The 63,296-nt window shown below is 34.0% G+C and overlaps 4 protein-coding genes and 2 long non-coding RNA genes across 9 annotated transcripts; 3 read left to right on the top strand and 3 right to left on the bottom strand.

Moving 5' to 3' along the window:
- The first annotated feature begins 3,864 nt into the window (after positions 1-3,864).
- LOC123905274 (nodulin-26-like) lies at positions 3,865-6,520 on the top strand. Its single transcript, XM_045954888.1, has 5 exons — positions 3,865-3,978; positions 4,783-5,001; positions 5,377-5,583; positions 5,791-5,852; positions 6,095-6,520. Exons 1-5 carry the CDS (start codon positions 3,865-3,867, stop codon positions 6,273-6,275), a joined length of 783 nt encoding a protein of 260 aa, XP_045810844.1. The 3' UTR covers positions 6,276-6,520.
- Positions 6,521-6,860: 340 nt separating this feature from the next.
- On the bottom strand, positions 6,861-13,024 carry LOC123908717 (cryptochrome-1). 2 transcript variants are annotated; one of them, XM_045959435.1, is made up of 5 exons: positions 12,241-13,024; positions 11,286-11,504; positions 9,406-10,112; positions 8,062-8,864; positions 6,861-7,215 (listed from the first exon to the last, which is right to left on the bottom strand). In XM_045959435.1, the coding sequence occupies exons 1-5, from the start codon at positions 12,551-12,553 to the stop codon at positions 7,212-7,214; spliced, it is 2,046 nt and encodes a 681-aa protein (XP_045815391.1). In that variant the 5' UTR covers positions 12,554-13,024; the 3' UTR covers positions 6,861-7,211. The 2 variants fall into 2 exon arrangements, with proteins under 2 accessions (XP_045815391.1, XP_045815392.1); XM_045959436.1 differs by lacking the exon at positions 6,861-7,215 and having other exon boundaries at positions 8,058-8,864; positions 12,241-12,955.
- A 1,013-nt stretch (positions 13,025-14,037) lies between these two features.
- LOC123905272 lies at positions 14,038-16,811 on the top strand. Its single transcript, XM_045954887.1, has 4 exons — positions 14,038-15,170; positions 15,357-16,039; positions 16,135-16,362; positions 16,513-16,811. Exons 1-4 carry the CDS (start codon positions 14,038-14,040, stop codon positions 16,809-16,811), a joined length of 2,343 nt encoding a protein of 780 aa, XP_045810843.1.
- A 116-nt stretch (positions 16,812-16,927) lies between these two features.
- LOC123905271 (protein MAIN-LIKE 1-like) lies at positions 16,928-19,936 on the bottom strand. The gene is made up of 5 exons (XM_045954886.1): positions 19,897-19,936; positions 19,453-19,682; positions 18,450-19,127; positions 17,470-18,180; positions 16,928-16,996 (listed from the first exon to the last, which is right to left on the bottom strand). The coding sequence occupies exons 1-5, from the start codon at positions 19,934-19,936 to the stop codon at positions 16,928-16,930; spliced, it is 1,728 nt and encodes a 575-aa protein (XP_045810842.1).
- Positions 19,937-20,118: 182 nt separating this feature from the next.
- Positions 20,119-24,047, top strand: LOC123908722. Of its 3 annotated transcripts, XR_006809670.1 has the most exons (9): positions 20,119-20,525; positions 20,636-20,676; positions 20,944-21,038; positions 21,357-21,364; positions 22,087-22,135; positions 22,397-22,507; positions 23,101-23,175; positions 23,283-23,511; positions 23,777-24,047. It is a non-coding gene; the product is annotated as an uncharacterized LOC123908722 (long non-coding RNA). The 3 variants fall into 3 exon arrangements; XR_006809671.1 differs by lacking the exon at positions 22,397-22,507 and having other exon boundaries at positions 20,120-20,525; positions 20,596-20,676; XR_006809669.1 differs by lacking the exon at positions 22,397-22,507 and having other exon boundaries at positions 20,123-20,525.
- Positions 24,048-59,051: 35,004 nt separating this feature from the next.
- Positions 59,052-61,365, bottom strand: LOC123909693. Its single transcript, XR_006809988.1, has 3 exons — positions 61,320-61,365; positions 59,773-59,831; positions 59,052-59,081 (listed from the first exon to the last, which is right to left on the bottom strand). It is a non-coding gene; the product is annotated as an uncharacterized LOC123909693 (long non-coding RNA).
- Between the last annotated feature and the right edge of the window lie 1,931 nt (positions 61,366-63,296).

The raw sequence follows: 63,296 nt of genomic DNA, 5'->3' as shown, positions 1-63,296 counted from the left end.
CTCAACTAATCAAAATTCAATTACTCCCTCCGTTTTTTGAGTGTCTTTTGACATCGGATTTAATGTTTTTATTTAATTGTCAATTTGGTATTTTAAGGGTACAATTTGTCACTTATACACATTGTCAATTGGACTATGACTAAACCTTTTTTTTCACCACCAATATTCGACCTACTAGACAATCTAATCGGTTCGTCAGTCAGATCTAGCATCAAGTGATTTCATCCCTCTCGATCGCAGTTACGCGTATAACTAAACATATTTGATTATTGGCTTTTATTTCATTTTAATAAGACACATTGAAATAAATTATGATAAAATTATGATTTTGTCTCTTGTATTAAATAAGTGTGTACACACACACAAATATAAGTATTTTTTTTCCTTGAAAGGTCTATTCTACATATAATTCAACTAAGATTCCTCGATATTATTCATTGCTCAACTAAACTCGAACTTGCGTCACTTAAGTCATATTAACCTTAATTCGACTATTTTAGTTCAACTAAGATTCCTCGATATCATTCCTTGTCCAAGTAAACTCGAACCCTCGCCACTTAAGACGTATTAACCTTAATTCGACTATTTTAGAAGAATTGGAGAGCCATGAATGAAATTTTTTTAGAAAAATTTTAGAAGAACAAGATCACACACACACACACACACATATATATATATATATATATATATATATATATATATATATATATATATATCACAACATGTTATAAATTGGTGTTGTAATAAATTTTCTTCTACCAACAATAATGCACATAATAAATATACCACAATCCATAAATTAAAAAAGGAGAATGTTAACATTAAAAAAAAAAAAATATTCAAACCTTTTTATTATATAGGCAAAATTACACTACAAGTCCTTTATCTTATTTTTTTGTAACAGTTTGGTCCTTTATCTTTTTTTTGTAACAATTTGGTCCTTTATCTTTTTTTTTGTAACACTTTGGTCCATATCTTATTTATTTATAAAAAATAAAGGACCAACGTGTTACAAATAACAAAAGATAAAGGACCAAACTGTTACAAAAAAGGGGACTAAAGTGTTACAAATAAAAAACATAAAGGACTAAAGTGTTGCAAATAAAAGATAAAGGACCAAAGTGTTACAAAAAAAAGATAAAGGACCAAAATGTTACAAAAAAATAAGATAAAGGACCTGTAGTGTAATTTTGCCTATTATATATTTTTACGGTCCACCATTTATAACTAAGGCCATCTTACAGTCCAGCTTCTTATGGTCCAGCTTATTGATCCAGTCCACCAATGTTGTAACAAAAAAAAAAAAGCAACAATCCAATACGGCCATCTTACAAACGCCCGTCCTTGTAGAAATTGCCTAGAAGGTAACAAACTATAGATCCCAGCCGTTCAAGTATATATATTATATCTACGGACGGTATTGGGAAGGATTGGTCCGAGATGGACCAATAGAATGACGGGTCCAAATTATACGGCACCTAAACAATAATAGTAAATCTTGTAAAAAAAAAAAAAACAATAATAGTAAATTTGCCGGCCAAGGATTTGGTATACACGACAATACGACAGTGAATTTATCTCTTTTGGTCTTGTTGGCAAAATATATAACCTTATATGTGAGACATATTGTTTTGTCATTTATTTTCCCTAGCATTATAAGTGGAACTCATATTACTTTAACTAATCATCATATTTGCACACCCATAATTTGCTGCATATAACCTCCAAATGGTTTATATCTAATCACAGACTCAATCACTTTCATGGTCGCTAAACACGACATTAATGTTAAGCCATAAACGCATGTTAAAAAGATGGTATTCATAACTCATGATGATATCCTGTAAAAAAAAAAAACTCATGATATTTCGAATGTGCAAAAATCTCATATTAGATTTTTTATTGCTAAAATAAAATATTAATTCATTCAAATTAATAGATACATCCGGTACAAACATAAATTGAATGTCGCTAAAAAATTAGGGCCAATTTTGTTTCACTTTACTTTGTTTCACCTTACAAAGATCTATATAGTTTTGTTCTCTCATATTAGATGAAAAAATAGATATTGAACATTATATTTTTTGATGGGCGGCATTGAACATTATATAAATAAAAGGATCCATAAATTATACTATATTTTTAAGGTTTTTGGTTAAAATAGAGTCAAACTCATTTAGTTAATTATTGAAAGTCTAATGTGATGACTCTCGGATCTCGCACGACTCAACGATAACGAGTGTTTAAAAACATTATAAAACATATTTCAAATAAATAAATGAATTTTTGGAAAAAGTTAACTATTTCAACTTTTAATGTATTTGGAATAAACAAATTTTTCATTAAAATTTACTGCCATAATTTTAGACTATTACTTCATTCGTACCACAATATAAGTTTTTGTTGTTGTTGTTGAGAGTACCACAATATAAGTTACTTTGGCATTTTTAAGCATATTAAAAAAAAATATAATTAATGTTGTATGAAAAAGATAATTTATGAGTTGGTTTACAAAATTGTCTTTCATTTAAGGTATGAAAAAAATAAATTGAAAAATTAAAAGAAAATAGAGTAATAAATACTCCAGTTAAGAGTATAATAGGAAAAATACCATTAAATTCTTCATGATAATGTAAAGCGGCTTATAGTATTTTTTTTTTCTCAAAGCGACTTATAATTTGGTATGGATTGAGGGGAGTAATAAACAGTGATTTATAGGCATTCAAGATTCCTTTAAAAGAGTATACTTCCTCCGATCACTATTATAAACAAAAAAACCACTTTTTAAGTTCATTGAAAAATTGATGTATCTAGTCTATAATATAGGCCACATATATCCGTTTTCCAATGAACTTAAAAAGTGATTTTTTTTCTTATAATAATGACCGAAGGGAGTAAGTAATTGAACGTAGTATATATGTATATATGTTCATGTCGCATTGAATAGCAACACATGTTGGACATTGATATTAGGGACATTTTCAATTTGAAGTGTGATGGCTAGCTGATGTGTATTCGATTGAAATATAAGCTATAACCTACTTAAAATAACGTTTGAAAAATAAATTATAAGGTAATAAAATAAGCTATAAGTTCTTTTTGAAAAATTGTTACCATACAAAGTTTTTTTTTAACCAAATGACCTTATAAGTTATAAGCTATAACATAGCTTATGTGTCTTCCCAAACATAGCCTTAATATTTAAATTTTTCCAAGTAAGATGCTTACTTGAAACAACGTTTGAAAAATAAGCTATAAGCTAGTAAAATAAGCTATAAGTTTTTTTTGAAAAATTGTTACTCCCCTCCGTACCAAATTATAAGTCACTTTCAGAAAAAAAAAATTGTACCAAATTATAAATAACTGTATATTACCAATAAAACATTTAATGTTATTTTTCTTATTATACACTTAATTATTTATTACTTTCTATTTTTTCAATTTATTTTTTCCACATCATTAATGAAATAAAATTTGTAAACTAACTCATAATTTCTCTTTTCCATACAAACTTAATTACATTCCGTACTTTATGTAATATAGTCAAAACGACTTATATTGTTGTAGGAATGTACCAAAGAGAGCCTTTTAACCAAATGAGCTTATAAACCATAAGCTATGTCATTTGTCTTCTCAAACAGAAGTAATTTTTAATTGTTGTACATAAGTGCACAAAAGTCAAATTTAAGTTATAAAAATATGGTTATGTCACACTTCTTTTTTATAACTCGATTGATATTTTAATTCACTATGAAAATAGTACATTTATTAATTACAAGTTTACAAGAGACCCCTGCTTTCCGTATATAAGAATACGAAACACGAGCTATACTTTCAGCAACGGTTTAGCATTAAACCTATAACATGACTGATTCACACTCAATTAATGTTGAATCATCACCTAAGCTTGAATTATATGCTAAACAAACTAAAAATATAACCTATGAAGCTCAACACTCTCCATCTAGCATCCAAAAGGTAATATATAATTTTATTTTATTTTTCCCCTAAAATTTCTCATTTTATAAAAGATAATATATAATTAACTACTCTATAAATGAAGAGAATAATGGTTGGTTAATATATTCATTTTTTTTCTTCTTTAAACTGTTATAGTTGGAAGTTGAGCGTGTTTACTTGTTTAGACATCGACTTACTCTGTTATTCATGTTGTTTCTTCGATTGACGTTTTTGTAAATTTTTGTAATCTTTTTTGGCACACCTTATACTGAGGAGACTAATCAGTAATAGTTTATGCGTTTTTATTGAATACCGTTAATCTTGATCTATCTCAAAAACATATCAAACGATTTTAGATTTTTATACAATTCAAAATGGATGATCTATACGATATAAACTTTCAATCCAACGGTGGATTTTGTAAAATTTGTATTCGTTAAAGCGTAATTGAGCGGTGTAACATTACTCAAATGTTACACCGGTGTAATTTGATCTCTCCTATATATATATATATATATATATATATATATATATATATATATATATATATATATATATATATATATTCATGATGTACCATATGTTTATTATTGTTCCAATTCTAGGAACCAGTTAAATCTTGTTAATTTTTAAATGTGCATGACGTAATTGTTCGGAAGAAACCCGAGTTCAATTTCTAGTAAAAATAGTTTTGGCCAGACTTTAATTACCTCACGACCGAATTCTGATTAGCGGGCCCTCTTTACCTGGAACCAGGAGTGTTAATTAATAGCTCATGGCCGAACTAATGTGAATTTTCTAACTCCAATTTTTCTAGTGTAGGCTATTGCTGAATTGGTGGGAACATACATTCTTATATTTGCTGGTTGTGGAGCCGCTCTTGTCAACGAGAGGTTACAAATCACTGTAGTTGGCATAGCAATTGTTTCAGGCTTAGCTCTAACCGTCGCTATATATTCGGTTGGTCACGTCTCTGGTGGTCATTTCAATCCTGCTGTCACAATTTCCTTAGCCGTTGTCCGAAAAATTCAATTGAAACTTGTAAGTTACATGTTCGATTTGAATACTCTTTGACACATTTAAAGCCCAATATGCTGCTAAGTCATTAGAAATTTCGAATTATATAAAAAAAATTATAAACTCATTTATTTGTCTAGATCAAAACAACAAATGAATGAGATCAATTTGTCGGATTTAGATCATTTGCAATGAATGTATTACTAGTTAGATCTATTGAAGAATTTGTCAAAAAAAAAAAAAAAATCTATTGAAGAATTTTTTTTTTGAAATTCGTCTTATTCACCAAAATCTTAAACAAATTGTATTTTTTTTATACCAACACTAATTTCTTTTGGTAATTCAATATTTTCTTGTAAAGGCTCTAATTTTTTTTCCCTCTTACCTATTATTTTGTAGGTGCCTGTTTATTTGGTGTGTCAGTTGATGGGTGCTACAATGGCCACGCTCACCCTCAAAGTGTTGTATCATGAAAAGGTGTCAATTGGAGTAACATTGACTCGATACTCAAATTCAACTTCTGATCTTGAGGCATTGGTGTGGGAATCCATAATCACTTTCATACTCATGCTAACTATTTGTGGTGTTGCCACTGATCACAGAGGGGTACTAATTACTACAACCAAAATTATTCTTCATAATAACCTCATTTATGTATATTTAATTCATATCATACTCTTTGTCTATCTTACATGCTATTCATACATTTTTAAAGGCTAAAGGAGAAAAAATGTGTAGCTTTTTTTTTCTTAAGAATTTTGTAATACTAGTAGTGCTTGATAAAGGAACTAATTTGGTGCCATGTTGAAGCAGAGCAAAGAACTTGCTGGAGTTGCAATAGGCCTTTCAGTTCTGATTAATATTATCATTGTCGGGTATAGCCTCTATGTCTATGGTCATTCATTTTATTATATGATTCTCCTTAGTGTATGTAATTTTTGTACTCAGTGACTTAAATCTAAGCAAAAAGATACATATATTTGATCCAAATATAAACCAAATAAATGTACCTTTTTACTTATGTTTAACATCGGAGGGAATATTCACGTTCTATAACGATAGCTTCTATGTCAAATATGCAACCGATGAAAAATAAACCCAACAATTTTTTTCGCAGGCCTATAACCGGAGCATCGATGAATCCAGGAAGGAGTTTGGGCCCTGCCATAGTATCAGGCAATTACAAAAATATTTGGGTTTATATCATAGGTCCAATTATTGGAGCAGTCTTTGCAAGTGTGCTTTATACTTTCCTAAGAGTTACAAAACCAGCTCAACCAGAACAATCTCATGTGTGAAATCATAATCATTTAACTTTCCCATCCATCAACTGATCAAGATCTTTGAGGATCTATAATCTGTAACTGGAAACAAAATTTCTATGCAGTAGTTCTAGTTCCATGTGGTTCTAATTTTCTAAAGCATAATAGATTAATAGCAGTTATGAAGTACACAGTGAGGACTAGGAATACTTTTATGAATTGAAGACTATAATAAAATATGCTTATTTCCATAAATAATAACTCTAGTCATAGTTTTTGTTAGCACTTATATGAGTTTAGTTTCTTTTTTAAATATAATAATAAAGTGAGCCACATGGCATTTTATGGACGGATTGATTAATCCAAGGAAGGATAGTGAATATGAACCCATAGTCAACATTAAGCAGGTAAGCACAGTAAGTTGTCGACAGGTGAACATGTAATGACTTTAATAAGTTCGTCGATATAACTTCATCATCTTTGAACTAGTATCAATTAAATGTCAACGAAGAAATATACGACTTATGTTTGTATATAACATAACATATTATTTATAAATGTGGTGTTTAGACACATTCATAAAACAAAAGTAACTCAGAAAATGTAATTAAGGAGGGATCATGAAAGAAATATACCTGCCTTAAATCATCATAAGAACAAACCCGAGTTTAACAGTGAAGCAAAGATTCAAAAGTTGGTGTTTCTCCCTGATCACTACACAAAATATATACTTTACAATAGGACTGCTACACATTTTGTACAAGAAGCAAAAGAGAATGCAGATATGAAACTGCCCCAAATGAACTGAAATTTCCAAAAACATCGGATATCGTCAGTTAATCATTCGTCAATGTTTGTATAAGAGGCATAAAATGAGCACATGTACTGCCACAAAACAATGTTCTCCATCCCACTTGGTGAGATTGCATTTTCCACATCCCCTGCTTCAAGTCTGCATGTTATATATGTGAATCATCTGCAGTGAGAAAAACAGAATGATTAATGGCAGTAAGTAAGGTAAGAACAAAAGACAAGAAGATCATAACTTTTTATTGGAAACATTTTCAAACGTTCATTTGGGCTTTCTTTGGGACTTAACAGAGATAAGCGAAATAAAAGGGTCGGTTTGAGAGGAAGAAAATAAAAGGGCCAGCATACCCTATTTTGAAGATATGCTCACTTGATGAGATGAATGGCACCGGATGAATACGAATTTACTAACAACTAATATTTGTTTGAAAAGGAAATCTTTTGTAGGGTGCCTCTGATATGCACCTAAGAAAAGAGGTTGGTGGACCCCTTGAATTTTATAGAACTTTTAAACAAAGGAAAGACTAGTCATCAGCTTCTCTCCCCATCTCAAACACGTCGTTAAGACACCTAAGAAAACTTAACAGAGGTAGGACAAGACAACCAAAGTAGAATTTTCCCATTGAGTTGCATCCATTACATAGATTAGACAACGTCATGATTTTCTATGCAAACATGTCTATTGACAAAAGGTCAATTTACTATGTTATGGAATCCACACATATAGGACCTTGTAACTTGTAATAAAATTGTTTAGCATAAGTATAATAAAGTACATAATTGTTATCAAGGCTCATTTGGATTAGCTTATATGAATTTATTTGCAGGCATAAGCATTTGTTGTGAGACTGTTTAAGAGAGCTTATGAAAAAAACAAATGACATGTTTATAAGCTGTTTTTAGATTATTTCCATAAGCTCTTCGGGATAACTTATGAAAACAGCTTATAGCTTATATGAAAACAATTTGAATTTATTTATCTATTGTTTTCAGTTCTTTTGAGAAATCTCACCCAGTTTGAGGTAGCCGTGTCCAACTCATCAATTGGTGAGATTGCGGATGCCTCTGCAAGTAAGGTGAAGTGGCGCCTATACCATTTTCATCATCTACAAATTGATCTGAGAAGTTAGAAGTCGGTGGTGACCACTCCGGAACTACACCTCCATCTCTTTCTCTCCTAGTACTACTTGAAGATTCTGCTGTTGAATCCTCAGCTGCATTTCTCAGCCAAAATGTAGTTGTATTATTATGCCTTTGTCTAGTGTTTCTATTTGCATTGTGCAACACTCCTTGGTTCACCGCCTCTCTTGCATTTTGCTGTGCATTTGCATTTGTTGGCACTTCAGCTCTGCTGTCTCCTGCCGAGTTTCGAACTGAAGAAGTTTCTTCCTCTTCGACTCTCACCCTAGATGAAGTCATACTTGGTACCATTTGATCCTGGTAGCGCCGAGTACCATGAAGTGGATTGTTCCTAACAGGTTCAGGTCTTTCTTCCATTTGTATGTCTTGAGGAAAAGCAATAGGAGCTGATTCAGATGAGTCACCAAGACCTTCTTCAGTTCCGTTTTCTGCTGCAGTTCTTGAAGCAGCTTCTAGTCGCCACATTTGTATAAGTGCTTCTTCCAGTCTCACTGTTGCTGCATCTATTTCCACAATTGGAAGAGGGTAATTTGATCCAAGTTCAATACCTGCAGCTTGGAGTACTGATTCTGGTGCATTCCATGGATGATGTATCCATTCGGTTGGTAATCTTGCAAGTTCAGGTAGCCAGCGTCGCACATATTCTCCATTTGGATCACATTTGTATCCCTCAAACTGAAAATCAAATAGGAAATTGATTGCATCTATCAGTAGACATATATCATTAAGTATTCAAAATACCTGACAATATAAGAAAATAGGGATGAAACTAGAAACACTTCAGCCTGTCTATATTGACTTATTTGAACTTATCTACTGAAAAAAGAATTTGTGAGAATGTTTGAGGGATTTTTCGAAATGTTCATAAGCTATTTTTAGCTTATTTGTATAAGCTCTTCCGGAGAGCTTATGGAAACAGCTTATAGCTTATATGTAAACAGTTTTATTATATATTATATTTTGCTACAGAAATAGTTCATACATACTTATATGATAAGCGCTTATTCTATGAACGCACTTAATTAAGTTGTCTATCCAAAAATGGTCGCGTTTTATGTCACTCAGAAACCAAATAAGTGTTTATAGAAGCAACAGAATAATGCAACTTCTGATGTGGTTTTCCTTTTCCTAGTAAGTAAATAAAAAATTTCAAACAGACGATCAAACATCTAAAAAGGTCAATACAAAGCTAGATTATAGACAGAAGCAATTGCACCTGTGGATTATCAATTCTGTCAAATTCGCGACCATCAGGTAGAGTACCAGATATATACTGCCAACCAAGAGCATCACTCTCAAGATCAGCATCCAAAAGGGTATCCCAAAAATATTTCATCCCCCATCTCCAAGGAAGCTGCAAAACCTTCACAAAGAAACTCGAAACCACAACACGTATTCGATCGTGAAGCCAACCGGTAGCCCACAACTCTCTCATTCCAGCATCCACCAAAGGGTAACCTGTCCTTCCTTGTCTCCATGCCTTAAAATATCCTTCATTCACCACCCAAGGGAAAAACTTCAGATGTCCAAGTAGAGGCCTTTCATGACTATAAGGGTGGTTGAAACTAATGTACCTTGAATACTCTCTAAGACCAATTGACTTGAGAAACAAGTTAACACTTTCTTCGCCGGCTTGGTTTCCTTCGTTTGCCCAAAAGACTTGCTTAATTCTGACAAGATGGAACACTTTCTTGACACTAACTTCTCCGAAATGCAAATGCGGAGAGAGAAATGAGGTTGTGGCACTGTCTGCTTTCCTGCGATTCTTTGAGTATTCAATCAATGGACCGTTTATAAATGTTGTTAATGCCTTGTTTGCGTTACTCCATCCTGGTGACCACGCTCGAGCTAGAAGTGCGTTGCTTGCTTTCTCTGATTCATCTTCAAACACCAATGTATCAGAAGGACACCTTGACACATCACCTGAAACATGGAAAGAAATGTTTAACAGTATGCAAATTATAGTAAAAAATGTTAGATGGTTCATCAAACATGACAATATAACAAAGAAAAAAGGAAAGTACCAACTACAAAGTATTTAAGCAAATATTTTGGTCCTTGAAATTTTTGTAATCAATTTATTTACTTAATATTTAATAATATAAAGTATAACCTTTGTCTTTCACATATTTTTGTATTGAACTATTCCACCAATTATGCAAGTGTCATGAAATTAGTCCCTAAATCAGAAGTCTGTTGCACTCATTGAAATTAATGACACTTTACATAATCAAAGAACTAAAAATATATGTTGTACACTTGTACGGTTTACAATTGTAAAACTGTAAACATACATTTAGACTCAAAATATCTGCGGAGTTTCTTTGGATCCAAATGTAGGTTTGCAATGGTATTTACACAATGAAAAATAGGGGTATACTCTGAAATTAATGAAATACAAAAGTTTTGCAGACTAGCCCAATTTTTACTGTGAAACACTATATGTTATACAACTGACTAACATATTTGTTGACCATCTATATATACATTGGAAAGGGACTAATAGTTAATTAGGCACAATGATTTATAAATTAGTAACTGCATTTAAAATCAATTCTATCTTGTTAAATAATGTGACTATACTTTGGTGGCTCCTACATAGACCACTTCAATAGGTACTTGAAAATCTTTTATGACACCAACAATGACTGATGTTATCATCCAAAAGTAGAAACTCATGAGACAAATACATGATCAGTGCTGGTTTGACAAAAATATAACAAAAATGAGTATGAGTTGTGTATTGAGAAAGATATTCATTTTTTCTTATTTTTGTTGAACTGGCACTGATTAATTCACAGTCTCAGACATCGTTAAAGTTTCAGATAATTTTCAAGTATCGATCCAAAGTGGTCCACCAAGGAATTTTCCTTATACCTTTGCATCTTTTTGCTGTGTAACAAAAGCAACTTTTAACAGATTTAAAGCATCTAGTCCTTTCTCAATATGGATAGTTTGTTCATTATTCCCGAATCCAAACAAGAACCACAAGTTTTAAGTGACTTATGTAGCTGGCAAACAATCAAATAACAACTATTATGAAAAAAAAATGTTGAAATTAAAGTGAGGCTAAAAAAGGAGAGGAACAAAGTAAACCTGAAATAATTCTTTTAGGTGGGAGAAGAGGTGCTTGTGGGTCATAAGGCATGCTAAGGCATCTTTCCCAAAAAGCATCAAAAGTTGTGAATGGTTGTCCATGTTCATCATTCACATCCCATGGTTCATACAATAAATCCGAGTTGAAAGAACGTACGGTAATGCCATGTGCTGTTAGAATTTCCTTTGCTCTATGATCCCTCACAAGTGACAATGGATCTGTAACATAGAAATTTACATTTTAATGGTTTCCCAACCAGTAAAATAACAATTTAAATATAATCACAAATTGATAAATTATATAGCAGCTTATATGAATGAAAATATGAAATTATAAGAGACATAAGCATCACAAACTGATAAGAAAAAAGAAGAAATTATAATCAAAGAAAGATTATACAGTTAATTACCAATTAATAATGGTAACTAACAACTCGAATTGGTAAAACCAGCGATTTTGTAGTATAAAATGGCTTTGTCTATGTTACTAAGCAATGAAACCTAGCAATAAAAACTTGGTATCATAAACTATCACTCTATCTACTATTTGGTTCTGGACTCCGAAAATATAATAAGTAGTCCATAAACTATTATTAATCTACTAAAGTAAATCCTGAACTATCATCCTCTCACCTATATTTAATGCAATTGAGGACTTAAATTGACGGATTAATAATAATTTAAGGACTGATTATTATATTGGTAAAGTTTAGGGAGAAAGTAGGAGAGAGAATGTTGGTGTAGGTACTATATTGAAGGTTTAATCATTATCATATTTGAGACATCAAAAGGTATAATACAGAACAAAACAAAGCAAGCATGACAACAATCATAGAAAAGAAATTGAACAAGCAAAAACAGAATCATGCAATAGCATATATAAAATAAATTAAAAAATTGATTTGAGATAGGATAAGAATAAAGAAATAAATAAATATAAAAATAAAACACTAACCATATAAATGGTTGAAAAAGATTTGAGTGGCTCCAGTGGACTTGACAACTTCAAGTAAAGAAGAAACACTATCAGTTGATCTTTTAGTAACAAGAGGAGTACCAAGATTTCTCAAAGATGAATCAAGATGAGACAAACTATTTTTAAGCCACCATCTTGAAACTCTACCAGGATAATATTGACCTTCTTCTTCAGGTGCCCATATAAAAACACCAACCACAGCTCCTGCTCTAACACCTGCAGCAAGTGCAGGGTTATCTTCAACCCTCAGATCTCTTCTGAACCATACTATGCTACATCCACCACTTGACATCTCCACAAAAACACACAAAAACAAAAACAAAAAAGGTTTATTATTTTGCAACCCTTTTTCTTGTTTTCTATACTAAGAGAGATTTTAGGCCATAAAGAGGTGAAGTAAAATAAAAAATGAAAACTTTAATAAATTATCTTTCTCCAAAAATATAGCATTCTTTTGGGGTGGTTTTGTTTTTGCAAAGAAATCTAATTTTGGTTCTTTTCTTTTTTCACTCAAGTTGCAAACAAGAAAATAGGGACAGTGAGACAGGGTCCAAGGAGAGAGAGAGAGGATTGGTTGAGTGGGGGATACAATGAAATTGACAAAGAAATTGCAGCCACAACTTTTTTATGCTGTGTAGATTTTTCAATTTTTGCTATTATCCTATCATATCCTATATGCATAAAAACAAAACAAATCACATCCACGTCTCTAGTTTCTTCTTTTATTATATACCAAGTGACACATAATGGAGAATCAACAAAATGATGGATACATAAGCTATAGTAGCTTATATAGACTAATGTTACGGTGGACCACCTTCACAAGTGGTCACCGTGGATAAATGATCTACCGAATATGAATTTTACGAATTTACCGTTGAATTGAAAGTTTATATCGTATAGATTATCCATAAATTTTTTAAACTCAAACTCAAACTCAAACTCATGTTTGAGCAAGTTTGCTTATTTGTCCACCTCTAACCACATTGTTGCTAAATCATCGTTACAAAATATTATTTCTTTGCCATAGTTAGCTTTGGTGCCAACTTAGTTGATTGACATGGAAGAAAATTCAAAATTCAAATTTCTCCCTCTTTCCACGAACCAACAAAAAATAAATTAGGCCCAAGCCCAAGTCAAGCACAAAAGAGTCCACTATATGCAGCAGAACAGAAAAAAAAATTTCTACCCCAACAATCTTCTATCTACCCCAACATTTTTTCCAATATTCTCATTCTACTCTTATCAAATTTAAATATATTTTATTATTTTTCACTTTGTTAGTTTGTAACTTTTTTGGTAGACTGTTTACACCCATCACCCAGTGTTCCGGTACTTTTTTTTTTTTTCCAGGTTTGTTAAATTTACCGCAACTCTTTTTCAAAGTGTTCCGGTTTGTTAAATTTCCAGTTTATTACCGGAACACTTTTCAAAATCGTTCCGGTATTACAATTTTCCAGAAACGGTTGTGTGGCATACCGGAACACTTTTTTAAGTGTTCCGGTATACAAAAGGTGTTCCGGTATATAACAAAGCGTTCCGGTATACATAAACGTGTTGTGTTGTATACCAGAACACTTTTCAAAGTATTTCGGTATACAAAAAAGTGTTCCGGTATACAACAAAGTGTTCCGGTATACAAAAAAAGTGTTCCGGTAGTTACAGGCGTGTTCCGGTATGTTGAACAAGTTGTAAAAACTGTTCCGGTACATTACAAGTGTTCCGGTATAGTAGTTTTATTAATTTTATTTTTCTTTATTTTTTTTTTAAACAGATATGGCTCAAATCGGCAATACAAGTCAAATATTAGTAGATACTATAGATGTTTTTACAACTGATCAAAAATTTGCTACACCGGATGTTGTTCTCACATGGGCTCGAGATGTTGGAGATGCCAACAAAGTCAGTATTATCATTACTCGATCAGATAAAAAGAACGGAATAAGAGGTAGAAATGACAAGTTGGTTTTAGGTTGTGATAAAGGTGGAAAGTATGACTCTTCAGAAAGTTCTACGACAACTGCATCGAAAAAATGTAATTGTCCATTTAATATTAGAGCTGCACCTTCAACAGGTGGTTCAGGATGGAAAGTTCAGGTTATTCATGGAGTTCACAACCACGGGCTACCTGACCAATATCATGGTCATCCTCGCAAGGCACGTTTAACCACTGATGAAAACAAACGTGTTCAAGATTTGACAAAGCGTAAAGTAGCACCAAGACACATTGTTTTAGATTTGAAAGATCAAAATCCAGAGTCTGTTGTTGATGCCACACTTGTATATAGGAAAAGACACATGATGCAAATACAGGAAAGAGGCTCCAGAACAGAGCTGCAACACTTGCTGCAGTTGTTAGATGATGCAAAATATGTCAGCTGGAATAGAAGAAAAGATGATGGCTCCGATGTTTTGAGTGATATCTTTTGGGCGCATCCAGATTCAATCAAGTTGTTGAACTTGTTTCCCATTGTTTTGGTTATGGATCGCACATACAAAACTAATAAATATAGACAGCCACTGCTTGAAATTACTGGCATAACGTCAACTAACATGGCATTTGCTGTTGGATTTGCTTACATGGAATCTGAGAAGACGGATAATTATCATTGGGCGTTAGGTAAGTTGAAGGAATTGATTACTAAGCAAGATATATTTCCTAGAGTAATTTTGACTGATAGGGAGTTTGCTTTGATGAATGCAATTAAAGATATATTTCCACATACTACTAACATGCTTTGTACGTGGCACATAATCAAAAATGTGAATGCGAGATGCACCGTGCATATACCTAAGGATATGCGACAGAAGGTGAAAAATTTGTGGAGAGATGTTGTTGAAAGTCCGGATGAGGTGGAATATCAGCAGCGGTTGAATGCGTTTCAGCAAGCATGTGTTAATTCAAGCAAGTTTGTCGAATATGTCAATAACACCTAGTTGGCCCCTCACAAAGAACAATTTGTTGAAGCATGGACCAATCGAGTGATGCATTTAGGAAACACAACGACTAATAGGTATAATTTTTTTTTTAAATTGTAATTATATTTTTCTTTTTTTGGCGTTTAATTGACTATTGTTTGCAATTTGATTTTTAGAGTTGAGTCTGCACACTGGAAACTGAAGCAAATGTTGGAACACAGCAAAGGAGACTTATGCAAGTCTTTGAAAGGCATGAATGACAACATAAGACTAGAAGTTGACAAAATTAAGAAGTCTTTTCAAAAGAGTTTTTACTATGCAGAGAAGACACACATCAGTCAATTTTTTCAATATTTGAGAAATTTTGTCTCCAGGGCCGCTATGACACTAATTTCTGATGAGATGAAGAGAATTGACATTGTTGGAACAGATAAAAACTTGTGTGGTTGCAAACTTAGGTCAACATGTGAGTTACCTTGTGCTTGTGAATTGAGTGGATATACAACCAGCGGTGTACCAATACCATTAGATTCAGTTCACGGTCACTGGAAGAAATTAACTATGGAAGAACCATTGGAGGATGACATAGAGGATGGATATGAGTTGGACATGAGTAATGCAATGGAGGCAATATGGACTCGATTTCGGTCACTTGATATTGTTGGTAAAAGAGCGTTGAAGAGTAAAGTGTTTGAACTTGCTTATCCAGCCTCAAGTTCATTGTGTCCACCACCTGAAAAAATAAAAACCAGAGGAGGAGTGAAGAACAAAGATAAAGGCAAAGCACCAAAGGGTTATGATGTGTACCGTGATCCATCATACTTTGAACATGTTGAAAGAGAATATGGTGATTCACAAGGTGACTAATTTATTTTTTTTATAATATAGTTATTGTTTATATTTTTATTTCTTATTTTTTATATATTCAACTTATTTTTTTCTACATAAATCAAGGTACATCAAAGAGGTTGCGTACACAACTATCTCAGCCATCTCAGGAGCAACAATCTCAACCATCTCAAAAGCAACTATCACAGATGTCTAAAAAATTGACATCTCAGAAGTATCTGGGGCAATTTCCTGATCATATACATCCACATATTGTTGACATTATTGAAGTGTTAGGAGATGGAAATTGTGGTTTTAGAGCTGTTGCATATTTACTTGGTTACACAGAGGAAGGTTGGCCCATCGTCCGCTGAGAGTTACATGAAGAGCTGACAAATAATAACAGTTTGTATGAGAAATTATTCAGACAAGGTTTACAGGGCGTTAGAGATTCGCTGGTAGCAAATAGATGGTTCACTGTACCTGCAATGGGTTACTTGGTAGCAAATAGGTATAATGTTATTTTAGTCACGTTGGGTAAACCTAGTCAGACCTTCTTTCCCATGATGACTTCATATTCCTCTTCAGCAAGGTTTTTTTGTTTCGGTTTTGTCAGTGGAAATCATTGGGTGCCGGTAAACATGTCAAAGGGATTTCCGTTGCCTGAAGTTACAGCTGATTGGAAGAAATTTCGTTCACATGAGGCAACATCTTGGATGTCAAACTTAAACGGACGCCTACAATATTGGCAACTTCTAAATCCTCCGGTGAAACCTCCTAGTGGTGTTATGTCTGTTGATTAATTTTTAATTTTATGTCAAACATTTAAATATTACTTATTTTCAAGTAATCTAGGGACAAGCATGTGAATGTATGATGGATATATCACAATTTGAAAGGAATATTACTTATATTTTTTTTATCGCAGTTTGGCTGCACTCTGCTGCTGTTGTATGCTAGATGCTTGCTTCTGAGTGAATGCTAGATGCTACAACCATTAAAATGCAAGCGTGTAGGTTTTGTAACAGTAGACAAAGACAATAATTTGAAAACTGCCACAGTACTAGGAAGACATTGAAACCTTGTTGTTGTTTTTGTTCTGTGAAACCTTAAATCAGTTTTAATAATAATATTTGAATTTGCACCTAAAGTTGTCATATACATAATTATATGGAATTGGATGCTAGATGCTAGATTCTTACTGAATATCTATTGTTCAAATTACTCATTATTCAATAATCAAATAATAGACACAAGACCGATTTCAAACCTCTATTTAATTAAACAATTTCAAACAATCACATCAAATTTTTTAGCAGAAAACTCTAGCAAACATGCCAATTAGAGATGGTCTAATCATATAGCAATGAGATTACTAACAGATAATAGAGTATAAATTCATTCGACATCCAAATTAATAATACAACAACACGGAAAAAAAAAATAGTCATGGATGTTCACATGAGCCACATCCAGTGCAAAAAAAAGATCTTCAAATCCCTCTTCATCTCTGCCGACATCTAACCGCGACACAAACCTCTCCAACGCGGAACCAATCATACCTCTCCATCTTCGTTCGCGTTGGAGGTCATCTTCTGCTGGAGCTTGTGCATCTGCTTCTATCGGATCATCTTGTGCTGCCATATACTGTGGAACTGGCTGTGCTCCATGTGGTCCATCAACAGGGCGACATACTATAGGATGTGATACCGTATAGTACCACGACAAGTAATCAGCTGCAGCCTCAGCAGCATATGTCGCTGGACGTGTCGGCTGAACGATCCGATCAACAGCGATGTCATAACCGATCCGGTCACTATCAATAACATCAATGGCAGGAGCTGGAGGTGGTGGTGGTGGTATATACTGAACGTAGCCAAACCGCCTAATACATCTCTCAGGCAAGTAACGAACTACAGTGCAGCCACACAGATATCCACTATACATACTCACCAGGTCAAAAGGAAGTGCAGCTCTATGATTTTGAAACGGACGCCATATCACGTCATCCGGGGTCAATGCATCCAGTACTGGTCGATAAGCAGGAAGCTTCACATTCCCTTGCCTATACCTCCACCGCCTAGCTCGTGGTAAACTCGCACCAGGAATATCACAGTCAAGACCAGACTCAGCCCGCCTTCCAAGGGTAGGGAAATACTCGTGAATCCAACACTGTTACAACCAAAATTTTCATTATTTCAATAAGCTGAAAAATAATAATGCATCACTTTTTACAGACAGTTACATATAGCAGCAACACACATAACATACTCATGTTGTTTAGATTCTTATCATGTTAGTCTTTCGATAAATTGATAACAGTTTCAGTAAAATGATTAGAACCAGTAATTGTATAATTTGAAAAAAAATATATCATATAATTTGAAAATAAGTTTGTTGTTTTTTGAGAAAATGCATCAAATTTAAAGGATATTAAATACCTGTAAAAGTGACGCATACCCAGCGAGCCCCTTTGTGGTAAAGATAGAAGCATCATTCAAGGTATCATATAATTCAACCAACGCAATAGCACCCCAAGCAAATCTACCACATGTAGACAAAACCCTAAACATCGGTAGATATTTTGCATCCACGCGTGTAAAACTCTTGTCAGTGCAAATGGTACAGCCGACCAACAACAACAAATACGACCTAGCAGCACAATCATAATTCTTAATTTCACACTGCCTTATGTAGTTATCAAATAGCCATTGTTGAGAAAAATATCCACCTCGCTGCTTTCTTGTCTCTCTGGCCGCATACTGAAGATTGACACCCAACAAATCAGTTGCAAGTGCCACAACTTCTTCCTCTGTGAACGATGACGGTGTGTAAAAGTCACCCCTAATCGGAATATGCAACAAACAAGCAACATCATCCAGTGTAATTGTCATTTCACCGAATGACATGTGAAATGACGATGTCTCAGGGTGCCATCTCTCAACAAATGCGGATATAAGATTCGGATCGACCTTGTTCAAACTGGTCCGCTCAAGTGGACTCAACCCAGATGTAGTCATCCAACCTTCAACATATCGTGGATGTTGATCAGGAACCCATTCGGCCAGTTTGCCACCGAGAGATGCTATCTTTAATTCAATTCTTGGTCCATGACGTTCCTACGTTATATGACAAAGGATTGTAAATAAGTTTATCACAATTACAACTTTTTTGGTCATATTATGGGTGACAGAAACCAGAGAATAATGTAGTAATTAAGTGAACAAAACAAAACAAATGCAATAAGACAGCAAGTAAGTGAACAAAACAAATGCAATAGCTATTTATAAATAATACCAGGTTACGAGTGTTACCAAAACATTAAGTGAATTTTTTCATAATTTTTGACCTGAGATTCTTTCCCCAGACATTGATCATAAGATACATCCTACTGCTATACATTTCATTGAACTTTAACTAAAACTATAAATAAAAATTGATTACCTCGCTAAACCATACATGACGAGCAACGTGCTCATGATACCGTGTCAGAAGACTAGTATTAATCGGTCCTCCAGGCCACACCACAGGCTGCACCACATGTTGCACCACAGGTGGCACCTCCGACACAAGCTCGTCCTCCTGCTGCTCCTCCGCCTGGCGCCGTAGAAACTCTTCATGTCCGAGATCTTCGGAACGCCTAATTCTACCATCGCGTCCTCTGATACGCGCCACTGATAAAAAAAAAACAACATTCATTAATAAAAAAATGCAAATACAGTTTAAAAATGCATACCGGAACACTTGGGTTTGAGTATTCCGGTATGCAAATATTAACAAGCGAAACAGATGAGAAATTTTAATACCGGAACACTTTTTTTCAAGTGTTCCGGTATGAATTCATACCGGAACACTTGAAAAAAGGTGTTCCGGTATGAATATTCATACCGGAATACTTAAACGAAAGTGTTCCGGTATGAATATTCATACCGGAACACTTGAAAAAAGAGTTCCAGTTTGTTATTCGTATTTACTCTCTCAATTTCCTCTTTCACAACACCGGAACACTTTTTTGAGATGTGAGTGGAAAATGAATTTTTTTTTACAGTTTTACTTTATATAGGAGGGCATTTTCGTCGTTAAAAAATTTGTGTTGGGGTAGAAATTTTTTTTTTCAGCGGAACAACATTAACGTGTTCTTTCTCCTTCCTCTCCATATCTCATCCTCCCTTCACCACCACCATTTCACACAAAAATCACCATCTCACCACCGTCCCATCCTCACCATCTCACCACCGTCCCATCCTCACCGTTATCATCTCACCATTCCTTCTTCTTTCTTCCTCTCCGCAAACAACCGCCGACAACGATCCTCTCGCCTGAAACAAAAACTCAGATACTAATTTCACCATTCCTTCTTCTTTCTTCAATTTCTTTTCGAAATCCTTAATTTGCTTCAACCTGTTTTTAATCCCTATTTTTCTAATCTTTCTTTCTATGTGGTTTTGCAGATACTCTCACGAGGAGGTAAAATTTTCATTCCTCAAAACCTAGCGGAGGAATCGCAACACAGTCAGGTGAGAGAGATAGAAAATAATTTTCACTTTCTTGCTTTTATTCTCGCTTGATTTCTATTTTTTTTCTCAGTTATTGTTCTCTTTCTCTCTGTTTTGTTCATCCACAACAGGAAAAAATTGGAAGGAAGCTAGGTGAAAATTTCTTTTCTAGGTAGTTTCTCTTTGCAATTAAATTTTTCTTTGATTCTTTTTCGTTTTCAGTTTTAAAGACAAATTGCTATTTCAAGGCTTTTGTTCAATTCTTCATTGATGAAAAATTGTCATCTATGCACATGTATATTTTTAGATGAGTTGAGCAATATGTAGTATATATTATGTTGCTGCAAGTCTGTGTTTTTGTTTGTGACTTCTTTTCTGGTAAAAATTAATTTGAGTTTCTTTCTTTTAATCCTCAATTTTCTAATTCTTATTTCGGCAGAAGCTATACGTGGTTCTGACAAGGGAATAGCTTCAGACTTTTGCTTACCATGTCCGAGGCATCTTCATACCAATGGAAAAGTGTTATTCAGCTATGTAAGTGTTATTTCTTATTGTTGTACAATTTACTTAACATTCTCCAATACTTTCTTCTAACAAGTTAGCAATGACAGGGAAATAGCAAACAAAAAGATAATGACATGGTTAATTCTTCTAATAAGTTAGCAATGACAATGAAGTAGCAAACAAAAAGATAATGACATGGTTAATGAGGATAAACTAGGTCTATTAGCTTTCTTAGCATTCTTTTTTTGTTTTTTCTCTTCCAAACTCTAACTTCAATTTTTCTTTTGCTTTTGTATACCATTTGGCTACTTCGATCCTCTCAATGAACTTTACATGCCTCATGATCAGTATATTAGGTAAGCTTATTTACTATGTATTATTTTGATTTAAGGTTTTAATTAGAGTTTTTTAATGTGTTACATTGTATAGTTGTATATGTCATTAGAACTAAATGATTATTAGTCTATAAAAGAAAGGCTTTGTTGTGTAGTTTAGGACTTTTCAAAATAATCTCATTTTTTAAAATATGGTTTTTACTTGAATGCATTAATTACCACAAAGCCATCAAACTTTTGAAGAAAATAAAAGAGCGACTTTTGTCTTTGCCAATTTGATTGCTTGAATTGGAAGTAAAATTCAAATGTTTGAATTTCCCTTTTGGAGGGCTGAAGCTAATAAGGAGGACCCGTCACTTTCACTCATGTGCAAAACAACCAAAATCTGACCGTCAGACCAAAAAAAGGAGTCAAACAGTAACAAAATCTTAACCATAGGACAAATTATCATCTGTGTTGGACAAAAACAATTATGCATATAATGGATATGAAGTACACATTCAGCCACTTTCAAAAACCAATTCTCAATTTCAAATTTCAAACTCTCATCTCTCTCTCTATACTCCAAAGCTTGATGAGCTCCATTTTTCTTCCCTTTTTGAAATCCCTCATTTTTTTCAATCTCCTGTCTACAGGTCTCGATCTCTTTTCGCACTATTTTATAGTTTTTCTTAATTTGTTTTTTTTATTTCAATTTTTATTTCTAATTTTTGCATTTTTCTGTTACTTTTTTGTACTTCCAGGTTTTCCTCTTGGTTTTGTTGCTGCTGTTAAGAGAAATGGAGTTTAAAGGTATATTTTCATAGCTATTTACTATACTTCTGCAATTTCTTCAATGTTCATTTCCATATTTCATTTTTCTTTTCATTTACCTAGCTTTGATTGTATTTGAAAACTCTCATTTGATTGTGAAAGTAAGAGCACTCAAAGTGTTTGAGAAAACGTCTCTATGAAAAATTGATGGCTTTGTGGTCTTATTTTTTGTGCTTTTCTAAACCATCATTTGTATGCAATTAGTGAATACTGATTATTTGTTAGCTTTTACATCACCAGCTTTCAGGTATTTATAAAAATGGTGTCTTCTTCATCATTCTGGCTATAAACTTGCTAAAAACTTTAGAAAAAAATGGCCTTGACTATTGCTACTGAGTTCAATGTTGGTAGGTATGACTATGGCTATGATGTTTTTGGTATTTAACTTGCAATCTAATTCTATGAGTTCAACATGTTTTAGGCTGCCTTTTGATTTTAATACTCTGTTTTTTTGGAGAAACTTTTCATAGATTACTTATACTCTAATAGTTCCATGTTCTTAAGCAAAGCCAACAAAAATACTTTCTCTTTTGATATTTTCAATTAATTGATCTTCTTTTAATTGATCTCTATGTTCTTAAGCAAAACCAACAAACACTATTAGAGATGCAATGCAAGTATAATAGATTAGGAAAATGCTTCATTGAGTTCCTTCATGGACAAAGGCAAACAACCTATGTTGGCAGGATCTTCTGATGTCCTTTCACATGTTATAACAAAGTTTTTACCTTTTTCAATTTTGTCTTGTCTATTATTGAACATGTTTTCACAAAACTGGTTTCTAAAATCTCACATGAACACTTATCTTATTCATTTAAACTGTTCTCTAAATAACTTTAATCTCACTTTTTTCTGTTAAAGTCAGATGATCACTTTTTGCATTATCTATGACTATTCTCTAAATATCTTTAATCTCACAAATCTGTTCTCTCTTTTTTGTATAGGATATTGTTTGTCTCTCTTCCCCAATTCAAAAGCTGAAAGACAAAGTTGGTGAGCATTCTGCAGTTATTAAAGAGGTACATTTTCAGTATTTTTATGCAAAATAAATATTTACTTACTTGAAACCAAATTCTGCAGTTTAGTGTTACTACTCATATTGATTATTAAGAGTTTTACTTTTTAGTATTTGATGCCAAAGTTTGGTGAAGCTGTTTTGAGTGGTGATGAGAAATCACCAACTGAAAGTGTTACTAAGAGATCATTCCCCACGTACCAAGAAGATATGGATCTGCCATTAAAGTTGCTCAAGAGAAGTATTAAGATTGAAATATTTCACTCATGTATTTTGCCCAACTAATTCATTCAATATGCACATGATGGGGATGCATAAGCTATCAGTGCAACCTGGGAAGGTATAACAAACTTCAATAAGAAAATGTTTTTCAATAGAGAAGTATTTGGCAATTTGAAATTAACTGTACTAAATATCTGACAATTTTTATATGCTTGGTTCTTGATCACACTATAGTTTCAAATTTGGATTGCAACACAATGTGTGCTAAATGTGTTGAAATAGTGTCTTTTATCGAATTATAGTCAAATCGTATTTCTTACTTTCTTCTCAATTCTCATGTCAAATTATAATCTTCTAATTATGGCAACCAATTGTATTTGCAGACTATATGATGTATGAAGTTGAGCTAAACATAGGTTATTTGATAAAAGAAGAGGGAGGAGGATCTTGTAGCAATGCAATGGATGGGAAAATTTATTAATGCATTAGTTGTTTTCGATTGTTTTTGTTTTCCCTTAATTTTGTTAATGCATTGTGTGATTCTAAGTTGTACAAATAAATCTTAAGTGTTAAAACTTTATGGCACCCAAGCATTCATCTATAATTATACTTTGTTTACACTATTTAAATCTTAAGTGTTGAAACTTTATGGCACCCGAGCATTCCTTTATAGTTATACTTTGTTTACACTATTTTTAGGATAATTTCTTAATCCGTCTCTAAAAAACATGAGAGGCTTACAAAAATTGTGTAATATTAGGCAAATTTAACGGATTTTGAAATCTTAATTGTCATCAAGTTGTTTATATTCTCTTAATATAACGTGTTTACATGTAATATACTATCTATTTTGTTTTATCACAAATTTATATACCATTTGCAAATTGAAAATTATGTACAAAATTACTATAAAAGTTGATGTTTCTTGTGCGTTAGCACGAATACTGAAATCTTAATTGCCCAACGAGTTTTATATTAAAGTATATATTTGTTTACTATAACATTTTGACAATACCTATATTTGTTGTATGAAATTACAACAAGATGGTCAGCACGGGCACTAGAACTAGTATCATACAGACAAACGAAGATATATAATATGTGTTTTTTTTACGTTGGGTTAATTTCTTTGTTTCCATTTTTATATTCATTTATTTTGATTTCATATTATAATTCTCTATTTCGTTGCAGGCTTGCAGCATAGTTTATATATATTTTGGATTTTTAAAATTTAGAAATTATTGTGAAAAAAATGTTTGATATGCACAAAAGAGTTTGTTTTTTTTTTTTTTATGGAATGCACGGAAGAGCTATGGCTCAATTATGTGTGGTTTATAATTATAATTACTAGCGGCCAACATGCCCGTTTGTGTGATACACATTTCTATTATCCTCATTTATGTCGAAGATTATTCTAAATTTTCATACATCTATTTTTAAATTTTTTTATGAATGGTTGGCTTTTGGAAAATAACATATTAAATCACATAAAAATCTTGAATTAAATGTAAGAGATTATTCACAATTTTTCATATATATATATATGGGGGCTGCTAACTTAGACCCAGTTGGGTCTAAGTTAGCAAGGTGCACCTTTTCAGTTGGACAAAAATACCAATTTTTTTAATTTTTGAAAGAATAGAGCAACAGGGGCATTTCTGTAATTTACCCAACAGTACACGCGCCCCCACCTTCTTTTCCCACCCCCAGGACACGTGGCAGCGTGTGATTGCACAAAATCCAAGCGCGTGCATCACACGCGCCGACAGGCGCGCGTGAGTGAAGGCCACACGCGGAGAGAGAAACCTTTTAAAAAAGAAAGGCCACGTGTCAGCATATGATTGGCTGCGTTAATTTTTTTTCATTTAATACTTTAAACTCAATTATTTCATTGTAAATTAATTTTTTATTTTTTTATTTTTATACCAAAATTCATAATTTTTTTTTCTCTACAAATAGAGACTTGGTTCGTTTGATTTGGACACAGAAAAAAAAACCCAATTTTTCACTACCTTAATCTCATTTTTCACTACCTTACATCAACTCACTGAAACCATTCTACCAGGAAAATGGTTTCAGAGTACAAATCTCTGAAACCATTCTACAAGCTAAATGGTTTCAGAAGCAAATAACTAATAATCAACTTACTGAAATCATTCTACCAGCAAAATGGTTTCAGATTACAACTCTCTGAAACCATTGTACCAGATAAATGGTTTCAGAAGCAAACACAATTAATAAATTACTCACTGAAACCATTCTACCAGTAAAATGGTTTCAGAATACAACTATGTGCAACCATTCTACAAGCTAAATGGTTTCAGAAGCAAATAACTAATAATCAACTTACTGAAACCATTCTACCAGCAAAATGGTTTCAGATTACAACTCTCTGAAACCATTGTACCAGATAAATGGTTTCAGAAGCAAACACAATTAATAAATTACTCATTGAAACCATTCTACCAGTAAAATGGTTTCAGAATACAACTATGTGCAACCATTCTACCAGTAAAATGGTTTCAGAAGCAAACATTAGTTTTTAATTACCGTTTTATCTCATTTAATTAACTAAAAATAGTTTCAGGTCTCCAAAAATTTCATAAAATATACCAAAAGTTCCAGAATATTATCTACTATTTTCCTGTTATAATGGTTTCAGTGAGTTGGTTGAGTGGTGCGTGTTAAATTACAACACACAAGTAACGTATTTAGTAGACAAAAAATGAGATTAAGGTAGTGAAAAATTGCGTTTTTTTTTTCGGTGTCCAAATCAAACGAACCAAGTCTCTATTTGTAGACAAAAAAAAATTATGAATTTTGGTATAAAAATAAAAAAATAAAAAATTAATTTACAACGAAATAATTGAGTTCAAAGTATTAAATGAACAAAAATCACGTCCAGCCAACCATTTTGTGACACGTGTCCTACTTTTAAAAAGCAAATGTTTCTCTCTCCAGGTTGTAATCCAGTGTGTCGCAGGCGCTGGAATCTGATGGATCAGGATGATCTGGGCTGTCTGATTGATCAGACAGTCTTGATGAGATCAGATCTTGGCTGTCTGATGGAAATCAACGGTCTGTAACCATGGTCCTTCGGTACGCGCGCGACACTGGATCCGCGTCTATTAATGGTTTCAAAAGGTGGGGCGCGTGTATATGGTTGGTAAAATTACAGAAATGCCCCTGTTGCTCTATTCTTTCAAAAATTAAAAGAATGAGTATTTTGGTCCAATTGAAAAGGTGCACCTTGCTAACTTAGACCTAACTAGGGTCTAAGTTAGAAAACCCCTATATATATAGGGGGCTGCTAACTTAGACCTAGTTGGGTCTAAGTTAGCAAGGTGCACCTTTTCAATTGGACCAAAATACCCATTCTTTTTAATTAATTAACCAAATTACCATCAATGGACGAGGATCCAGTGTCGCGCGCGTACCGCAGTACCATGGTTACAGGCCGTTGATTTCCATCAGACAGCCAAGATCTGATCTCATCAAGACTGTCTGATCAATCAGACAGCCCAGATCATCCGAATCCATCAGATTCCAGCGCGTGCACCACACTGGATTACAGCCTGGAGAGAGAAGAATCTACTTTTTAAAAGCAGGACACGTGTCGCTGTCTGATTGGCTGGGCGTGATTTTTTTCCATTTAATACTTTGAACTCAATTATTTCGTTGTAAATTAATTTTTTATTTATTTTTTTTATACCAAAATTCATAATTTTTTTTTCTCTACAAATAGAGACTTGGTTCGTTTGATTTGGACACAGAAAAAAAAACCCAATTTTTCACTACCTTAATCTCATTTTTCACTACCTTACATCAACTCACTGAAACCATTCTACCAGCAAAATGGTTTCAGATTACAACTCTCTGAAACCATTGTACCAGATAAATGGTTTCAGAAGCAAACACAATTAATAAATTACTCACTGAAACCATTCTACCAGTAAAATGGTTTCAGAATACAACTATGTGCAACCATTCTACAAGCTAAATGGTTTCAGAAGCAAATAACTAATAATCAACTTACTGAAACCATTCTACCAGCAAAATGGTTTCAGATTACAACTCTCTGAAACCATTGTACCAGATAAATGGTTTCAGAAGCAAACATAGTTAATAAATTACTCATTGAAACCATTCTACCAGTAAAATGGTTTCAGAATACAACTATGTGCAACCATTCTACCAGTAAAATGGTTTCAGAAGCAAACATTAGTTTTTAATTACCGTTTTATCTCATTTAATTAACTAAAAATAGTTTCAGGTCTCCAAAAATTTCATAAAATATACCAAAAGTTCCAGAATATTATCTACTATTTTCCTGGTATAATGGTTTCAGTGAGTTGGTTGAGTGGTGCGTGTTAAATTACAACACACAAGTAACGTATTTAGTAGACAAAAAATGAGATTAAGGTAGTGAAAAATTGCGTTTTTTTTTTGGTGTCCAAATCAAACGAACCAAGTCTCTATTTGTAGACAAAAAAAAATTATGAATTTTGGTATAAAAATAAAAAAATAAAAAATTAATTTACAACGAAATAATTGAGTTCAAAGTATTAAATGAACAAAAATCACGCCCAGCCAACCATTGTGTGACACGTGTCCTACTTTTAAAAAGCAAATTTTTCTCTCTCCAGGTTGTAATCCAGTGTGGCGCAGGCGCTGGAATCTGATGGATCAGGATGATCTGGGCTGTCTGATTGATCAGACAGTCTTGCTGAGATCAGATCTTGGCTGTCTGATGGAAATCAACGGTCTGTAACCATGGTCCTTCGGTACGCGCGCGACACTGGATCTGCGTCTACTAATGGGTATTTTGGTTAATTAATTAAAAAGAATGGGTATTTTGGTCCAATTGAAAAGGTGCACCTTGCTAACTTAGACCTAACTAGGGTCTAAGTTAGAAAACCCCTATATATATATATATCAATTATACAAAATAAATCAATTGTCAAAATTCATAAATGCAGAACATCAATCCAATAATCTGTTGATTAGGATGAATAGTTGTAATACATGTATAAATTTTATTCCTCTTCTAACCAATTTCAAATGAACAAAAAAAAATGAAAAAACAAAATAGTGAAGATTATACTAAAAGCTAACAATGACAAAATAGTGAAGATCATATTAAAAAGTGTTCTTTCACATAAAATGTGTGAATATGATATCTATTCAATTAATTTGAAGAGTTTGCAACGCATTCCTAATTGCACTTTTAATTGATCAATATTGACTTCATCAATATTCATCAACCACACGAACCAAAATTTAGATGCATTGACTTCATCAATTGATCAATATTGCTCTTTGTCCATTCATCAATATTCATCAACCACACGAACCAAGTTAAATCTAAAAACAAAAACCAAACAAAAGTACATAAGTTAAAATCTCTAGACATGTTTTTTGTTTGTAAATAATGTCATTATGATTAATGTTAAGAATATGATGTGAGTATTCAAAAAAAAAAAAGATGTGAGTTTCTCAATTATTGTTTTTACATGTGTGTTGTGGATTGACAATAAATAAGTATGAAATTAATATTATGAATAGAAGAGACATTAAAATTAAGCAAAATTAAGGGCATAAAATTGAAAAATTAATTCTAGTTTTGATGAAGAGACATAAAATTGTATTTTTCTAATAAAGACATAAAACCTCGATTCCTCCCTTGACAAATAAATAATATAACCTGTGATCGTGGAATTGAAAACGCGCAAAAACAATTAAGAAAATGCAACCATTTTATTTTTAAAGTAAAATGAAATTAAAATAGAAAAAAATAAAATAAAATCAAGAACACAATTTGTAGAAGAAAAATATAATAGAGAGAGGATGAGAAAAATCAAGAGATAATTGGTAAGGTTTTAGTCAAAGCCAAACATTCCAGTACCGACTATCATTTTACTTACGGTTCTGCGCTTAGATGGCCATATTTCTCATTCACAATTTCTTCCTCTTTTTTCTATATACAAAAGAGATTCTTCCATGGTCTTATGACAAAGAAATTTTTTTGGTCCCAACCAACCAAAATTTGCCAACACATCAAAATAATTAAAAAATAATAACAACTAAGATGGTTTTGCAGACCACTGTTTCCATCTCTTTCAATGGCAACAAAACCCAGATAAGCACAAATGAAACCAAAATAAATTAGTTCCAACTTCCAACCAAACTTTGAATCAAAGAGGCAAATTTGATCTCCTTCTACGTCCAGGGAGTTCACCACCTACGATTAACGTGATCTGAATGAGTTTTGCGAGAGGAGAGTTGGCTACCAAACTAACGACCACCGTCGGCGACCAACAAGGTCGACGTCGTCGTGCACCGCATATTCTCACATCAAGAAAAAGAGTTTTCTCGCCGAGGTGGAAGGAATAAGGTTCGTCGTCGGAAAATATTTTCAACGATGGCGGTGGTTGGTGGTGGTTGTGGACGTGGTTACTGTTCTTTTTCTTTTGTTGAAGACAGTCTCACATATATATTTATTTATTTGCTTATGAGGTGTCAAATTTTTGTTGGTTGTGACCAAAAAGTGAATTTAGTCACGTGAGCATACAAGTATTTCTCTATACAAAAATGTGGTTGTCATGCTCCATTATTCCTCATTTCTTCCTCTTTTTTCTATCTATTTTAAGTTCTTAGATTTTCCTTTCTTTTGTTTTTGTGTTTTAATTTCAAAGAGTAGTTATATTTTGTTTTTGAAATGATATAACCGACTTCAACTTCCACCCTTTAAATATATTTTTTTTTTGAAATTTTTGCAATAAATGAATGGTAAAATTGGAAATAAAATAGGCTACACCAAAAGAGAAATTTTTCCTTTATTATTGGTATAGATAATGAAGTAAATAGCTTTAAAATCATGAGTATTTTCTAAAATTATAAGGATAAAAATGTAATTTAATTTTAAAATCCATCCCCTCCCCCTTATGAACCAAACATATTTGTATTAAAATCACCCACCTTCACTCCCCTCTCATCTTCTGAACCAAACATAAATGTTTTTAAAATCTCCCTTTTCCCCTCCCCTCCCTTCCCCTCCCCTCTATTAAAATATCTCCCCTCCTGTCCCTCTCTGTTGAACCAAACTGACCCTAAAAACTTCTATTTATGAAGAAAATGGTGATGGTGGTGGTTTGAATGCAAACATTGTTAGAACTTGTAATTTAAGAACAAGAGTTGCGAGAAAAGCTCTGCGGCAACCGACGGTACCTCCACCATCGCCGCCAGTTCTGCCATCGAGAGATAGATGTAGGAAGAAATTAATTTGATCACCTTCTTCGCATGTGATGGTGAACAAGAAAATTGTTTCATAATTTCTCTTTCTAAGGAGAGGTGCAACACATGGACTTTTCTAAATAATTTGATTCATCTGACGGGCCATATCTGCTTCTTTTATATGGAGAGGTGCAATTTTTTTTTACTACTACTGTATACTTACATTGGCAAACATTCATCCCATTAATTAAATGAAAGACACTTGACCCCACAAACACATGCAAACACTTTGACTCATACGGTGCATGAGTCTTAGGGTTGGGAACAGGCCAGGCCAGGCCTTGATAGGCCTGAGCCTGGCCTACGATTTTTCTTTAGGCCTGAGCCTGGCCTACGGCCTATCAAATGTCATTTTTTTTGGCCTGGCCTGAGCCTTTTAAAAGCCTGGCCTGACCTTGTAGCCTATTTAAAAGCCCGTGTTACATTAAAGCTTCTCTATATAGTCTTTTTAAATAGGCTAAACAGACCTTAAAAAGTTCACATTTAAATTTTTATAGTTTCTACAACATTAAGAAAAAGCTAATAATATGATTAGCACAATAATTAAAAACTACTAAAATAACAAATACGATTACGACAAAGTCGCCATAATACAAATTGTTTGCTAAGTGTAGTCAGCAACAAGCTAACAACCAAAATATAGGATGAGTTGCTACTTGCTCGAGAGAATGAGAGATGGAATGGAGATAGGATTTCTACTTTTAATTTATATGCGTGAAATATAAAAACAAATATATTTTCTCTGTTTTGTTAAAAAAAAATATTTTCTCTAATATTTTGTATTTATATAAATAATATTTATTTATAAGATATAAATAATTATTATTATAAACAGGCCGACCTATCAGGCTTCGTAGGCCTTTTTAGAAGCCTAAGCCTGACCTATTTATGTAAACATGCCGTTTTCAAAGCCTAAGCCTAACATTTTTAATAATCAGGCCAGGCCAGGCCAAGCTTATACAGGCCAGGCCGAAGGCCCCTGTAGGCCGCCTGGCCTATTCCCAACCCTAAATTGAGTCTAATTAGTCGTAATATGTAACAATAAAAAATAAAATATAAAAATTCTAAGAGCATCTTCAATAAGAGTATCATAGATTAATGATTCGTACCTTAAATTTTTTTATCATTGGAGTTCCATGATGTGGCATAGAGGTATCAAAATTGATGATACGGTATCGTATCATCAATTTAATACCATTAATTTATGTTAAAAAAATTAAATATAATGGGGATCACTTGTTAATAATGTATGATACCTAGAGTAGGATGTATGAGTTGCATAAGTATTACATGACATTGTATGACCATTTGTTAGTAATGTATACCCAAAGTGGTATCACCATTGGAGATGTTCTAATAATAAAAGCTATATGAAAAAAGTCGAGCAACATTAAACATTAGTTCAACAATAAATTTGGATAAATGTTCATCCAACAGAAGTTATGGTATATTACGAAATATTATAGACTACATTAGAAGTGTTACTTGTATCTTCACTAATTATGTAACAAGATTTGACTAAACACTCGGCTTGCAAGTAACAAAATATATGTCTTGGACAAAATAAAAACAAAATAGATCAAAACTCTTATTCAGAAACACAAACAAAATATTACGTTTAAAAGACACTTCACATGTTTCTCAAAAAAGGTACTTCAATGATTTAATGAAAAACTAATTTTTAACCTTTGTTGATCACATGCCTTATTTTTTTAATCTATTTATGACTTTTTTAAGCTTAGCTAGCCAAATGATTTATGATAAGAAAATGTAATTTTTTTCGTAAAATAAAACATAGAGAAAATGTATGATTTGATGATTTGCTAGATTTATAATTATCGATTTTTAATTAATATAAACTTTGCAATGAAAATTGATGATGCTGAATTGTCCTATTAAATCTTTCATATTTGATTGATGATAATTGATTCCTCAACATGAATGTAAATTAATTCCGCAAGAAATTCAATTGATTCATAACGTGAGTCAGATTTAACACTTTGTGGATATAATTTCAATAACAATCAGTCTACATGCCATAGTGGTTGAAATGGTGTATTGCAATAAAGGGATGCGAGTACGAATGCTGGTCAAGACAAAGTTGAATTTTTTTTTAATAAAAAGATGCAATATACTAATGGAGGGAAAACAAATTAGGTTTAGGGTTTGCTTGTGTATACAAGCTTATATTATACTATAACATCGACCCGTGCGGTGCACAGGTCCAATTAGCTGTAAGATATGTAATTATAAATTACGATATAATAATTGCAATAATATAAGGTATCATTTTTTTGAGTAACATTAAACGATAGTTCAACAATAATTTTGGATAAATATTCACACAAAGGAAGGTATATTACGGAAGACTTCCTTATAGACCACATTCGAAGTCTTAGTCGTATCTTCGCTGTCATCTTCGATGATCAATATTTTTAATCCTTCTCTAGAAGTAACTCTTGAAATCGCAACATACAGCTGACCATATGAAAACACTGACGACGGAAGATATATCCCAACATGCTTTAAAGATTGTCCGTGACTCTTATTAATAGTCATCGCAAAAGAAATCATTAAAGGAAATTGTCTTCGTTGAAATTTAAAAGGAATTCTTACGTCAGATGGTGTTAGAGAAAATCTAGGTATGAAAACCTGATCACCAATATTACTTCCTGAAATAATTTTTCCTTCAAGAGCACGTTTTCTCAATATTGTAATAATAAGTCTTTGTTTCATTGCATAATTCTAATTTTTTATTCAAATTCCTTAATAGCATAACAGGAACTCCAACTTTAAGGCTCAACTTGTGATTTGGGAGTCCCGACGTAGAAATCGTGTTAAAAAATTCGGGAGTATGAACATCATCCACTGTTTGACCATCTACATTCTGTGCGAGTGGAGTATCATAACTCAAATATATTTTTTCTTCACCAGGAATTAAATCCAACATATAATCATTTATTGTGCCGACTATTGAATTTTTAGGAGCTAATATAGCTCTATTTTGGAAACACCTTATATCGTTCATGCTTTGTAAAAGTTGGGGATATGTGCTTTCAACGATAGAAGCAAGAGGATCACCTGAATTTAGAATCAATAAATCTGATGGAATGTCAAGTTCTAATTCATCGTCGTTGTCATCTCCAATTTCTCCATCGCTAACACCCAAAATCCATTCAGAAAACAATCTTCTTTGATTCGGAAAGGTTAGGATACATTGTTAGAAAAAGAAACAAATTTGAATCAGTGATTTTTTCGTAATTAATAATATAGTCACGTTGATATGTACCTGGAGTCAACTACTATTTGCATAAATATCACCTTGATATATATATTTGCAGTAATACGATCAACTATACTACTCAACATGAACAAACTTTTAAGTTCAGAAAGACATAAAAAAGTATATTTGTCTTAACATGTTTAGTTAAAAAAATGTAACTTTTAAGTTCAATGATTTTTTTTTTCTGTAAAAAAAAAACACTAAGAAAATGGTTAACATGTTTAGTTAATTAGTAAAAAATATTGAATTAGGATAAAAAATGTAAATTTTTTCGAAAAATAAAACACTAAGAAAATGTATGATTTAATGATTTGCTAGATTTCTAATTATCGGTTTTTAATTGTTTAAACTGTGCAATGTAATTTGATAGTGTTTAATTGTTGTATTAAATCTTTCCTATGAAAATCGATGGTGCGTATCAATTATTGCACATAATTTTAATCACATTTGGTATACTTGTCATAGTGGTTGAAAATATTGTTTTGCACTGAAGGGTCGCGGGTTTGAATCATAGTCAAGACAAACTTGTATTATTTTTTTAATAAAAATTGCAAGATAAAAGTGGAGGGAAAACAAATTAGGTTTAGGGTTTGCTTGTGTATACAAGCATATAATATAAGAGACTAGTCACCGACCCGTGCTATCGCACGAGTTTTGTACATCAGCATATATGATATTAAAAAAAAATATAATAATAATTGCAAAAAGAATAAATATAAATAACTCAAAATACAGTGATAATAAAAATATTAATAATTGACCAAAACCAATCTTGTAGTGATTAAATGGCATAAATCCAAAAATAAGAATACAGTTTCATATGTTGCGTTATCACCACTCAACATCAAAGAAGTAGTATTTTTATGTAATGTTAATCGACCAAAACCGTTATATTCCTCGTCTACAAATAAGAATAAAATAGTTAGTAAATATACAAAAACCAAAATAAAAAAAAAAAGAAAAGAATTGTATCCAAAAAGCCAACTATTAAAAAAAATGAAAAATCTAAAACATAATCTCTTACGCAATTTAGCAGAATAAAAAAAATTGTATCACACATACGCCACTAATAATAATAATAATAATAATGTGATTTGTTAAAAAAGTAATATAAAATTAATTTCAGTCAAATGATTGTTAATATACTTTTGTTAATATACTTGAAATTAACTAGAAACACTATTTGTAGCAAATTAATGGTAGCAAGCAAATCACATTTTTTCTTCCCACCCTATTGTCATGCCTAAGTACATTTTAACATAAATATATACTATTGTGATAACAATTAGCATTAACATTAAAATGAAGTTTTATTATTTGTCAAAAAAAAAATGAAGTTTTATTAAAAGAATGAAATGTAATTTTAATAAAATCTACATTTCAATAATTTTCTCTAATATATTTTGCATAAGAGGGGATGAGAGTGTATATTTTAACATAAGATGAGAGGATAAATGTAATTTAAATATCTCTAAAAAAAGAGTGTGTAATTTAACTATAAAACTTTTCCGCGTGAATGAAATTTTAAGCAAATTAATAAAATTACCATTACAAGAAAATATGGGATTAGCTACGACGGCGTTTGTAGCTAATTCGTAGCTAATCTCTAGTAAAACGGAGTTAGATACCGATTTGTTGTGAATTAGCTGTCATATAGGGCGTAGCATGGATTGGGCGGCAAATCACCTATCAAAAAATTTCCTAGCTAATTTGCAACTAATATAAAGAATATTCTAGCTAGTTCCCAATTAATACCTAGTTAAATAGTGTTCAAAATTTTGTGTTTCCTAACTAAATCGCTAGGATATTGTCACGACGATTTTACAATAAATCTCTAGCTAAATATCCTAGCAATTTCGCAACAATATCCAAGCTTTTCAAAAAAATTATAATTATAAAATGCTAATTATGAATCCATGCCCAAAATCCAAGCTAATTATAAATTATTTATCGTCTATTAAAAAAATCGAAATAAGCCTAATTAAATTAACATGTGTACAACTACAATACTAAATTTGATGCATAACAAAGTAACTAAACACATGCATATGCAGAACTTAAAAAACTCAATAAACTTATACAAGTAAAATATGTATCAAATTTGATGCATATAACAAAGTCACTTTAAATTCAATCTAAACTATACATTTTTAAACCATGCCACATTTCATATGCATTAAATTGAGGCTATAAGCATACTTTCTAACCATCATATTTGCTTAAAACAAATTTGGTGTCTACTTCAAATAACAAGTTAAATGGCTGCATGATAAACAAATTAAGTTCATTGGCTGCATTACAATTCACTAGACAAGTTAACAAGTAACAACAACAGAAAAGATATGCAGACGGAGAAAATTATCGATTTCAATATATCTCATGTCTTAATATACCACTATAATCCTAGAGGAAATATTCATTTTTTTTTTTGACAAAAGAGGAAATATTCAATTTAAAATGCTGAAAAGCTTCCATCCAACAATTACAGTGGTTTTGATTCCTTAAATCAAATACAAAAGGAGAAACCAATGTTTTTGACATAAACATAAGAATGTACCTGTGATTGAGTAAACTTTTACCAAAAATTGTTGAAAGGCCAGTAAGATCAGGTTCCATATATTCAAAAAGAAGGTACAAGCTACCAGAAAGCTTTGAAGTAATCATTCCTTCAAAGCAACAATTTTGTTAGTTTCAAGATCATGAGCTCTACAAACACTGCTGTAAGTTCCTTGACCAATCTGCAGTGTGATAAATAATAAATAGCAGTGGATTATAGAAGATGAAGAAAAAAAATGCATTGAAATGAGAACATTAGGCTTGCCTTGCCAATTTATGAAAAGAGTCAGCTCTGCGAGGTATCAAATCAGCGATGGCTTCAGGGGCAACAGAAGTGAGCCAAGAAGGCCAACCAACAACAATAAGCGATCCTCTTTCCTCCTAACTCAAACATCTACTTCTCTTCATACCTTTTTCTTTTTCATCGTCATCTTTTTCTACTTGTGATCCTCCCCTTTTCCTATTCCAGCATAGAGGTATGTCCTGCTACATAAATTTTAAACACAGATCAGATTCTGACAAAAATAAGAATAACATGAACCTGCCAATACGATAATATTGTGTCCCTGCAGTAATTTTCTCAATCTTTAAATCAATAACCCTACATCTACAAAAATGCAAACATACACACACAAACATATATATATATATATATATATATATATATATATATATATATATATATATATATATATATATATATATATATATATATATATATATATAAAAGAACCCATAAATCTGAATCTAAGATTTACATTGTATAAGCATAGCACTAACTTGATGAGTGTGCCTGATCACCATTGCCTTAGGACCAATTGCTTGTAGTGTTTCCTCAAGAATGGGACACACCTGAATATTGTATAATTCGAGTTATAAGAGATGTCAAACAAGTCATACTGAGACATAATTTCAATAAGTTAATAAATATCTCACAAATAAGTTAAATAATGTAATTAAGACGAAAAACTCATGTTAACTAAAAGAATTTGATAGAACTGTACAAAAGTAGTTATATCACGGGTCACAGTTTGGGGAACAAACCTCCTCCTGCAAGTGGGATTTAAACACTAAGTCTTTGCAAATGGAAGGATGACTAATATATTTTATGTCAAACTAAAAATCAACTACTTTTTCTTCCTATAAACATGTTATGCAAATAACTTACGGATTAGAGACGGCCTCAACGGATATAACTTTCCTCGTATCATGAGATCCTCTACTTGATGGCATTGAAGTTGTTTCTTGCCTGCATGACTGTTGTTGATTTTTTTCTCTTTCAAATGACCTGTATCCCTTCATCTTCACTATCATTATCGGCATAATATTCAACAGCCTCAGTCAATCGTCGACATTCTTTTTTGCTTTGGTCATTCTTGACACCTGAGAAATAACATGAATTTAAATTTAGATATAGATGAGTCAACAAATCAAGAAATGAAAGGATAAACTTGACTCACCCACTGTGCCAAAAGCATCAACCCTCCCATAGAAAGTGGCAGGAGTACTTTGACAACCACCATAACCCTCCCATAATATATAACCTCAGCTGAATAATCAGAATGAGTATGATTCTATCATAATTTAACTTCACTTAAGCATGATATCAAGCACATAGCACATTAACACAGAACACACAAAGGTTAAAATTAATGATCATGAACTGATGACAAAAAATATCTAAAATATGCAAACCAGGGGACTAAGGATGTCTGTACTTAACATATGAATATATGTACCTCAACTTGGAGTCTTGAGGTCTGAACAGTAGAAATAGAAGAGAAAGAATAGGTTACCATTGCAAATACAAAATTGTACTGAAGCTAAATGAGAAAAGAATGAATTTCAAGTGCTTACCTTCCAAATATTAATGAGACTTAAGGATGGTTCTCTAGTTTATCTTGCATTAAACATTATTACTGCAAAAGGAAAAATATGAGGATTAGTGTTGGTAAAAACTACTTGCATTAAACATTATTACTGCAAAAGGAAAAATATTGCGTAGTTTAGTTGCTTATTGATGAGTATTTTGCAAGTATACAAATAGCCGTCAAGTAGTATAAAAATCGTTCTTTCCACAGGGATTGTTGTAATTCAAAAACTAATTGAATTCATATTTAAACATATAAATTTCAATGTAAAACTGGGGGGGCATTTGTTGATTCAAATTTCGATCACAAGAATTGGAAATAACTTAAGATTAAAATCAATAGGAGAAAAGCGATTGATCCTTTTGGTTCATCTAATTACTACTTCTCTTGGTAATTTCATGTATAATAACGAATTTACTCAATTTAGTTTCTCGATTAGATTAAATCAAAAATAATTATGCCCAATGTCTTGGTAACATAATCCTCTCCCTTGATCATCAATCCCTAATGTCTTAGGTAATCTATGATCAATTGAGGTTTACAACCTTTAATCCTTTAATCTCAATTAACGATCCAAAATGTCTTAAGTGAAAGTTAATTGATCAATCGTTCCTAGATCGATCATTCATTCCTATCGTCATAGTAAAACAAATAATTGAAAACATTACACAATTGATCAAGTTATGCAAAGCATTAATGATTGAAGAAACTAACTTCGTAATTCATTAATCATAACATATGATAATCACATAGTTCAAGAGAAATAATAATAAGAATCCCCTAAGGATCAATCATGAGAATTTAGTTACACATAGTAATAAAAGACATTACAATCAAAGAAATGAAAGAAAGCATGATTACAGGATGATCTTGATGTGTTTCCACCTTCAAATTCTTGTCTCCAAGCTCCTTGATCTTCAAAAGTTCTCCAAATTGATGTTTCCAATGCTATTTTTCGATCCCCTATCTCAGATCTGCGTTTTCCTTTTATAACCGGAGTCAATAAATGAGAATTTCGCCTCAGGCACAAGCATTTTCGCCCCAGGCACAAAATTTTCGCCTGAGGCACCAACATTTTCGCCCCAGGCGAACAGGCAAACAGAGAGGTACTTTTTATGGTGAAATTTTCGCCTGAGGCACAAGATTTTTCGCCTCAGGCGAAATAGCAAACAGAGAGGTACTTTTCAACTGGAACTTTTCGCCTCAGGCTCAGGATTTTTCGCCTGGGGCGGAAAAAGCAGAATATTATGAAGGTGTGAAAACACAAGAAGGGGGGGGGGGGTTGAATTTTGTTTTAGCTAAGTTAAAACTTTTTCAAAGTTCTTAACCTAACTACGTTAGCAGCGGATAAGTAACACAAATAATAACAAGATAGAGAGAGAGAAAGCACACAAGCAAATTTATACTGGTTCCTCTCACAAAACGAGAGTAGTCCAGTCCCCTTGCACTTCCAAGGGAGTTCACTATAATCACACAAGATTACAAAATACTCAAGCACACAAGCAAGAGACTTCACCACAATGCTCAAGCACACAAGCAAGAGACTTCTCAAGTACAAATGTAATGAAAAATAGAATGAATACAACAACTCTTAATCAGAACCTAGAAGAACAAATACTAAATATTTGAACTAAAAGTGCAACAACACAGTTCAGAGGTTCAGAGCTTGTATGTGAAATTCAGAGTTTGTTCGTGCGTGTTAATAATCCTTGATTATCTTTACAACTGATTCCTTTAGTATATATATATAACTAGAAAAGAGTCGTTGCAAAGATGACCGTTGAAGTAGATAACCTTTTGTCTTCAAGCAGCCTGTCTTGATGCAGTTTGGTTGTATCTATAACTGAGTAAGAGTTTCAGGTACTTTGACTACTGCAGAGAAGACTTTCCTTATTCAGCTAACAAGTCTGATGACCCACGTTCTCAAGAGTGGACAAACAAAATGAGAGTAGCTGTTCTGATCAAGCTTGAAAGGTCCTTTTCTTCATTGGTAGAAGAGTTGACTTGCAAAAGAGAATCTTCACAGACTTCAAGAAGATCTTCAGAGGTTGATGAAGCTTTAGACACTTAAGAAGTTCTGACGACTTCATCATCTGAAGGTTGTAACTTCTGAAGTTCAACATCTTCTGAGCGCTTGTAAACTTCTGAAAACTTATCTTCTGAGCTTCACTCAGAGCTTATCTTAAGCTTATATCTGCACACTTAAATTAAATTTTTAGTCCTTCCAATTGTTTATTAATACTTTGTTATCATCAAAACCTTAATAGATTTAAGGGCAAACATTTTTAAATCAATTTTGTTCCAACAATCTCCCCCTTTTTGATGATGACAAACATAAGTATTAATTGACAATTGTTGTTAAATTAGCTTATCATGTTTCTCTTAGGTTTATGAGGTTTGCAAGCTCCCTCTAAGATTGATACTCCATAAAGCCTAAGCTTTAAGTTTTATCCATGATATTTTAATTTAGTATAAGATTAAGATAATTTGGAATAAAACAAATTTCATATCTTTCTTCAGAGTGAGAGGTTTGCAAGCTCTCCCCCTAAGTCTCATAAGGCTAAGTTAAAATTGCACTCTTAACTTATCCTTACTTATGAAATTTATTTCAGTTTCAACTTACTTAGTATCCACATTGAAATACGTAAAACAACTTAAAAGAAATAACTTTTAACTTAACAGATAAAAGCGTGAGCGTGGTTTCAGCTTTGAAACTTATCACTTATCAATTAATGCGTAACCTACTCCCCCTTTTGTCATTATCAAAAAGTAAAAAAATTTAGATAACCAAGACAGTCAAAGAAGGAAATTGGTTGTTACAAAGGTGAATTTATTTCAAAAAGCGAAAACCAAAGCGCCAAAAACGCTATAAAAGAGAGCTTGATTGACAAACATTCTTCACACCAAAAGAATATAAAACATTATATCAAGAGAAGGTTGGGAAGAATGAAAAGATTCAGCACGCGCATAGCAGAGTTTCGCAAGAGAAAAGAAGAACGCGAAAGAGAAGAAGAAAGAGAGAAGACACCACAAGAAGCTGAGATCATAGTCATCTCTTCAGACTCTGAGTCTGAGAAGGATGAAATTGATCAAGATTATGCAGAGTACCTGGCCGGCTATGTTCCTGAGGAGGAACAAGAAGATGAAGAAGAAGAAAATCACAACCCAGAACCCATTGAAATTTCCTCAGATGATGCTGAGGAGAAATCTGAGATTTCTTCTGAGTATCATTCTGAGTAGGATTAGGTTGTTTTGTTTCTTTTTCTTGTCACCAATGTACTCTTCATTTTCAGTGAATCAATAAAAGTTTTGTGTTGCATAGTTCTTGTGTTGTTCTTTTCTTTTCTAATCTAATAAAATAACTCAGATCGTATCAAGATAAACATAAACAGAAGATATAATATGTCAACCAACTAACCAGCATGAAATATAATGAAACAGAAAAATTGTTCAGAAAATTTAAAAACACAAACATAACACCATAAGCAAATAATAATGTGCATAGAATCCTAAGGTTTTTGGAGGAAGGCTAAGAGCTGGTCAAATTTATCGTTCAGAGAACCCACATTGGAAACTAGACCATCCACCTTAGATTCCAAATTTTGTTGAGCTGTCCTTTGCCTTTCCAAACCTTCTTGTTGTTCCCTCAGAGCTTCTTGAAGAATCTGCAGCTGATCTTCAACCAAAGGTGCCTTGCCTTTATCAGAGGAGGGTTCACCATCCTCTGGATAATCAATCATCAGAATATCAGCATCTGGAGCATCCTCTTGGTTCAGCTCAGGAATTTCTTCAGCAAGTCTTGCAGCAGTTTCAGCCAGACGTTCATTCTCAATCCTTTGATCCTCAAGACTCTTGAAAAGCTTGGAATCCACCCAACACTCCTTAAAGGCAGTCAGACGCCTTGCAGTAGCAGAAATAGCAGCCAGCTTAGCACGCTCATTCTCTTCATGGCTATACATAGTCAATCTTTTCAAGCTAGCCCTTGCTAAGCCTTCCTTCATCAGATGCACCACTTCCAAATCCCGTTGTCCAATAACAGTCTTGATCTCATCACCCACTGCATCCAGAGCATTGCAGATTTTTGCCTTAATTAGTGACACCTCCATATCCACATCAGAGGGACACACCAAGAACCTGTCCTGAATGTGTGATAACCTAAGTAAATCATCATAAAGCTGATTGGAGAGGTTACCAAAAGGGTCAGAGGATGGGGGTGAGATATTGGGAATGGTAGAGTGTTTTGTTGATTCATTAGCAGGGTTGTCAATGATGACAACATCTGCTTCTGAAGGTTTAGGGGCACAAGTGTGAATACGCTCAGGAGAAGCATGTTCAGCACTTGGATTAGGTTGAGGTTCAGGAGATGTGTCAGGAGATGTGTGTTCAATTGTTGGTTCAGGGGATATAGGTTAAGAGAATGGTTCAGGAGATTTATGTGGAGAAGATTGTTTGGTGGGAGAGGTTTGTTCAGCAGTTGGAATATCTGGTTGAGGTTCAGATGATGGAATGTCAGGTGATTCTTTTTGTGGTTGGGGTTGAGGTTGAGGTGATTTTGTTTTAGAAGGTGATGAAGATTTGTGGGTTTCATGAGTAAGAGGTTGATTATTGAGGGGGTCAGGGCTAAGATGTTTTTCTAGTTCTGAGAGAGGGTTATCAGTAGTTGAAATGTTGGGAAGGATAGTTCTAAGAGGTTTGGTAAACCCTATTCCAATTTCAGCTTCTTTAAAGATGTACTTAGGAGACTTACCTTTGGGATCAGAAACTTGTTTCTGATGCATCCTAGTACTCAGAGTTTCCTCATCAGACTGAGTTTCTGAATCAGACTGAGTTTCAGAAGAGTCATTTTCTTCACTTTCCTCTTCATCAATAACAATGGGCTCCTTTGATGATGTTGCAGCAGCTTTTCCAGAAATAGCTTCATGTTTCCTTTTCGTTCTTTGCTCAGCAATAGTTTCTTCTACCTTAACCTTCTTCTGAGCAAGAAGATCTGGTTTTTCTTGTTCAGCTTTCCTCTTAGGCTTCCTCTTAGGATTGTACATGTTTACAGGAGCTGGAGGGACCATACTCCTATCAACAGTAAACCCTTCTTTCCTAAGAACTTCCAGATAATCTTGAATGATGTGCTCAGCATCCATTTCAGAGATTACTGGATATCCATCCACATACAGGCGATCTTCAAGACGAGCTGTAAACTCTTGTGGAGGTTGAACCAATTTTGATGAAATGAGACGCATCTTGGTTAGAAAACTTGCGTTCAGAATTTCAGGAGTAAACTTCTTTTCCACAAGTTCTGGATGGAACTTCTTCAGATTATGAACAACATGACCTTGATAAAGAAGATCTGAAAGTAATCTTGGATATACGATGGTTGTTTTCCTCTGAGATTTGCTTGAGAAGATTGCTTCACAGATCCTCTCAAAGAAGTATTCTCCCAGATTCACCTTCGTTCCTTTCAAAAGGAAGTAGATCAGATGACGATGAGTCCAGGAGATTGTATCAGTACCACCAACTCTTGGACTGATAGCAGCTAGTATGATCTTGAATAGCACTCTGCAAACATCAGTCAAACCCTTGACTTTACCCTTCAGTTTCAGATCTATACACATCAGATCCAGAAGATCATCTCTATACCTTGTGTCCTTCTCAAAAGCATCTAACTCTATCCCAGAGTTGTTCAAACCAAGCAGAGCGTTGAAGTGAATAGGAGAGAAGACCAGATTCATACCACAGATATTAGACCTAATCTGTTTTCCAGTAAACTCCAGTAAACCCATTTCTTTCCTAGATTTACCTTTTAAACTAGGATCTCTTTCAATAGCAGCACGTTCTTCCTGCTTAGCTTCAAACTTATCAAAGACCTTAGCCTTCATCCAGAATTTCTTCAAGAGATCTGGGTAAATAGGACCATTTAGCATGTCGAAGTACTTATCCCAGCCTTGAGTGGAGAAGTACTGTTTCACATCGAACCCGTTCGCCTGTAAGCTATCAAAATCTATCATCTTCTCAGAGAGAAAGGTGAGTTCAGATTCTGGAAACTCCATTTCGTTCCCAACGATTTGAAGATGTCTGAACATGAACGGAGGAATCTTTGATGAAGAAGAAGACGAAGAACCAGCCATGATGGAGTTTAGGTAAGGGTTGGAGCTAACGTGAGAGAAAGAAAATTTTGTTGGAGGTTTAGAGAGAAAAGAAAGTGTAGGTTGTGAGAGTGAGAAGTGTGCAAGTGTGTTGTGTAAGTTTTATTTAAATGCATACAGTTAACACAAAAATGGCAAATTTGGGAAGTTACGCTAATTGACAAAAAGTTGAATACCAAAAGTCATCATTAACCACCCACTACCTGACACACGTAGACCACGTGCAGAAATTTACTCGGTAACTGCTATTTCAATGGACAACTGTTCAGTAGAGAATACTAAACGTTTTCCATTTAAATAGTTCAGAGCCTCTGAGATTTTTAAAATACTCTATCAGAGTTAAGTACTTCAGAGCTTGTGTTTCAGATGTTCTGAATTATAAGTTCTGATATACATAACCTCTTACACTTTAATTGCCAAAAAAAAAAAAAAAAATTTATTCAGAGATTGAAAACATGTTCAAATGTTTCTTTATAAAATCAAATCTTTCAACAGGTAAGGCTTTAGTAAATATGTCAGCCCATTGATTTTCAGTATCAACAAACTTAATATCTATAATGCCTCTCTGAACATAATCTCTGATAAAATGGTGTTTGATTTCAATATGTTTGGCTCTAGAGTGTAGGATAGGATTTTTAGATAAATGAATGGCTGCAGTATTATCACAATATAAAGGAATATTGTGACTGCTTACCTGATAATCTTCTAACTGATATTTTAACCAGAGTAGTTGTGTGCAACACTTAGCTGCTGAAATGTATTCTGCTTCTGCTGTAGACAAAGCTATAGTAGTTTGTCTTTTACTAGCCCAGGAGATAAGGTTTTCACCAACAAATTGACAATTGCCACTTGTGGATTTTCTTTCAATTTTATCTCCAGCATAGTCAACAGCACAGAATCCATTCAGCACATAATCATTAGATTTCTTATAAAGAAGTCCAAGATTAGTTGTTCCTTTCAGATACCTAAAGATTCTCTTTACAGCAGTAAGATGAGATTCTCTAGGATCTGACTGGAATCTTGCACATAAGCAAACACTGAATAAAATATCTGGCCTAGAGGCTGTCAGATAGAGTAAGGAACCAATCATACCTCTGTAGACCTTTTGGTCTACTTTTCCTTCATCTTCTGACTTGCTCATGTTGGTAGTTGAATGCATAGGAGTGTTCATTATTTTGCAATCATCTAGGTTGAACTTCTTCAGAAGTTCCTTGGTGTATTTTGATTGATGAACATAAGTTCCTTCCTTCTTCTGATTAATTTGAATTCCAAGAAAGAACTTCAATTCTCCCATCATGCTCATTTCAAATTCATCCTGCATTATCTTAGAGAAATTCTTGCACAAGGAAGCATTAGTTGAACCAAAAATAATATCATCAACATAAATTTGAATGATCAAAATATCATCTTTGGTTGTTTTTCTAAAGAGTGCAGTCAACCTTCCCTTTCTCAAAACCCTTTTCAAGAAGGAAATTACTGAGTCGATCATACCAAGCTCTTGGAGCTTGTTTCAGACCATACAGTGATTTCTTCAATCTGAAAACATGTTCTGGGTTTGAGACATCTTCAAAACCAGGAGGTTGCTTAACATACACTTCTTCAGAAATAAAACCATTTAAGAAGGCACTTTTAACATCCATCTGATACAAAGTTATTCCATGGTTAACAGCATAAGATAGAAGTAACCTGATAGCCTCAAGTCTAGCAACTGGTGCAAAGGTTTCAGTATAGTCAATCCCCTCTTGCTGACTATAACCTTGTGCAACCAATCTAGCCTTGTTTCTTACCACTTCACCTTGTTCATTCAGCTTGTTTCTGAATACCCATTTTGTTCCAATAATGTTCTTGTGTGAAGGTTTGGGCACTAGAGTCCATACATCATTCCTTTGAAATTGATTCAGCTCTTCTTGCATTGCTACAATCCAAGCATCATCTTTCAGAGCTTCATCAATCTTTGAAGGTTCCATCATTGAGATAAGACCAACTAAAGATTCCTCATTTCTCAGTTGAGATCTTGTCTTCCTTGGACTATCCTTATTGCCTAAGATCAGTTCCTCTGGATGTGATGATTTGTATTTGAAAGTGTTTCTAGGGGGTTCATCATCTTCAGACTCATCAACAGTAGGTTCAGCAGTTGCTTCAGTTCTTTGTTGTTCAGAGTCTGTAGGAACTGTCATGTTCAGAGGTTCTTCAGAGAATGGATGTTCTGAGTAGTTTGGAATATCTGAATACTGATCCTCTGATACCTGAAATCTAGACAAACCTTCCACAAGCTCTAACACTTGGTCAGGCTCTTTGTCATCAAACTTGACATGCATAGTTTCTTCCACAGTGTGTGTTTCAGAAATATACAGTCTGTATGCTTTTGAGCGTTCAGAGTATCCTATAAAGATACCCTTATAACCTCTAGCATCAAATTTCTTTAGATGGACTTTGTTATTTAAAATGTAACAGGTACATCCAAACTGATGAAAATAAGAAATGTCAGGTTTTCTTCCTTTGAATAATTCATAAGCAGTTCTGTTCAACTTAGATCTGATATAGATTCTATTTTGAACATAACATGCTGTGTTTACAGCTTCTGCCCATAAAAACTTTGCTACATTAGTTTTATGCATCATGGTTCTGGCCATTTCTTGCAGAGTTCTATTCTTCCTTTCTACAACCCCATTTTGTTGAGGAGTTCTAGGAGAAGAGAATTCATGCAGAATGCCATATTTTTCACAGAAATTTTCAAAAGGTTCATTTTCAAATTCTCCACCATGATCACTTCTAACTTTTAAAATAGTGTAGCCTTTTTCATTTTGAATTTGTTTGCAGAAGATGCTAAACTCATCATAAGCTTCATCTTTTGTTCTTAGGAATTTTACCCAAGTCCATCTACTGTAATCATCAACAATTACTAATCCATACTTCTTTCCATTGATAGAGGCAGTGTTAACTGGCCCAAACAGGTCAATGTGAAGAAGTTCCAATGGTCTTGAGGTAGAGACAATGTTCTTAGGTTTAAAAGATGATTTTGTAATTTTTCCTTTTTGACAAGAACCACAAAGTGTGTTTGAGTGATATTTGATTTTTGGTAAACCTCTGACAAGGTCAAGCTTGCTAAGCTTAGAGATTAACCTCTAGTTAGCATGGCCTAACCTCTTATGCCAGATCCATTTTTCTTCACTCAAGGTCAAAAGACACATCACTTTTTGTTCATTCAAATCAGAAAGATTAATTTTATAAACATTGTTCTTTCTCAGACCTTTGAATACAATGGAGTTATCAGATTGTTTAGACACAGTACATGATTCCTTATTAAAGACAACTACATAACCATTGTCGCAAAATTGACTTATGCTCAATAAGTTATGTTTGAGTCCATCTACTAACCAAACATCATTAATAGATAGGGAAGAATTACCTACTGTACCTGTTCCTATTATCTTTCCTTTTTGATTACCTCCAAAGCCAACAGATCCTCCTTCTTTCATAGTCAGCTTAGAAAATAGTTGTTTGTCACCAGTCATATGCCTTGAACATCCACTATCCAGATACCATGAATGATTCATGATACTTCTTTGAGTGGTAGGCTGTATGAGAAACAACTTTAATCATTGCGGTAGAATTCTTCATCACAGTTAATGATAAAGTCATCCCAGTATTCTTCCTCTTCATTTCTCAAGTTCTGATTGGTAACTTGAGAACTTGTCAGCCATTTGTCTAGGACATAAGCCCTTCTTCCTTTGCATAGGACTTGTTTCCATGCTCTAGGTAGGACATATCCTTTCCTAGTTGGTAAATCTGAATGGTACATTATTTCAGCTTTTGGTACCCATCTTCTGGGTCCACGCTTGTTAGTCCACAAATGCTTACTATGTTGTTTAGTGTTAGAGAAAGATCTTGGTTTGGAATAATAACCTTTTTGAAACCTTTTCTTTGTTTGAGATCTGTTATTATTCCAGGATTTGGATTGTTTATGATTCCAGGGTTTGTATTTATCACCAATCCTATGTTCTGATTGATTATATCTACTGACTCTAGAATCATAAATAATCTGAGTCCTGTACTGCATCTGAGGTTTGGAGTTTGAATTTTTTCTTTTAAAAACTTCTGAGCTTTTAGATTGACTAGCTTCAGGTACTGAAGTTCCTTTGGATCCAGAATTTGAAGTCTCAAATTTTGAAGCTTTCAGAACATCTGAACTAATGTTCTCAGGTTCTGAACAACTTCTATCTTCTGAACTTTTCTTTCCAGATCCTGAGGAACTTGGTTCCTCTGAGCTGTCAGCTTCTAAATCACTCAGATCATCATCCTCATTTTCAACAGTACCAGGATTCTTTCCCTCTTCACTTGGTGGAACAACATAATAAACCCAAGATTTTCCAACCTTTTTGGCAAAGGTCTTCAGCTTTGAATATGTTCTACCATATTCATAGCCAAGTCCTTCTCCTCTATGTCTCAAAACATTATAAATTCTATTAGCAGCTTTGCTCTTCCCAAGGTTGAGATGCACAAACTGTTGAAGAGCTATTTCCTGCTCATCAATAGGTTTGTGACAAACAGCACAACCCTTTTCAAAGTCATTCACTCTATTCAGAGTTTCTTGATATAGACCTTGGAAATGTTCTGCCTGTTCAGTCAGAGTGTTAAGCTTTTCTTGTAAAACTTTTTGTTTACTTAACACTCTGAGATGTTTCTCAATGACCTTGTTAAGTGCAGTTATAAGTTGAGATTTAGAACAGTCAGAAAATACCTCATCTGTCACTTCTGAATCTGATTCTGATTCACCCTCTGAGTCTGCATCTGAGTCAGTTGAAGCCATCAGGGCTAGATTTGCCTCTTCTTCTTCCTCAACTTCTTCCTCAGATGATAGCTCTTCAAAAGTAGCCATCAGACTCTTTTTCAATTTGCTCTTAAATTGTTGCTTCTTTGAGCTGTATCTTTTGCTTTTGTCTTTGGCAGACATTTCTGGACAGTCAGCAATAAAGTGTCCTGGCTTCTTACAGTTGAAGCAGTTCTTCTGATCATCCTTTTTGCTGACAAAATTTCTGGAGCTGTTACCTCTGAAATTTCTTTTGTTAAATCTGTTCCATTGCTGAAACTTGGTGAATAAAGCAAACTCATCTTCACCCATTTCCTCCTCTTGACCATCTGCAGAAGATTCCTCTTCAATGTCAAGAAGCTGAGTCTTAAGAGCTTTAGAAGGAGTCCTAGTTGACTGTAAAGCCACAGACTTGGACTTCTTCTTAGCTTCTGAATCAGCGTTCAGAACCATCTCATGGCTTCTGAGATTGCTTATCAGAGCCTCAAGACTCAGAGTCTTGAGATTTTGAGCTTCTTCTATTGCAGTGACCTTAGGTCTCCAAGCAATAGGAAGACTTCTCAGAATCTTCTGAACATGGTCATAGGTGGAATAACTCCTCTTAAGAGCTTTAAGACCAGATACAAGGATTTGAAACCTTGTAAACATAGTCTCAATGCTTTCATCTTGTTGCATAGTGAATAGTTCATATTGCCTTATCAAGAGACTAGCCTTAGCCTCTTGAACTTTTTCATTACCATCATAGGTAGCACACATAGAGTCAAAGATAGATTTAGCAGTAGACTTGTCTTCTATTCTGACATAATCTTCATGTCTAATAGCACCAACAACAATGTCCTTTACTCTATGATGCTTAGTGTAGGTTTTTAAGTTAGCTGGTGTGAGTAACTTTCTATGCTCAATGGACAATCTTCCATGTTCATTTAAGTTTTCAAAAGTTACTCCCAGCTCAACCAAATCCCACAACTCATGATCAATAGCAGTAATATTGCTATACAGTCTTTCCTTCCACCACTCAAATAATGATGCATCACCATTGAATATAGGGGCTTTCCTATTGCCACTATGTTCATGTGATTCATTACTCAAGTAGTCAAAACCAAAAGCATTTCTAGGACCACCACCAGCACCACTGGCATCACCGGCTTCACCGGTTGTTCTAGTGCTACTATCGTCTCCTCCAGACATAGTGTTCTCACAAGATCTTTACTGTCTCACTGTTAAGTGAAAGTAACAGACCAGTGCTCTGATACCAATTGAAGGTGTGAAAACACCAGAAGGGGGGGTTGAATTGTGTTTTAGCTAAGTTAAAACTTTTTCAAAGTTCTTAACCTAACTACGTTAGCAGCGGATAAGTAACACAAATAATAACAAGATAGAGAGAGAGAAAGCACACAAGCAAATTTATACTGGTTCCTCTCACAAAATGAGAGTAGTCCAGTCCCCTTGCACTTCCAAGGGAGTTCACTATAATCACACAAGATTACAAAATGCTCAAGCACACAAGCAAGAGACTTCACCACAATGCTCAAGCACACAAGCAAGAGACTTCTCAAGTACAAATGTAATGAAAAATAGAATGAATACAACAGCTCTTAATCAGAACCTAGAAGAATAAATACTAAATATTTGAACTAAAAGTGCAACAACACAGTTCAGAGGTTCAGAGCTTGTATGTGAAATTCAGAGTTTGTTCGTGCGTGTTAATAATCCTTGATTATCTTTACAACTGATTCCTTTAGTATATATATAACTAGAAAAGAGTCGTTGCAAAGATGACCGTTGAAGTAGATAACCTTTTGTCTTCAAGCAGCCTGTCTTGATGCAGTTTGGTTGTATCTATAACTGAGTAAGAGTTTCAGGTACTTTGACTACTGCAGAGAAGACTTTCCTTATTCAGCTAACAAGTCTGATGACCCACGTTCTCAAGAGTGGACAGACAAAATGAGAGTAGCTGTTCTGATCAAGCTTGAAAGGTCCTTTTCTTCATTGGTAGAAGAGTTGACATGCAAAAGAGAATCTTCACAGACTTCAAGAAGATCTTCAGAGGTTGATGAAGCTTTAGACACTTAAGAAGTTCTGACGACTTCATCATCTGAAGGTTGTAACTTCTGAAGTTCAACATCTTCTGAGCGCTTGTAAACTTCTGAAAACTTATCTTCTGAGCTTCACTCAGAGCTTATCTTAAGCTTATATCTGCACACTTAAATTAAATTTTTAGTCCTTCCAATTGTTTATTAATACTTTGTTATCATCAAAACCTTAATAGATTTAGGGGCAAACATTTTTAAATCAATTTTGTTCCAACATATTAGCTATTTTTCTTCATTCTTCAGCTACTTTCATCCTTTGCAAATATCTTCAAACTAGTGCATTATTCTTCCATGAAATGAGTTACAATTCTTCTAAAAAACACTTGAAATTGGTCTTATTTTCATGTAATGACGCATGTCATCACTTATCAATTACTTGCTTTGTACGCTAATGTTCTATTTTACTAACTAGCACCGTAGAATGCCAAGTTGAACGAAAATATTTGTGATTTCACAAACCGTTAACTTATGTTATTGATGCCTTTCAAATTTATGTGAAATGTGAAGTTTATTTTTAACCTATAATTTCAGCTTCAAGCTCTTATTAGCTTTGAGAAGACTATTAAACACCTAGATGAGCATCATCTGGTGGACATAAGCTCAAAGGTGAGCATGAAGCTTGTTGCAAACCGCAATATGCGTTGATGTATAATTTTGTGTATTAAAGGCGCAGATCTAATATACTTATATTAACCCTTAGGGAATCACAAATCCAAAGCAAGTGAGGAAGTTCAGAGGATAGGCATGGCAATGGGTACCCGCGGGTACGGTTTTTACCTTCCCCGTTCCCCATACCCGAATCATTGATAAATACCCGTTCCCCGCCCATTACCCGACGGGGATGAAAAATTGAACCCAATCCCCGTCCCAGATGGGTTCGGGTATGCCCAAATGGGTTCGGGTATCCCCGAACCTTGCCCTGCCCTGCTGAACCTTACCCGAACCCAAAATTTTCCCGAACACTGACATACATACAATACAAAAAATTTCAAATAATAAAGTACAAACCAAAATTTCAATGCATTAAACATACAAATGAAATGATATTCCAAAATATCAAACCAAAATTATCAAAACCATAAAAGAGTACCGGTACAAACCAATATTCCAAAATACCGTCAAAACAACCACATAACCAAGAATGTTCTACATCATTGTTCACTGAAATTGCTAAAAAAACAAATAACTAAGAACCATTGTTCATTAAAAATCCTAACTCAAGTAGTTAAATTATATGATCTGTGACATTATAAATAAATAAATAGGGGTAATATAGTAATTTTATATAAACAGGCGGGTTCGGGGACGGGTTCGGGGTGGGTACCAATATCTCCGTTACCCGCCCCATCCCCATGTTTTGAAATCGGGGAAAACCCAAACCCGAACTCAAACCCAGTCAAATCGGTTTTTCCCCGTCAAACTCGGGGTGGGTTCGGGCGGGTACCCGCGGGTACGGGTTCCGTTGCCATGCCTAGAGGAGATCGTACATAGAATATAATCACCCAAAAAAGAAGAAAAAGTATATTAGTATAAATATATTGTAGGGAAAGTGGGGCAAAGTGCTCAAACCTTGATGATAAGAGAACTGCCTAAAAACAAACAACATTAACTCCTATTATTTACCTTGAATTGTGTCTGCCCAGCTATGCCTTTAACCACACTAAGTTAGAAACTAACTAGTTCTAGCGCAGTACCCTGCTCAATGTGAAGCTGCAGCTATAACTCTTGGAAACCTCTTATACTAAGTTCACAAAAACATATTGTTCTCAGACACTTAACACGCACAAGCTTCATCTCTTTCACTAAATCCCTAAATCAAGCTTCTCAAACACTTAACACGCACAAGCTTCTCAAACATTGCATTTGATATTTATTCTAAATTACACATCAATGACATTTGAATATCTATATCACGAAACTAAATCGAGTGAATGCTACTGTTACTTACTGTCAGTCTTACATATCAAATGCAGTACACATAACAAAAGCCAATCAAGTTTATTAACATTCAAAGTCAACACCAAAATCCTATGATTCTATACACATATGCACAATTTTTTAACACAATACAACAAAATTATCAAAAGAAAAAACCTACAACAATAAATCAAGTGAATGTTATTGTTACACTGTCAGTGTCACATATCAAAGGTACTACACATATCCATCAAGTTCATTAACATTCAAAATTAACACCAAATTTCTATAATTCTATGTGCATAATGCACAAAATATTCAACTAAACAAAATATTCAGCTAAACAGAATATAAATTAAGTTCATAAACATTCAAATTAACACCAAATCAGTGTGATTCAATTTCACACAAAATAATTAACCTAGACACAGTTAATAAGCAACAATACCATACCTTAACAAAAATTTCTGGAACTTTATCACCAACTGCAAGCTGTTTCGGATCTCTTCCACCTACCAAAATGTCAAATCAAAAACCGCCAAAACACACACAAAATCAAATAGATAATTCGTGTACCTTAAGTAATTGACAAAATCAACTTGCATTTTCCGGAATTCGATGGAGTTGAATCGTTGAAGTGAAATGAGCAAATCGATTTGCGTTTCGGAAGTGAGCGATGGTGCGAACGAGAACGGTTCACAGTTCTGAAGAAGTGATGTTGCGAATCGATTATGAGGGAACAAGAATTCTCAACGGTGTGAATCGATTATGAACCATTATGAGGGAGCAGTTAGGGATTCGGTGTGGAATCGTGATGAACAAGAGTGAGTTAGGGATTTGGTGTTGATCGTGATGAACACGAAGGATTTTGAGTTCGGTAAGGGTCTGTTTGGTTCGGGGGTTTTGGAAGGGAGGTAATATTTTAATTTTTTTGTGTTTGGTTCAATTTTTAGGAGGGGATATGAGGGGAGGGGAGGTAAGCGGAATCCCTCCTAAACTCAATTTTTGCTTCCCCCCAAATTGGGGGGATTTGGAGGGAGGAGAGGGAAGCTTTTTTAAAGTTTATTAAACTGACAAAATTATCCTCAATATATTTTAGAATTCCAATATTATCCTTATTACCATTTTTATTATTAGGTCTTTGTGACTGTATTGTTTTGCTCTTTTTTTGAGAATAGGATATATATGTATTGAGAACGAGAAATTGAAATCTGATTTTAATTGAGATTAACTACCAACTGTTTTGGTAGCTAATATACGGTAGCAAATCTGATATTTTCTTGTAGTATACTCAAACACCATAATACCAAATGTTGTGTTCGGATTTAAAAAACAGTTAAAAAATAATTCTTACAATCACCGAAAAGATTACTGGGTTGAGTCGCGGACTAGGTCGCTCTCTTTAAGACGTTTCGTGGCACTGCCCAAAATTGTGCAAGCAGACTATCAACCACGCCGTCCCCAGGATAAAACAGCCCAGTTACAACCGTATACCGATATGCTACTGCACGGTAGAAATCGGTCAAAGAATACACCTTCTTGAATGGTACTACAATACCACTCGAATTGATGCTACGACATCAATTTATTACTCATTGGTGATTCAGTGGTACTACAATACCACTCAGATTGATGCTACAACCTCAATCTATGAATCAACGGAACTACGATACCACATGTGGTACTACAATACCACATGTATTGATGATACTACAATATCCATCAATATAATGACACTGAGGTCACTCCAATATGGTACTAAGACCAATCTTCAATCCAGGGGATAATGGTGCTAAGATCATTCTTTATTTGAAGGAACTAGTGATACTTGATCACTTAAACCAAATTAATAATAATAAGGTTTCTCTTTTATTCAAAGCTTCAGCTTATGAAATATTCTAACATTCAACAAGTAACTTTGTTAGAATTTTTTTTTGAACAAGGTAACTTTGTTAGAATTAAAAGTCTAACAACACAATAGAACAAGTTCAATATAGACATATCAAACTTAAAATCTCCAAAGGAAATTCATATTTATAAATTATAATCAAAACATAATTTAGAATCAAATAGCTTTTGAAATCATCTTTACCGAAAAAAAAAACTTTCTAAATCATCTTTACCGAAAAAAAACTTTCTAAATCATCTTTACCGAAAAAATAACTTTCTAAATCATCTTTAGAAAAACAACTTTTTAATCACCTTAAATAATCTTTCTCAAGAAAAGAGTTCTAACATAATTAGTATAAAATTCTAAACCATGACAATTTCATCGAATTCAGATGAACAACTTTTATCTATAATAGTTCCATATAAGGTTAGAAAATATTTCATAGAAACTATACCTCTTTTTGTCTGACCGTGTAACTCACAAAGTCTCCACACACATTGGCTTCTATGGAATGCTAATACCTCTTTATCCAAAAATATAATTTGGCAACTTCAAAATTCTCAAGATCTTGAAGTGACGAATCTCAATTTTTAAACACTTGCTTGAAGAATCAACAATTGATTAATCAATCTTGAGAATACATGCATAATGTTGGAGGGACATGCGCACGAGCTCCTTTTTTTTTTTTGTATTTTGTAACCGATCAACACGTATGTGTATGTATGAAAATTGTGTGGGTGTACCATGTAAATGAGTTTTTAAGCACCATTATAGTCTTTACTAATGAATAATAAATAAATAAATAAAGTTTGTAACCGATGTCAAACTTAATTTATTTATTTTCTCAAATTACACACTAGTATGCTACAACATACTAGTATGTTCTAGTACCCGATATGAGACTCAATTTTCTTTTCAATTCACACACCAATGTGAACTTTGTTCCAACAATCCCCCACTTGAATTTAAAAGAAAATTCCAAAATATCGTAGGACTTCTAAAAGATTGTGCATAAGCAAAGGTGTCTATGACTTGAACCTTTACATAGCAAGTAAGAGCCCGATTTAGTAAGAGTGACACTTGTCTTGAACTCTATCTCAGATTTTTCTCAAACTCTCACACAACCTTTTCTTAAGGTGTATCTTTATAGCTCGTGCTTTAATGGCCATGCACGTGTATCCCAGTTTCATGAACGCTCTAGGAATTCGCCTCTAAATTCCATAGGAACCGGCCTTAGTTTCACATTCATATAGGTGAGTCTATCAAGAGTACTCCTGAAGCTCGGTACTCCACTCATACAGAGTATAGATCTCATTAAGAGTTTTATTATCTCATCCTTTCGCTTTCAGGAATCATGCTTTTCTTATTTTTACTTGCATGATCATCTTTAACTCCTCACAACTTGTTATTACCCATTGAACCTATTTCTTGGGATCTCCAGTCATTTAGGTTGGGTTTCCATCATGAGAAATTCATTTAGGCATTAGTCCCATATTTTCAGATGTATTATGGACTTCCTCTTCAGCTATTCCTTTCGTCAAAGGATTTGCTAAAAATTTCATCAGTGTGTACATGACCCATTCTTACAACACCTTTAGAGACTAACTATCTCACTGTGTTGTGCTTTCTTTTTATTCGACGTCTTTTACCATTATAATAACGGTTCTCAATTTATGCAATAGCCGCGGTACTATCGCAAAGGATCAACACATCTGACATAGATTATTCCATAAAGGAATCTCAAATTGCAAGCAACCAACTTGCTTCTTCACTAGCTGTGGCTAATGGTATCATTTCAGACTTCATATTGGATTAAGCCAATATAGTATATTTCTCTGATTTCCAAGATACAGTTTCTCTACTATATATTTCAAATATATAGTCACTAATTGTTTTGGAATCATATAATAATGTATTCCAATCTACATCACTGAATCCTTCAAGAACATCAGAAAATCTATAATAATGTAATATGAGATTCATGGTCATTTTTATCTCATGAATCTCTCAATAGCATACCAATGCTAGTTCTTCGGTTTACTAACAAACCGGCACAATAGTACTACGACATATGCAATGCTACGACATATAATGTCGGGTCAAGTACAATTAGTGACATACCGAATGACAATAATGCTTTCATATTCTGATTGTATTACACTTTCAACAGTGCTCCTCCATAGTTTTTAAACTAGGATCATATAGTATGCAAACAAGTTTGCTTCCGTAAATATATTTCTTTAAAACTTTCTCATCATAGTGAGATTGATTTAAGGAAATTTGCATTCATGAATCAATAATCTCAATATCCAAGATTACATTTACTTCGAAATTCATTTGACAATCATCAAATTGTCAAACTTTTCATGTCATTTCATATGACTTGTTTAAGACTCTACAAAGTCTTATCCAACTTATCGACTTTAGTTTTCATGCCCATGAGTTAAAAAAATATTTAGGTTGTTCCATAAAAAATTCTTCTTCCAATTCACTATTTAGAAAAGTAGTTATAACATCCATTTGGCCTTATGGATATTATTCTTGTAATTGGAGAAAACATGTTGAAAAGATATATATTTGTTTTCCTTTCTAAAATTTATTTATAATCATTCAATTTGTACTCATGAGGCAAGTCTACTAAATGTCAAGTCTTATTAGACAATAGATAATTCATCTCATCATTTACGGCTACAACCATAAAGCAGCATCCAAGAAAGACAGTTTCTTGGAGGTTCGTTGGATCCTCTTCTAATCTATAAACCATGTAATCAGGTTCATACTTTTTAGCAACTTTTTGCTATCTTACCTCTTTGAGGTTCTATTACATCTTGTTCGATGTTCTCATTACTGCTTCTGATCACTGAAATGTGATCAGGTACAATGCCTCCACTAGAGCCCCCACTATTTCCCAATTTTAAAGAGAAATTCATTTTCATAGAAATCATCTTTTGATTCTATGATCATTTTAGCATTTAGGCTACAACCTACAAGCTTTGATGATAACTATGTATCAACAAATACACATTCATGGGCTTTACTAGTGAGTTTAACTCTCTAGGAGTCGAGAATTTGAACCTACGTCAAATTACTCCAAGTTCATAAAAATAAGACAAGTTAAATTGTCTTTTCTACAAAATTTCACAAGTGAATTTTGTTCTTGCACTTAGGCACTCTATTTAGCACAAAACAATCAGTTAATTGAATTCCCCCACTAATGAGACGCAATGCCGAAATTAAACATGACTGTAACAACTAGCTCGGTAAAAGGTTCTTTATTTTTATTTTATTTTTCTTTACCGTTCAACTCAAAAGAGTAAGTTGTAGTTGTTTCATGTATAATTTCATTCTCATTAAAAAAATGTGGGAATCATATTTTGTGCCTTATAACAAAATGAAGTGTAACACCCCATTTTTCAAAGCATAAAAAGGGGTATTATTTTTTTTTTTTTTAAAACAACACGCTTAAATAAAATGGCGCGCGTGAACGCCCGCAGCTATCTCGGCAATTCGTCATTCAATAGAAAATAAATATAACATCAACACATTATATTACAGGGCTTCCTCGAAGCAAAGTGTGTACCTGAATAATTTACATACAGCGGATACATTAAGTTCATCAACCAAAAGACATGAGTTATGAACCGAATATATCACAAGGCCAAAAGGCACTAAACATGTCTGAGTATAAATGTATAAGACATACAGTCATCCAAAAACAACTAGGCCCTAAGCCTAACCAAAAATGTAGCCTAACAAGCACTACTCTCTACACTCCGGGATAGTCCACGAAGTCCTCGCCGTCCTCACGGCCTACGGTCTCAGATGGCGCTCCATCGTCTGGGGGTGGGAGGAGCCCGCGATATGGCATGCAAAATAAGGGTCACCAACTGGAAACAAGAAATACAAATACCAAGTACCAAATAGAAAGCGGCTAAACACTTATCATTTTCCTCAACACATGCATAATAAATAAAATGTGCACATAGCCTAATGCAAACCTCTAATGAATGAGTGTGGCACCCCGTCACAGGATCGCCACGGTAACACCCCGTCACAGGATCGTTACATGCATGATTTCCGGAAATATTCTCTCAAAAAAAGGAGAGTCGTAGGTTTCTAGCAACACCCCGTCACAGGATCGTTACCTCTACTATCATCAACACAATCTCAAGGATTAGAGTGGACACCCCGTCACAGGATCGTCACACTCCGTGACACCCCGTCACAGGATCGTCACGTATTAATTGGGACTCAATAAAGATCCCGAAGGATTAAGGTGGACACCCCGTCACAGGATCGTCACACCCCGCGGCCCACTCGCGCGGCCACGTACTATGAGTGCATGAGCATACGATACCCCTATCTATGCCATTTCAACACATTACATATATTCCAAACCAAATTATATGTAAGAAAGCACAACAAGCAAAACACCCAAGCACAACAACAAGCAACCAAGCACAACAAGAAAGCATACCCTAATGCTATCGACGGAATTTAAATACGGAAATAAAAACGGTGCCCTTACCTCGGCAATGCTTCCAACCAAAACCACAATGTTTCACACTATCTACCGTTTCGCGTTTCCTAAAAATAACGAGCGGACAATGAATAAGTTTCTCCCAAATTATCTTATCGAAACTAAACCTATCTACAAAGGTCTAGAGGTGTCTAAGGCACTTCCTAACACTCTCGGATATTATTTCCGAGTCCTCCCCATAGTGATTAAAAATTCCCGAAGTTAAATACACTATTTTTCACAAAACAAACACATTTTCAACAAAATAGTTTTCAAACTAAAATGACCATAACTAATTCAACTCTTGTCCACTCGAGACGAACCATACGCCAAACTCTTCGTCTCGAAAAGACGGATCAAATGGTTAAGTTTTGAGGGAACTGAAACAATTTTAAATGGACGAAAATGCCCCTGCACAGTTCGTCCAGAATTGAGAAATCAAGGCATTCTCCCACAAATTTTCATTTTCAAAGCATACCATTGCTCTCTATGGTTTTAAACTTCAAAGGACACTTTCATACACTACCAAAACACTTGAAAACAACCTAAAAATTTTACGAAAATATCTCGACAAAATAATCGAGTTTTTCTTGCGTCGCAAGTTTCAAGTTTTTCTTTCCAAATACAATCCTATAATCAAACTTTGACCCACCTATGATCATTTCATCAAAGCATGCTCATTTTTCACAAAATTGTGGACTTGGAAAAATTTCACAATTTCCCCCCCCCCCCCCCCCCCCACACAAGCTCTAGTTTCTGCCCTTGAAAAACAAAGTGGCCCTTCCGCTCAAAATTTTTCGCTTCCGAGGGCATGGTAATATCCCATAATACCCCCGAGTTACTAATCCAAGCCCCAAAAAATTTTCCGGGCAAAGCCTCAAATTTCGAAAATTCAATTTTAGGTTCTTTAACACACATACAACACTAAAACCATTTTTTTCCCAAAAATTTTTGCATGGTAATTCGCCCTAGGCCACCATTGTGCCTCCCTCAAAGCCCTGACAAATTTTGAAACCTCTCCCACAGTTTTCCGAAATTTCTCATGACCTAAAGTTTTGAAAATAAGGACCACACTCAAAATTTCCAATGCAAAGTCCTAGCTAGCATCTATTAGTTCACATGGCCATGGAATTGATCAACCAAACCACTTTGAGCATCAAAACAAAAGTTTCTAAAAATATGTTCATAAAATCCTCAAGAACACACTCAAAATTATTTTTCCTTGTTTCACAAAATTAAAGCCATAATCTAACATCCATTTCTCTACTAAGCTCATAAACAACACCAAAAAGAAAAGCACAAAACAATTTTTCAAAGTTATGATCATTTCAAATAAGTTTTTTCAAACCCTAACAAAAGATTTTATGAAAATCTTAATCACCATGGAAATCACAACATGCCAAGCTTAAACAAGCTTAAATACTACTCCTAAACACTTCCCTAGAACCACAAACAACCAAAACTAATTTCTAGAAAACTAATTCTCAAGAACATAACCCAAAAATTCCTAGAATCATGAGTTTTAACCAAGCAAAAGAAAGGAGAAGACTAGTTACCTTAAGTGAAGTGATTCCCTTAGCAAGTCTAGGTTCCAAAGAGCTTGAAAATGAAGGATTTGATGATGAAATGAAAATTTGGTGAAGATATGAAAATGGGGGATGGCTTCACGGTTTTGGAGAGGAAGAGAAATGGAAAAATTCAGATTTTTCTAAGTCCCCAAAGAAGCTAAACCTCCTTACTATACATTGGTCTTGGTCATTCCTAGCCATTGGATCAAAAGTGCAACTAAAGCCATGTTAAACCCTCACCATTGGATCAATCAATCTCATCCACTCAAGATATTTATTTCCCTCATGAGAAACTCACGCCTCATCGACGAGTCGCACTACGCATACGAGCCAAACTAGCGAAACTAGAAAATTTAGAAACTAAATGTTCGCCTTAAACGATTTCCAAAAATTATCGCGAAACATTTTTCCTCGACTGTAATTTTCTTCCCTAACTCTTAAAAATATTCTCAGGACATATCCTAACTCGCGCAGATATATAAATCCTCCATCTAAAATTCTACGGAATTCCGAAACCGTAAAATTTTACAACAGCGGGTAAAATTCCTACTCGTTTTTCCAAAAACAAGAATAATCCAAAACTCGTCGTTCTGACTTCACAGAAACCTTCTCATTCATGAAAGAGGATTACAACCCAAAAGTCTGTGCCTTTCCAGCGCACGAGCACAAAACAGACTCCATCTCAGCAAAAATCCTATTATTGCGACGATACTCACAAAAACACTTAACCAAAAACCCTAAATTCCTTAGCCATTACTTATTTTCTTCACGCAAAAGGTACTGTGGAATTACGGGTCTTACATTACTACCCACCAAAAAGAAGTTTCGTCCTCGAAACTTAAACGTCGTTGAATAACTCCGGATATTGCTCTTTTATTTTGCTTTCAAGTTCCCATGTCGCATCTCCGGTAGCTTCGTTCCAAATTACCTTAACCAAAGGTATTTCTTTTGTCCTCAAAAGCTTCATCTTCCTATCCGCAATCTTGATCGGCGGAACCTCAAATGACAAGTTCTCTTTCAAGTGGATATCGTCCGGTTTGATCACATGTGAGGGGTCGGGAGTATATTTTCTCAATTGAGAAACATGAAACACATCATGAATCCGAGATAGTACCGGTGGTAACGCGATACGATAAGCTACCTTTCCTATCCTTTCCGTAATTTGATACGGTCCAATAAACTTCGGAGTTAATTTCTTAGCTTTCAAAACTCTTCCAACACCCGTGGTCGGTGTAACTCTAAGAAATACATGATCACCCGCTTCAAATTCCAAAGGCCTACGATGCTTATCCGCATAACTCTTTTGCCTATCTTGTGTAGCTTTCAATCTTGCCCGGATTTGCTTAACTTTATCCGTTGTTTGTTGCACCATTTCAGGTCCTACAATTATGCTTTCACCATCTTGATACCAACACAAAGGAGTCTGACATCTTCTCCCGTAAAGTGCCTCAAATGGAGCCATTCCGATGCTCGCATGATAACTGTTGTTATAAGTAAATTCCACTAAAGGCAACACATCATCCCAACTTCCTCGATCATCTAGCACACATGCTCTTAACAAATCTTCCAATGATTGATTTGTTCTTTCCGTTTGGCCGTCCGTTTGTGGATGATAAGCCGAACTCATTCTCAATTTAGTTCCCAAAGCATCATGAAGTGTTTTCCAAAAATGTGAAGTAAATTTTGGATCTCGATCCAAAACAATACTAGAAGGTATTCCATGCAATTTCACAATCTCCGCAATATAAATGTCGGTTAACTTCTCCGCGGTGTCGGTAACTTTAACCGCTAAAAAGTGAGCGGATTTTGTCAATCTATCCACTATCACCCAAATTGAATCCTTCCTTTTTCTTGTCTTGGGCAATCCCGTGATAAAGTCCATGGATATACTATCCCACTTCCACTCCGGTATATCCAACGGATGCAACATTCCCGCCGGTTTTTGATGCTCCACCTTCGCTTTTT

This window comes from Trifolium pratense, linkage group LG2 (genome assembly GCF_020283565.1).
Source record: "Trifolium pratense cultivar HEN17-A07 linkage group LG2, ARS_RC_1.1, whole genome shotgun sequence".
Taxonomy (NCBI): domain Eukaryota; kingdom Viridiplantae; phylum Streptophyta; class Magnoliopsida; order Fabales; family Fabaceae; genus Trifolium; species Trifolium pratense.
Note: the sequence above shows the minus strand (reverse complement) of the source record. Positions and strands in the feature narration are given on the sequence as shown.

Coding starts and splice junctions, on each gene's coding strand:
- LOC123905274 (XM_045954888.1), top strand. CDS start 3,865: ATGACTGATTCACACTCAATTAATGTTGAATCATCACCTAAGCTTGAA. Junction 5,584..5,790: donor TTGCCACTGATCACAGAGGG/GTACTAATTACT, acceptor ATGTTGAAGCAG/AGCAAAGAACTTGCTGGAGT. Junction 5,853..6,094: donor ATTAATATTATCATTGTCGG/GTATAGCCTCTA, acceptor TTTTTTTCGCAG/GCCTATAACCGGAGCATCGA.
- LOC123908717 (XM_045959435.1), bottom strand. CDS start 12,553: ATGTCAAGTGGTGGATGTAGCATAGTATGGTTCAGAAGAGATCTGAGG. Junction 11,505..12,240: donor CTTTTTCAACCATTTATATG/GTTAGTGTTTTA, acceptor TCTATGTTACAG/ATCCATTGTCACTTGTGAGG. Junction 10,113..11,285: donor ACCTAAAAGAATTATTTCAG/GTTTACTTTGTT, acceptor TCCATGTTTCAG/GTGATGTGTCAAGGTGTCCT.
- LOC123905272 (XM_045954887.1), top strand. CDS start 14,038: ATGGCTCAAATCGGCAATACAAGTCAAATATTAGTAGATACTATAGAT. Junction 15,171..15,356: donor GCATGTGTTAATTCAAGCAA/GTTTGTCGAATA, acceptor TTTGATTTTTAG/AGTTGAGTCTGCACACTGGA. Junction 16,040..16,134: donor AGAATATGGTGATTCACAAG/GTGACTAATTTA, acceptor ACATAAATCAAG/GTACATCAAAGAGGTTGCGT.
- LOC123905271 (XM_045954886.1), bottom strand. CDS start 19,936: ATGAATATTCATACCGGAACACTTTCGTTTAAGTATTCCG. Junction 19,128..19,452: donor GTCATGTATGGTTTAGCGAG/GTAATCAATTTT, acceptor CATATAACGTAG/GAACGTCATGGACCAAGAAT. Junction 18,181..18,449: donor GGTATGCGTCACTTTTACAG/GTATTTAATATC, acceptor TGGTTGTAACAG/TGTTGGATTCACGAGTATTT.